The sequence below is a fragment of the Nicotiana tomentosiformis genome, chromosome 1 (genome assembly GCF_000390325.3).
Source record: "Nicotiana tomentosiformis chromosome 1, ASM39032v3, whole genome shotgun sequence".
Lineage (NCBI taxonomy): Eukaryota > Viridiplantae > Streptophyta > Magnoliopsida > Solanales > Solanaceae > Nicotiana > Nicotiana tomentosiformis.
This window is the reverse complement of record NC_090812.1, coordinates 151,040,128-151,112,216: the sequence shown is the minus strand read 5'-3', so window position 1 is coordinate 151,112,216 and position 72,089 is coordinate 151,040,128. Positions and strand designations below refer to the sequence as shown.

Here is a 72,089-nt window from a genome sequence, read left to right as displayed (position 1 = left end):
AACTCCTATAGTACAATTATAGCATGGTGTGAACCTAAGTCTACCTCGATAATAACATAAATTTTGCTACATACGGACTCTCGCCACCTCGTGCGTACGTAGCCCTCACAATAAGTAGCACATATCAAATATATCACCTAGGGGTAGTTTTCGCCTCACAGAGTTAGACATGAGACTTACCTCGCTATGAAGTTCCATAACCGGCTCCAACACCACTCTAACACCTCAAACCGATGCTCGTCGCTCCAAAACTAGTCAAACAATATGCAAACCAATAAAAATATACTCTAATACTGATACTAAATCAATCCATAGCAATTCCCAACTCCGCTCAAAAAATCAATAAAGTCAACCCTCGGGCCCGCGTGCCCGGATTCCGAATATTTTCGAAGATAAACATTACCCATAGTCTTACGAACTTAAATATATAATTTATTCCCAATCTCATGTCAAATTTCGTGGTCAAAATCCAAAAATATCAAATTCTAGGTTTTCCATCAAAATCCCAAATTTTTACAAATTTCCATGTTTAAATCCATATAAAATCCATGAAATTAACTTACAACAAGTGGCAAATTACTTACTTTGTATTGCATGATGAAAACCTCCTCAAAATAGCTCCCCAAATTTGGCCATCCAAGTGGAAAATGAGAGAAATGAGAGCTAAGTCTCGATTTAAAGAACCCTTCTGCCCAACGATTTTCCTCACCTGTGGAACTCCTTGCGCTTCTGCGGAAGCTACCTCGCAGATGCAGCTTCCCCCAAGGTGCCAGCTTTTCCGCTTTTGCGGACATTCACTCGCAGATGCGCATCTGCTTCTGCAGAAATCACCCGCATTGCGGATTCCCCAACTCGAACATCCCTCAACACCTGCGCGCCCATGACCTCACCTGCGGCTCCGCAGGTGCGCTACAATACCCGCACCTGCGATCATCCACCCCAGACCACTTCTGCTTTTGCGCTTCTCCGCCCACATCTGCGAGCCCGCAGGTGCAGTAAATTCGTCGCACATGTGAATCCAACCAGCCTCAATCCTGTACCGCTTTTCCGACCCCTGGACTGCTTCTGCGGTCTCGCACATGTGGCCATAGCCTCGCAGGTGCGATCGCACGAGAAGCCTTAAGCTACAGCAGGTCCTCCAAGTCCAAACTCGATCGGTTTCCAATCCGATTCGCACCCGAGGCCCCCGGGACCCCGTCCAAACATACCAACACATCCCAAAATATGATAGGGACTTAGTCGAATCCTCGAATCATGTCAAAAAATATCAAAATTACGAATCGACAGCCAAAACCTTTATTTCACCTTTCCAACCTTCAAACTTCGCGGAACGCATCTGTATTACATTTAAATATCTCGGAATGACGCTGAACTTTACGTGCAAGTCACAAATCACGATACGAACCTATCCCAAGGCTCAGAATTCCAAACGGACATTGATAGCATCAAAATCCACTTCAAACCAAACTTATGAAATTCTAGAACTTCAAAAAATGCCAACTTCTCATAATAGGCACTGAAATGCTCCCGTACCACTCGATACTCAACCCGAACACACGCCCAAGTTCGAAATTATCATACGAACCTATTGGAACCTTCAAATCTCGATTCCGAGGTCATTTACTCAAAAGTCAATCCTTAGTCAACTCTTCCAACTTAAACCTTTCGAAATTAGAATTCTCTGTCCGAATTAACTCCGAACTTCCCGAAATTCAATTCCGACCATGCGTACAAGTCATAAAATATGAAGTGAAGCTATTTGAGGCCTCAAACCGCTGGATGACACGCTAGAGCTCAAAACGACCGGTCGGGTCGTTACATTCTCCCCTACTTAAATATACGTTCGTCCTCGAACATGCTAAGAACTGTTCCGGAGTTGCCTCAAAATCACTGGTCAACACCTCGTGCACCTACCCATGCCACCGCAACCCAGGTGAATACAACAACTTGAGCCAGACTGAAGATCGTCCCTTTTATTTAGTCAATAAGCCTTAGAACCAAATTCCTACTTCCGAATTTCTTTACAAGATCTAATTCTAACATACGAACACAGTATCAATCTTCACATGTTGAACGCACACATGATCATGCACCCATGCTGACATCACACAATGCACCGCATATCTCATTTGCCCAAGGCAACCTCCTCCAAGCAAAACAACTGTAAATTCACTGACCCGACGCCCGTAGATTACCTCATAACATATATAGGTCCGGTTTCAATCCTCACAATACTGCAATGATGAAAGAGATGCGCATGAACTCATAACCACCCGCCAAATCAATAACTCACAGAGTTTCTCCACTTGACAAGAATTGTTACCTTATTCTGAATCGAATAGTGACCCTTTATCTTTAATACACCTTGCATAAATCCGATCATACTGATTTTAGGTCCAATAACCTCGTCTCACCCAGTACAAGCTGCTCAGGCAATAAGCCACCTCAAACACTGACCAAGATCTTATATGACACCATCAATGTGCCAATAAGCTACCACTGGAATATGACACATAAAGAAGAACGAATTCTGGAAAAGACCTACCCAGTCGTGTAACGAATAAAACAACTAAAAAGATACTATGAACCCTTCTTAGAGAATGAAAAATAACATACACAAGAATAGATATAGGGAACCGTATTCAACATCTCACTGTTGCGGCGTGCAATTCGATCCACATATTATACCGTTACGGCGTGCAACCCGATCCAAACAACATACCCATGGAGGCGTGCCACCCGATCCACACATAACAATATATAAAGAAATACCCATCAAGCCAAAATGCTTATACTTAGTAAATACCGAATACTAACCACCAGCATGCTAAGTGAAAAACTACAACCTTGGGGAGACAGATAGCGTCATACGATACAAAACCTAAGCACAACTAAGGTGCGATGAATGACCTGCAGCTCGAGAGCCATCCTGCTCATATAACACCACAAGCTACACGGAACCTCAACACATGTGTGAATAATCAAGCCGTCTCACAACCTACATGGCACAATAGAGTATTAACATCTAATGCCCGACGACTCCTCCGTAAGCAACGCTATGCTGAATGAACCCATCCGGCCTGATGTAGAGCACACATTCATATTAGACCCACCAACGGACCCCAAGCCAATTCCGATCATTACATACTTGGCCAACAACATTTTAAGGATCCACAATGGCCCTATTCATGACACATACGAGCAACCGTCCCAATCTAGAACAAACTCACATAGTCCACAACCCAAGGAATAGAACGCCTCTCAGGCATAAACTCTCACATTTGCGATATTACTATGATCTCCATACTTGGTTCTAATCTTTCACAATCAAATGACTAACATGCCACACTTATACAGAGTTTCCTATGGGATACGCTCCCACGACCTTCCACACCAGGTAGCAAGGACTGCACCTCCATATCACCAAGCAGTACTAGTGTTGTAAAACAAATCAAGAATCCACAATCAGTACACAAACCTCTTACACAGGACACCATTCTCAGGTGACACTAAAGAAAATGCCAGCTTACCCCGAACATCTGGATTCTTCCCTGCTCATTCGAGCTCGTGACATTCCTGTCAACACTGACCTCAACCTTGATCCTCCACTTTCAATTCCCATGTCGCTCACTGTACCTATCATGCCGCTACGTGAGAGTACAAGAATTCATCATAACCCCTGAACCACTAGTAGAATAACGCTTCATTGGCTAGAAACCTTTCACTTAGCTCATTTCGGAAGAACCAATACAATCACGCAACTTAATTCCCAAACTACAGAAAATACAAACTTTAAGTCGTGATCTAAACCGCCATGACTCTTCCGGAATCCATTTATACAACAAGGCCATTTGAATCAAATACCTCCCAAATCAATCAAGTTATGGTGGCTATCAAGCCTGCACGTACAACCACAAACTACATGTATAACTTCACAAGTTGAAGGAACTGATCATTGGCACAATCATGTTGATTCAATCATTACTAACCGACCCAACTTCTTCCAATTTACTCTCGACTTTCCTTAGAAATAATAATAGCTCCATTCAAAACATAACGAACCAAATCCGCACTCATCCAGAGTGACCCGCATCATGAGACCACATCGTCTCAATACTCATGAACCATCTCATACCATTCTTATGCGCACAATAGCATCTCCAACTAGTACACCCATTCTGCAAGACCTTCCGTGAATCTAAAGCTATTTCTTCCTTTCCTCCAATACTGTACTACAGACCCGATAATAACATAGAAAATTTCCCAAGTATTCTTCACACTCTGCTGCAAAATCTCGGTCTCCAGCCACATAACAAACCTATTAGAACCACTATTGAGAGTCACCCACCTTGACTTGGTCCCAAATATAAAACCAAACTCTAGTGCGCTGTCAGCACATGAACACTCCCAAAGAAGCAACCGGATAAATTATTGTTTTCCTTATACATCACATCCACATGAAGTATAAACTCTGAGTCTTCCCAAAACCTGCACATGAATCGATAAGGCAAAATATATCACACATTCATCAAGGTTCTTTGCTCTAATTATCCTTGATGTTTTCTTTTCTTAGTCATAAATGATCCACCAATGCACCGATAACCGGAACCCGCACAAGAAGACAACCACGCGATCCAATCGTAGACGGTGGGTTCCACCACTTAGCTTTAAGCTACCATCACATAATGAAGAACCCACAAGGATTCCTCCTTCTCAATTACCATGATCTCCACCGTCAATACACCAAATTTCTTGTAGCTTCTTGTTAAACGTTTCATGAAAATTCCGAATTATCAGCCATAATCGGATATTGGACCTTCTGTTGGGTAGTAAGTAGAACTCTTCATAGAATACTCATCAAAATCGCGCAACCGCTAACCTGCTCACAGGAGATAACCCACCTATGGAATTCCATACCGGCACCTTCCAACGACGTTACATTGGGTACAACCACCACGAAATCAGTAAACCCTATTGAGCCCGTGCTCGTCCACCAGCTCAAAGAGTATATTCATTCCCCATTGACATCAACTGAAAGTCCGACAATACGTTCCAAACTCAAAGTCATTGTTACACCCCGCAGTATTACGTCGATATTACACCCCATAGTATTATGTCGATGCTATACCCCATAGTATTGTACGTTGGATTTGTCGTAAGATAATTGACATAAGTTCAAGGACAAGATTATTTTTGAGGTTATAAGTATTATGATATTTCAAACAAATTATAAGTAAATTCATGAAGATAAGGGGGTAAACGAATCAAAGAAAATGAGTTTCGTCGAAGTTTGACATTTTGGGATAAAATACGGTCCAAGCTTTAATACCCCGTATTTATGGACTAGTGTTATACCACATGACCATGATAGTAAGGTATATGAAGTATATTAGTATTTAAGTGATATAATAGCTAGAAATTAATTGTTTGGAATTAGTATAAGTGGATAAGTGTAAAAAATGTGTTGTCCACGTGGGACCATGGCAACTAAAGAAAGAGGTGACTAATTTGTATTAAAGTGTGGCATTTATCGGACAATCATGATTATCAAAGTGGTAAAAAATTGGGGTGGACCCCCTCCTCCCCCCCCCCCCCCCACACACACACACATATATATATATATATATATATATATATATCAAATATAATCTTGGATAGTTCTATTTTCGGATATGCTTTAAATTATACACTTGATATGAGGAATTTTATAAATGGGATTTTCTTTATTATAAAGATAGAAATTATTTTCTCACAAGAAAAGAAAATTATCTTTATCAAATATAATCTTGGATAGTTCTATTTTCGGATATGCTTTAAATTATACACTTGATATGAGGAATTTTATAAATGGGATTTTCTTTATTATAAAGATAGAAATTATTTTCTCACAAGAAAAGAAAATTATCTTTTTACCGTTTTGAGAATTAAGCGTACGAAAATTTGTACTCTTTATATAAGATTAGGAAAATTAGAAGTTGATAAAATATATATATATTTTTACATGGATATTTTAATGAAATATTAGTGTATGTATTAATTTTATATGGTACCATGATTTATTGATATTTTAATATTTTAATAATAGTACTTTAGGATGAGGACAAGATTTCTAACCTTTTTTGACATTATCCATGCTAGTTCATGTGATAGTGCCTACTCAATTAGATAGCTATATATTATTATATTAATAAAATTGTTAGAGGATGTCAATCAACCTCGTGAAGGACTTGCCTTTATATGCTTATAAACCGGGTGACTATTATTTTTGTTTAGTTGATATCTCTTCTTGAGACTTAATAGCTAGGGCTTTTAAAAAGGAAACGTTGCCTTCTTCATCTCTGTATCAACGTACATCAATTTACTTCACGTTCTCCTCCTCCTTCCAAGATCAAATATTCTAATATTCCTCCATCGATTTCATGGTTATAATGTCGATATACTATGAATCTTAACAATCCGAATATTACTTTGTAATGAAGTAAGGTATCAGAAAGCTTTAAAGAGATGATCTAGGTTGATCCGTTGTCTACGATCTTCTACGAGGTCATACAAGCAATTAAGGTATGTTAAAGCTATACCTTCTTTCCTTTTGGCATAATCTATATGATACAAATAAAATGAGCAAACACGCAACTTTTACAAATGACTATATTCACAGAGGTACTAGGGATGCCTATGTTCCTGATTCCCCATGTGTCCTGTTATTGTATCGTCTGTTCATGGGTCTCAGAAAATACGTAAGTTGATAAAGTTTATCCGAAGGCATATTGATCTTATGACATTCCGAGAGATTTTATTGACTTACTTCATTATGCATTGCATTCATTATACATATACATTGACCCATGAACAGATGGCGTTATATACGCGTATAGTATATGTATATGGGGTATGGGAAAAGGTTACGGCATTATATATGCACCACCACCTGATCAGTTAGTATACGTTGATGATTTCGCTCACAGAGGCTGAGATGATATGACGGGATTCCCTCAGAGGCTTGATGATGTTAGGTACGCATAGATTTATAAATTATATGACATTTATACGCATGTGCATAACATTATAAATGTTTCATGATCCACAGAGCTATTCAGACTTACAGGTTGAGTCATTTACTCTACGTTTCTTTCATGTCTTTTATATACTGATTTTTATGCCTTACATGCTCGGTAAATTATTCATACTGACGTTCTTTTGTTGTGGACACTGCATTCATGCATGCAGGTGTAGGTAATCAGTTTGATGAGCCCTCATAGTAGACGAGGTTCGCATTCAGTGAAGGATCAGTAAGACTCCACTTCAATCAGAGTGCAGCCAAGTCTATAAGTCGTCGTGTCAAAGTTTTGCTACAAACTTATTGGTAGGTTAGAGCCCTGTCCTATCTGATGTTGAATACTCTTAGAGGCTTTGTAGACACAGTTTCATTATGTACAGTATATCAGAGGCCTTGATGGCCCATATGTATTCAAGTTTTAAGTACGATGGATCGCTAATACATCATTTTCCCACTTACAGTTGTACATTATGAGTTGTGGCTATGTTAGACCATGATAGTTATAAAATGAATGAGTTCAGTCAACTCAACCTCTGTAGGTTCTAGTTTTGGTCGAACGATCATGAGTTACAGAGTGGTTCGCTCGGGCCATTATGACACTGGGTGCCAGCTACGCCTCCCTATGTTTAGGGCGTGATAAAGTGGAATCAGAGTAGTTCTGTCCTAGGGAGTCTACAAGCTGTGTCTAGTAGAGTCTTGTTTATGAGTGTGTTGTGCACCACACTTATAAGTAGGAGGCTACAGGGCATTTAGGATTGTCACTCTTTCTTCTTACTCTAGATCGTGTGGTAGAGCTCAGTTGTAAGAATTCAAACTCCTAAATTCTATTTTATTTGTAATACAAAGATATCTGCATACAAAAATACAATTGGTAAGACATTGAATATGACTATGGAAGAGTTGAGTAAGAGGAACTCGATTTTGCATCATACTTATGATGAGTAAATGTAAGGTATTCAGCAGATCATGCGTGTACTAAGATGTGTAAGCTTCTTGATAAGGAGTCCTAGGGCATGAATATCTATCCACCCATATGGTAAAAAATAAAATAACTAGAGAAGAGAGAAGGTAGATACAAGTTTCAACAAGTAAAAGAAGCAAGGTGAAGAAGGACACAAAGTACCCAATTAGTGAAGATTATCAGTATTTACAATTCAGGCAGAGAAATATAAGCATTCTGAGTTACTTTCAACGTAACAGAGATATATACAATTGACCACACTCATCTCGGTTATGACCTATAGGAGCTAACATATATTGTTTAAGAGAAATATGGGATATGATGATCCATCTAGAGTTAGAATAACCCAAAATAATAGATGGATTGTTATCATTAGCTCACATTTTCAAAAGATATTGCAAACGTGATAATAGTTCTCCTTGTGAGACACCCAGATGGGGCATTTTGGAGTAGTGCAGTCAAATATGAACACTAGAATGTTCATAAATTTCAGAAGATAGGCAGTGGAATCCTAGAAGGGATAAATATTTACCTTAATATGACTCTCGTCTCTAAAACAAAAAGAAGAGAGAATGTTAGGCGTCCTGAAAAGCCAGTGAGATGAAACAAGGGGAGCTATAAGTGAAAGAATGTTTGGTTGAAATTTTCAGAATAAAGTGATAGACAGAAATATTAGCGGGAGAATAGGAAGAGAGTAAATAAAACATTATGAGTAAGATGTGATAAATGGATGATAACGATAAATCAAAATATGACAGGATTACAGAGTCTATAGTCAAGTGAAGGAAAAGACAAGAGGAGACATGCCTTGAGACAATAAAAGAGTATAAGCTATAAAGTCATGTCCCCATTTCGAGAAATGAGTTGGTGACCCATATGAGATTACCAGAAGGAAAAGTTAGACCCTAGAGTAATAGAAATTAGTATGGGCTAGTGAATAAGATAAACTGAACATGAATTCGGGACCAAGGGATTTGATAATAGTCTACATCGTGAGAATTTCAGAGATCGCGTTTCGACGATAATAGAATGGACAATAGAAGAATAACCTTTAAAGGTCATTCAAGAAGATGCTTCCCTAAAGCAAGCACTGTGAGCAGAGATAAGCTTAAGGTACTAAGTGTCCTAGTTATACTAGGTGTTACCTTCGTGCTTAATATATTCAGTTATCCCTGGTATAGAAGGGTTACCACAATGCGAGTAAGAGTCCGTGAAGATGTGAAAAGTCGCCAAAGATGAAGAGGTAAAACATTTATAGGTAAATCTTCATAGCATTAAATGTTAGTACTCCCCTAAAGGGGTAAGGTAGTGTGATATGGTATTAAGTCAGAGTTATGTGGTTCAGGTAACTATGGAATAGTAAAGGAATAATGTGGTAGAAAGGAGAAAGGAATGAGATTGTATTTATTCAGATCCTACAGATACGACTCTAGAACATTATGCAAACACGACGTCAGGGAGAGGCAATAAGGGTTCAAGCACCTGATGTTATTAATAAATAAGTGCGAATAAACACTTGATACATAAGGAGCCAATGTGAGAGGTAAGTTCAAACAAAGGACATATCCCAAGGGCGATTACGCGGAATATAGATATGAGAATAGACCAACGAGTAGTTAGTAGTTGATTCACGGAGAGTTTAGTTATGGCTAGAAAAGTGGATACAGAAAAATCGGCAGATTGTGCAAGATAAACATAGTAAAACCCAACATAGGGAATTTAGTATCGCAAATTTGATGGCATCGTGATCCTTGAGAAATATTCAGATAGGAGTTGGGTTGTTAAAGGTACCGTATAAGTATTATGGAAATAAAAGAGAGTGCCACTGGGAAGACAGTCAAAAAGTTTAGTTTAGAAGAAACCCTACAAGCACAAGGGCGCAAAGGTAAGTAACTAAGGATAATTATAGGCAAGTGAGAACATCAAAAATATCTTCGGGTATACGGTGTAATAAGCTTGTAGCTTTACAGAAGTAAGAGAATCTCCCCTAAGTACTACCACGAAAGACTAGCTAAGGAAGAAGGCTTCAACCTAAGCATAGTGACCTAAAGAGGAAATGATCTTGTAACAAGAGTCTTACTACAATATTGTATACACTCCATAAGATTTTGGCACCTATCGTGCCTAATGAATGGAAAATGTTTTTTTCAAAGGTGATATTTGAGATCATATGAGTTACAGAAAATTTCAGTATTCGTGGGCACTAAGATAAGCCAAGTATTCATGCAACAAGTGGCAGAACGACCAGGAAAAGTAATTGCTTACATTTAAAGACAACTGAGAAGGCACAAAAGGAAATTTATGGTGCTAGCAAGTTAACGGAAGGTTGTGAGTAGTATAAATAGATATGTGTAGGTCGCAATATAAAGTATCGTAGAGTGACAAAGGTTTAGGTAGATAGGAGTAAGGACAAGTAAAGATGAGTGAGAAGGTGAGAAGAATAAGTAAGGACCCGGGATTAAGCCCATCAAAATAAGAGGGTTGATGGTTACCGTAAGTTATAGAAAGCTCAATATAGCTTGAATTGACTCGGATGAGTCTAAGACTAGGAGAAATTAGAAGAGATGAAATATTGCTCTGGTAGTAGAATAAGGGTGTAATGGTGATAAATAAGAGGATGACATTTAGGCCTTTGATTGAATAATGATTTTGAGAAAAGAGATTTCATGAATTGCACGGGATTAGAACCCATAAGATGAATCATGTTGGGATTCTATAAAATACGGTTATTGAAGTATAGTATCATCCCTAGGTGGACCAGGAAAATCACTTCAGATGTTCCCTGATGAGATGTGAGCCCTAGTGACAATGTACTGCGTAAGAGGTCTCAAGTTATCAGTGTTAGATATAGATCAACCTTAAGGTAAATCAACAATAGATGGATAAGAATTCCAAAGTATGAGAGGAAGTTATGATGCCATTCTTTAGATGAACAGTAATAAGGAAGCACTAAAGGACTTAGATTCATATATATAAGATAAGCAGTGAGAGAGTAACCTGGAGTTGGGTAGCAGACCTCGGTAATAATAAACTAAAGTAAGAGTTAGGGTATAGTATGACCTACCTAGATGTAGTAAAGCCATAAGGATAGATATCCAAGGCTATGAAACAAGATATAGCAATAGTTGTAAGTTTGAGGAAGTACCAAGCGAAGGACTTCAGTAACACCTATAGATTCCTAGAGCAAAAGCTTTTCATAGTTTTGTATATGTTCACAAAGTGAGGCCTAGAGATGGACTAAAAGCTGGAGGAAAAAAAGGAGAGAAGAGTCGTATAGATGCACTTACAAGGTCAAAGTCATACAGACTGCATGATAGACGGTAGTAACAGTTACGAGATTGGAAGAATTCCGACCACAAGTCGTGGAGTGAGAAAGAAGCCGAAGGGGGGAATGCCCTGGCCTTTGGATTTATTCACAGAACAGTTGCCTAGATGGAAAGGACAATGTTAAAAGTATTCGTAAGATATATCCGGTTATGAGACCAATAAGCGCAACAATCAACATTCGAGGACGAATGTTCCAAAGGGGGGAATGATGTTACACCCTGCAGTATTACGTCGATGTTACACCCTGTAGTATTATGTCGATGCTATATCCCGTAGTATTGTACGTTGGATTTGAGTAAGATAATTGACATAAGTTCAAGGACAAGATTATTTTTGAGGTTATAAGTATTATGATATTTCAAAGAAATTATAAGTAAAGTCGTGAAGGTAAGGGGGTAAACGAATCGAAGAAAATGAGTTTCGTTGAAGTTTGATATTTTGGGATATAATACGGTACAAGCTGTAATACCCCGTATTTATGGACTAGTGCTATACCACATGACCATGATAGTAAGGTATATGAAGTATATTAGTATTTAAGTGAAATAAGAGGTAGAAATTGATTGTTTGGAATTAGTATAAGTGGATAAGTGTAAAAATTGTGTTGTCCACATGGGACCATGGGAACTAAAGAAAGAGGTGACTAATTTGTATTAAAATGTGGCATTTATCGGACAATCATGATTTTTAAAGTGGTGGAAAATGGGGGTGGACTCCCTCCCCCCCACATATCAAATATAATCTTCGATAGTTCTATTTTCGAATATGCTTTAAATTATACACTTGATATGAGGAAGTTTATATTAATAAAATATTAGTGTATGTATTAATTTTATATGGTATCATGATTTATTGATATTTTAATATTTTAATAATAGTACTTTAGCATGAGGACAAGATTTCTAACCTTTTTTGACATTATCCATGCTAGTTCACGTGATAGTGCCTACTCAATTAGATATCTATATATTATTATATTAATAAAAATATTAGAGGATGTCAGTCAACCTCGTGGATAGTATCAAAGTCCATTTTCTTTAATTTAATGAAGGGCTTGCCTTTATATATGCTTATAACCCGTGTGACTATCATTTTTGTTTAGTTGATATCTCTTCTTGAGATTTAATAGACGAGGCTTTTAAAAAGGAAACATTGCTGCCTTATACAAGGTCCATAGGCAATAACGTTCCCTTCTTCATCTCTGTATCAACGTACATCAATTTACTTCACGTTCTCCTCCTCCTTCCAAGATCAAATATTCTAATCTTCCTTCGTCGATTTCATGGTTATAATATCGTTATACTATGAATCTTAACAATCCGAATATTACTTTGTAATAAAGTAAGGTATCGGGAAGCTTTAAAGAGGTGATCTAGGTTGATCCATTGTCTATGATATTCTACGAGCTCATACGAGTAATAAAGTATGTTAAGGCTATCCCTTCTTTCCTTTTGGCATAATCCATGTGATACAAACAAAATGAGCAAACGCGCAACTTTTATAAATGACTATATTCATAGAGGTACTAGGGTTGCCTATGTTCTTAATTCCCCATGTGTCCTGTTATTGTATCGTCTGTTCATGGATCTCAGAAAATAGGTAAGTTGATAACGTTTATCCGAATGAATATTGATCTTATGACATTCCGAGAGATCTTATTGACTTACTTCATTATGCATTGCATTCATTATACATGTACATTGACCAATGACCAGATGGCGTTATATACGCATATATTATATGTATATGGGGTATGGGGAAAGATTACAATGTTATATACGCACCACCACCTAATCAGTTGGTATACGTTGATGATTTCGCCTACAGAGGCTGAGATGATATGATGGGATGTCCTCTGAGGCTTGATGTTGTTAGGTACGCATAGATTTATGAATTATATGACATTTATACACATGTGCATGACAATATAAATATTTCATGATCCACAGAGCTATTCAGACTTACAGGTTAAGTCATTTACTCCACGTTTCTTTCATGTCTTTTATATACTGATTTTCATCCTTTACATCCTCGGTACATTATTCGTACCGACGTCCTTTTGTTGTGGACGTTGCATTCATGCCTGCAGGTGTAGGTAATCAGTTTGACGAGCCCTCATAGTAGACGAGGTTAGCATTCAGCGAAGGATCAGTTAGACTCCAGTTTATTCGGAGTGCAGCCGAGTCTATAAGTCGTCGTGTCAAAGGTTTGCTACAGACTTATTGGTAGGTTGGAGCCCTGTCCCATTTGATGTTGAATACTCTTAGAGGCTTTGTAGACACAATTTCATTATGTACAGTATATCAAAGGCCTTGATGGCCCATATATATTCAAGTTTTAAGTACGATGGATCGCTGATACAACGTTTGCCCACTTACAGTTGTACATTATGAGTTGTGGCCATGTTGGACCATGATAGTTACAAAATGAATGAGTTCAGTCAACTCAACCTCTATAGGTTCTAATTTTGGTCGAACGATCATGAGTTACACAGTGGTTCGCTCGGGCCAGTACCACGCCTCCCCAGGTTTGGGGCATAACAGTCATGTTGCATCCGAAACAATAATCAAGTCTTCTCACCCCTCTTCATTTCAAGCAAACTCCTTTCTGACATATTCAATCTTTCTCCATATAGTAACCACCATTCCAAATATAATCTGTGGACCTAGTCACTTTCCACCATGACTCCCAAATAGCTCTAAACTTCTTCAAGGCAAGTGGCTTTCCTACCACAGAATCCATATGCTACTCTGCCACCCCCATTTTGGTTAAGCAACTCCTCAACCTCTAATTTTCATACTTTGACCCGCTAGTAATTCAACTACCGCAAGACACCTCCCACGTGTCCTTCCTCATTCTTCACCACCCAAATGTTGCATCAAATCGAAATCCATCTCTGTAGCACCTGAACTAATAAATTTCTTCCAACTCTAAGCCTTCTTATAGATCATCTTTCCCGAGCCATCAACATTAGAAACACCAATTCGATTTCCGAAACCGCTACATACCACCATTACTGACCCGAAGGAAAACTGAAGAAGACCATAATACCGGCGAACCTTAATGTATTCAAGCAAGGACGACGACACCACATCACAAATGAGAATTCCACCACGCTCGAAAATGTCAAGTCTCGTTACTCCATCAACCAAGGCCTGAACATCCATAGTCTGATTGCCTTTCCTCCGCTGGAACTAAATGTCAAAACTCTAAATAATACATAGAGAAATCCTCCTTTCAAGTCATTCATTGCCTCGATAGATAAATGAGCACCCCACCATTACATCAATAATGTACGATAACAATGCATGAACATCATAGCAATCTGTGCATAGCCTCAACACCATCGGGGATACAACTACTGAGATAAAATGACAGGACATCCTTTCGCAAGGTGACGATAATAGCCTGCCCGAATACGCATGGAAAAACATCATGCACCATATCTGCAGTACCACTACAACTCCTCGATGCCCAATTGATAACAAGCGCTTCACATCGTGTGAGATTGAGGAGGAAGGAAATAAAGGCATAAGCCTCAAAGGAGTCAAATCGCACGAAGAGGAATCAAGAAGGGAAGTGCTACTAACAACCCCGTAGCCTCTCAAAGATAAGTACAGACGTCTCCGTACCGATCCACAATACTCTACTAGACTTACTCATGACTCATGAGACCTAAGTGAACCTAACGCTCTGATACCAAGCTATCACGACCCAAAATCCACTAAAGGTCGTGATGGCCCCTAACACCATTATCAGGCAAGCCAATGGTGATTGATCAACTTAATTACTCATTTTATTACTGTGAAATCATATTTTCCATTAAATAAATAGTATGAAATAAAATTTACAAGGTAAAATGATAATAATTACGTGAACTACCATACCAAACATCCAACAGAAGCCCCCAAAATCCGGTGTTACAAGTGCATGAGTATCAACTAGGAAATATAATAAAATACAACATCTCTCGGGAATACAAGTTAGACAGGAGAATATAAATAACTCTGATGGAGACTCTGTATGCTGCAGATCGTAACATGGAATGCAGCTCACGGTAAAGTCCCCGCAATAGCCGTGCCTTTGCATCCAAAGGCTCACCGGACATATATGTACATGCAAAATAAGTGCAGCAAGTGAAGCATGAGTACGTAAATCAACGCGTACCCAGTAAGTGTCTAGCCTAACCCTAGAGAAGTAGTGACGAGGGGTCGATATCGACACTTACTAGTGGTCCAATAAATCAAATACAGTAGGAAGTAAACAGATATGAGGCAGAATAAATAAACGAAATAACAAGTATAAATACGTTGTACAATCCTCCTCTCAATAATAAACTCAAGCTCTCAATTAGCAGTTACCTTCTCAATCGGAGTATATATATAATGGACCTCACCAGATAGGTCATCACAATTCAAATCAGGAAAACTCACAGATACACTGGCTTCTTGTCAAATATTACGCATGATTCCATAAGAGTATTTTATAAAACTGCCTAGGCGTACGGCCCGATTCCATCATAGTGTGTGCACTACCGAGGGTCGAACGACACGAACCATAGATGCATCTATTATACTACCGAGGCGAACGACACGATCCCATTAGAATAAAAAAACTTTAACAGGTCCTTGACCCCACTCATAAATAAACGTGTAAGTTGTGAATTTTAAGGAAAACGTTTCGATGAAAATGCATAGCGCTGAAGAAATTTGTAATAGGAGAACAATTATTCCGTGGCTAACATAAGTTAGTTAGGAGCACCTTAACTAACTTAATTCGGTTGATTTCAGATGTTTGAGCTTAAATGAAATAGTTAATGAAAGAATGGATTTAAAAGGATGAAAAGAGATGGAATTTGGAGAATAAGATTGAAGAATTTGAAGATTGAGAAGTGGAGAACAATGGCTCCACGAAGGTCAATCGTGGAGCCAAAACTTGGGGTGCAAAAGTGCATGAAAATGGCTAAGTTGGGAAATTTGGAGCAAAGTCTTCCCTACTCCATGATCTTGTATGTCTGCACGAACTACTCCCGAACTTAAATGGCATCTGGAGTAAAGAATTTTTCATGTTCTACCCAGCTCCACGATCTGAATCATGGAACCATTTCAGCCCACAAACCAGGCCACGAACATCAGCGGCTCCACGAAAAATTCCACGAAATCACCTGAATCTAGGCTACACCTGAAGCACTAAGGCCAAACGTGGAGACGATCATCAATTGTCTCCACGACGTAGGGCCACTTTTGTTAGATATTGCAAATGACTATAAATAGCAATCTAGGTCATTTTTAGTCTATCTTTGATCCTTTTGAACGTGGGAGAGCATCTTTTGGAGTTTCCCTTAAAATATTTGGGTAATTTCATCATAGTTTACTCAATCTTTCTCTACTCTCTTAGCTAATATGCTTAGATTATAATTTATCTTTGTATTTTCTTTTTTAATTATGTCTAGCTAAGCTTATTAAGCTAGGATTGTGAACCCTAAGTGGGGTTATATTTTTGGTGTCACGACCCAAAATTAACTAAAAGTTGTGATAGCGCCTAACACCTCCGTCAGGCAAGCCAACAGTGATTGATCAACTTAATTACTCATTTTATTACTGTGAAATCATATTTTTCATTAATTAAATAGTATGAAATAGAATTTACAGGGTAAAATGATAATAATTACGTGAACTACCATACCAAACATCCAGTAGAAGCCCCCAAAACCCGGTGTCACAAGTGCATTAGCATCAACTAGGAAATATAATAAAATACAACATCTGTCTGGAATACAAGTTAGACAGGAGAATATAAATAACTCTGATGGAGACACTGTATGTTGCGGATCGTAACATGGAATGCAGCTCACGGTAAATTCCCTGCAATAGCTGCGCCTTTGCGCCCAAAGGACCACCAGACATATATGTACCGGCACAATAAGTGGAGCAAGTGCAGCATGAGTACATAAATCAACGCGTACCGAGTAAATATCTAGTCTAATTCCGGAAAAATAGTGACGAGGAGTCGATATCGACACTTACTAGTGGTCCAATAAATCAAATACAGTAGGAAGTAAACAGATGTGAGGCAGAATAAATAAACGAAATTACAAGAATAAATACGTGGTACAATCCTCCTCTCAACAATAAACTCAAGCTCTCAGTTAGTTGTTATCTTCTCAATCGGAGTATATATATAATGGACCTCACCAGATAGCTCATCATAGTTCAAATCAGGAAAACTCACAGATACACTGGCTTCTTGTCAAATATTATGCAAGATTCCATAAGAGTATTTTATAGAAATACCGAGGCATATGGCCTGATCCCATCATATTGTGTGCACTACCGAGGTTCGAACGACTCGAACCATAGATGCATCTATTATACTGCCGAGTTGAATGGCTCGCTCCCATGTGAGTGTGGTACAAAATTCTATCGAGGCGAACGACCCAATCCCATTAGAATAAGAAGCTTTAACGGATCATTGACCCACTCACAAATAAATGTGTCAGTTATAAATTTTACGGAAAACCTTCCAATGAAAACGCATAGCGCGGAAGAAATTCGTAATAGTAGTACAACTATTCCACGGTTAATCATGAAGCCCGTCAAATCTCTACAATAGCAAGTCTATCACTCTACGCAAGCCTAGTCTCAGGTCGTAATGCGAAATAAAGGAATTAAATGAGCAAAGATAACTCATATAGTACAATTATAGCATGGTGTGAACCTAAGTCTAGCCGGATAATAACATGAATTTAGCTATTTACGGACACTCACCACCTCGTGCGTACGTAGCCCCCGCAACAAGTAGCACATATCAAATATATCACCTAGAGGTAGTTTTCCCCTCACAGAGTTAGACATGAGACTTACCTCACTACGAAGTTCCATAACCGGCTCCAACGCCACTCTAACACCTCAAACTGATGCTCGTCGCTCTAAAACTAGTCAAACAATATGCAAACCAATAAAAATATACTCTAATACTCATACTAAATCAATCCATAGCAATTCCCAACTCGGCTCGAAAAGTCAATAAAGTCAACCCTCGGGCCCGCGTGCCCGGATTCCGAACATTTTCGAAGATAAACATTACCCATAATATTACGAACTCAAATATATAATTTATTCTCAATCCCATTTTAAATTTCGTGGTCAAAATCCAAAAATACCAAATTGTAGGTTTTCCATCAATATCCCAAATTTCTACAAATTTTCATGTTTAAATCCATATAAATCCATGAAATTAACTTACAACAAGTGGAAAATTACTTACCTTGTGTTGCATGATGAAACCTCCTCAAAATAGCTCCCCAAATTTGGCCATCCAAGTGGAAAATGAGAGAAATGAGAGCTAAGTCTCGATTTAAAGAACCCTTCTGCCCAGCGATTTTCTGCACATGCGGAACTCCTTGCACTTTTGCGGCTCCGCTTTTGCGAAAGCTACCTCGCAGATGCGGCTTCCCCCAAGGTGCAAGCTTTTCTGCTTCTGCGGACATTCACTCGCATATGTGCATCCGCTTCTGCGGAAATCACCCGCATCTGCGGACTCCCCAACTTGAACAGCCCTCCACACCTGCGCGCCCATGACCGCACTTGCGGCTCCGCAGGTGCGCTACAATACCCGCACCTGCGATCATCCAGCACCAGACCACTTCCGTTTCTCCGCCCGCATCTGCGAGCCCGCAGGTGCTGTAAGTTCCTCGCACCTGCGAATCCAACCAGCCTCAATCCCATATCGCTTCGTAGGTGCGATCGTACCAGAAGCCTTAAGCTTCTGCATGTCCTCCAAGTCCAAACCCAATCCGTTTCCAATCCGATTCGCACCCGAGGCCCCCGGGATCCCGTCCAAACATACCAATGTATCCAAAAATACGATACGGACTTAGTCGAAGCCTCGAATCACGTCAAACAACATAAAAATTACGAATCAACGGCTAAAACTTTTCTTTCAACTTTCCAACTTTCAAACTTCGCCGAACGCATCCGAATTACACTTAAACATTCCGGAATGATGCCGAACTTTACGTGCAAGTGACAAATCATGATATTAACCTATCTGAAGGCTCAGAACTCCCAACGAACATCGATAGTATCCGAATCTACTTCAAACCAAACTTATGAAATTCTAGAACTTCAAAAATTCCAACTTCCTATAATAGGTGCCTGAATGCTCCCAGACCACCCGAACACACGCCCAAGTCCGAAAATCATCATACGAACCTATTGAAAACTTCAAATCCCGATTCCAATGTCGTTTACTCAAAAGTCAAACCTTAGTCAACTCTTCCAACTTAAAACTTTCAAAATTAGAATTCTCCATCCGAATCAACTCTGAACTTCCCGAAATTCAATTCTGACCACACGTACAAGTCATAAAATATGAAGTGAGTCTACTCGAGGCCTCAAACACTATTAAAAAACTGGCTAATTTAGTCTAGGAAAACCGACCAAAATCTGTCGGAAATTGAGAAAAAGCGATCGATTTCCGACCGCTTTTAATTAGTCAAAAAAATGATGGTCGCTAGGGTGTTCCGACCGAAATCGGTCTGAAATTTCAATACGTTGACTGAAAGTCAAAGTACATTTACCGACCGAAATTGGTCGATATTAATTAATTTTTTTTAATTAATTTTCAAATACCGATCGAAATCGGTCGGAATTAATAATTTTTTTATTTTATTTTTCAGATACCGACCGAAGAAATCGGTCGAAATCTTAAATATATAATAATTTTAGAAATCTTCCCGATATATATATTTTGTTGTATCGCATGTATACTCCCCAACTCGAGATATCATAGCACCACAATATTATATCTTATTACTATATTACTAATTAGTACTTGTATATATTATCATTATTATTTTATAGAATTCTAATTCTAAATATAGAATATTAAATCTTATTACTAAGCACTAACTACAACCCTTCCTATATTTGCTTATTTTTGGTTAGTCCACAACTGTTGGACTCTATGCATGAAAGCTCAACTTATAAGATGTAAAAGCTTAAATCTTTCAGCCGATGTGGGACAAGAGTATTTCCCAATTTCCGACCAAAATCGGTTTGAAGTTTTGAAACATTTTAATAAAAAATTATTTTCCTATTTCAGCCGATGTGGGACAAGAACATAATTTCAAATTTCAACTGAAATCGGTCGGAATGTTTGAAAGATTTTAATAAACAATTATTTTCCCATGGAAAAACCCACTACTTCTCTTACCATGGAATATTTATTTACTAATCTATCCATTTTATTATTTGTTTGTTTCTTTTTTTTTTTATGAAAAAAAGAGTGCATTAAATAAGGATTCCATAAATCAATAAAAGATTATTTCAAGTGAATAAAATTATGATTACATTTTAATGTAAAAATATGCTTAGTTATTTTTTCTAAAATTTTATTTATAATCCTGAAATAACACATTAATTGTTTTATATAAAAAAAATATTAACTAACCACAATTAAATATATCGTACATTGGTTAAGTAATTGGTATATAAGCTATAAGCTATATTCAATATATATATATATATATATAAAGCTATATTCGATATATATAAGCTATATAAGATGTACATATAGTATAGTATAGTATATATATATAAGCTATATTCGATAAGCTATATATACATCTTATATAAGCTATATAAGATGTATATATAGTATAGTATAGTATATATACTAAGTGTATAGTATATAAGCTATACTCTATATATCTTAAGATGGATGTACATATAGTATATTCGATATATATCTTAAGATATATATATCTTAAGATATACATATAATATAGTATAGTATAGTATATATATATATATATATATATATATATATATATATATATCTAATATAGCTTTTATATATATGTATATATAGTATATCTTAAGATGTATATATAGTATAGTATAGTATATATATATATATATATATATATATATATATATATATATATATATATAGGTATATTCGATAAGTTATATATACATTTTATATAAGCTAGCATGTGCGTCACCTCCAAACAATTCACATAATACGTATATTCAGGGTTTATACCCTCAGCTCTAAGATTAGAAGAGTTACTTACCTCGAACAAGTTGAATCTAGTCATAATTAATTTGATTCAGTCAACCCAAATTATAGGAATTTATTCCATATCAAAATACTAATTTTTCTACAAAAATCCGAATTTACACTCAAAAATTGCCCGTGGAGCCCATGTCTCGGAACCCGACTAAAGTTACAAAATATTAACGCCCATCAAACCATGAGTCCAACCATATAAATTTCACCAAATTCCGACATCAACTCGACCCTCAAATCTTTAATTGAAGTCTTTGAAGATTTCTACCATTTTCAACCCAATCTTTACCCATTTGAACTCAAGACTCTTTCCATAAACCTTATTGATACGTATAAATAATACTCTTACGTTCAAGAATCATACTTTTAATCACTCATCATTACCCAGACTCGAAATTAAAAATTAGGGGCTAGGACCTTACCTCTTTGATGATGAACTTGAGGGATTTCTCGTTGGATTTCATGGCTTGGACAAGAATTTGATAAACAAGACACTTCATCTACTTCCTCTCTCTAGAACACTCTCACTTCTCTCTAAAATCATCAGATAATTGCCCCAAAATAAGCCCCAAAGTCTATTTATCAAAATGGGGTTAGGTTAAGAAAATAGAAAAATTAACCCTCCGAAAGCAGGTCTGCGGTCGCATAATGGACCGCAGAATGGGTATGCGGCAGCAAAATTGATCGCAAAATCAGTGCCCAGAATTGGGATCTTCTGGTCCATTCTGCGACCAGTTTGCGGTCGCAAAAGCAGTTTTGTGATCGCATAACAGTTTTGCGATCGCATAATTGGTCGCAGAATTGTATTTTTCCAGCCTTTGGTAATTTTGTCATAACTTCTTGTAGGAATGTCCAAATGACGAACGGTTTGAAGCGTTAGAAACTAGACTCAAAGATCTTTTATTTGATAGGTAATACACTATATATCAATGCGTTTCTTGAGAGGTATGATCGTTTGAAGTTAAGTCTTGTGCGAACTCACTTGACTTTAGTTTATTATGAAATTTTCAACTTCTACATCCGATGCTGAAACCTACCGAATCAAGTCCGATTGACCTCAAATTTTGCACACAAGTCATAAATGACATAACGGACCTATTCCAATTTCCTGAATCGGATTCTAACACCAATATCAAAAAGTCAACCCCCCGGTCAAACTTTCCAAAATTCAACTTTCGCCATTTCAAGCCTAATTCTACTACGCACCTCCAAATAATTTTTCGAACACGCTTCTAAGTCCAAAATCACCATACGGAGGTATTGAAATTATCAAAACTCTATTCCGGGGTAGTTTACACATAAGTCGACATCCGATCACTATTTTAATTTAAATTTTTAATTATGAGACTAAGTGTCTCATTTCACTCCAAAATCCTTCCGGACCCGAACCAACTAACCCAACAAGTCATAAATCAACTGTAAGGCATAAATTGAGCAGTAAATGGGGGAACAGGATTATAATACTCAAAATGACCGGCCAGGTCATTACATTCCCCCCCCCCCCCCCCACTTGAACATACGTTCGTCCTAGAATGTGCCACGAGTTGTTTCCAAGCCACCACATCACTATTCCATCTTACCACGCACGTACCTGGGGTGATCCCATGCCACCATATTCCGTGTAAATTGTATAGGCCTGACAACACAACATAATTAAAAATCATTACTTCAACCTTAGCCAATAAACCTTGGAATTCAATTTCCAACATTTAGAATTTCTTTTCAAGACCTGAATCTCACATCAACGTTGTATAAGTCTGAACAAGCTGTATTGAGACATAACCATAACCCCAAATATAATCACTTAACATACTACACAACTCGCATGCTCGCAGCACCATTTTCGATCACATTAACTACTCCAAAGTAACCCGGTAATAGTATTAAACCCCACATCAAACAAAACCTCATTCTAAAACTTTTGCACACTGCTGATAATGAAAGAAACACGCAGAAATATCAAGACCCCTTATCAGATCAACAAGTAATGGAGCTCTCTCGCCCCAACCAGAACCATAATCACTTTCTAAGCCGAATTTTAATATTATCTTCCCGAATATATCATTTCAAACCTGATAATACTCATTCTAGGTCCAATGACCTTATATTATTAAACACAACTATCTCACAGACACGCCACATCAATATAGCTCCAGCCACCACTGCGCAATCCGTGTACCCAAATATGGGAGATGTCTTAAGGAAGAGAACCATATTGGAACTTTCTCGAGTGTCTCCCCCTTTGTTCAAATCCCCATTACACCGCCCAAATAGGCCAAAAGTCACGTGCCCCATTAGCACAACATCACTCCAAGAAGTAACTCTACTTTAACACTACCTATCCAATTCATCTCCGTGCGCACTACATCATTCACCAATAACAACTCACTCATCCCACGAATTTCATATACCTGTACTTGCAATATAATCCTTAACCAGGAATTTCCTTATTCGAGTCCTCCTCGATCTCAACTTCTGCAAGTCTTAACTAACCCAAAACTAAACCTTTACATATAACCATGAAATTGAATTATTAATAGCAGGCTCCCCCACTTAGCTCAAAGCCATAGATTAAAATATTTCATAATCCACAATACCCATACTCTATTACTATGCAATCACTTAGTCTATCTGAGTCCAAACTCCTTAACCAGACATGAGAGTTTAATTTGTCCCAAAATTTAACAATGTAAAATATCCTTCAAAATATTCATACTCGAGACTGTACGTCACATCAAAACGAAAATCAAGCACCCAATGGCCTTTCCTTTACATTTTACGAAAACACTTCTCGTCACGTTCAATGCGTCTTAACACATCCCACAGTTACATCGTACTCATCACAAGGCCATTCAACCGCTCATCGATCCACAAATTTTGCCTGTAGGGACATTACCAGACATATGAGACCAAATGTACAAGTTATAACTGAAGCTACCGAGCTCAAGCTACGGTCTAACCATGGCCTCAAGTCCTCCAGACTGGCCCATCACCAAAACACATAATACACATCTCGAATCTCGTTCATAGAATCACAAGCCGGTGATGCACAGCTGATACCGAGCGCTCATGTGCGCATACGAATACGTGGAAGGAATTCAAAAAGTTTATGTCTCAAGCTGAATCAATCTCGCACGATAAGGAAAGAAAGATGAGAAGTATATATCCTAAATACCCTGTAGCCTCTCGAAGATAAGTATGGACGTCATCATACCAATCTGCAAGACTCTACTAGACACTTGCTCATGACTTGTAGAACCTATGAACCTAGGGCTCTGATACCACCTTGTCACGACCCAAAATCTAACTAGTCGTGATGGCACCTAACCCAACCTTTTAGGTAAGCCAACTATTCACTATCCAATTCCAATGTAATTTAACAAGATAATTATTAAAGAAAATATATGAAACCATTACATTTCCCCAAGAACTGGTAGTACAAATCATGAGCTTCTAAGAATAGAGTATACAAAGCGGAAATGAAATAAAAACATAGTCTGTTTGAATAGTACATAAATAGAGCTTTTATAAATCTAAGGCTACCATGAATAAGAGGCAGCTACAATAGGAATGCAGGTACATCTTCAAATCCCACAACCATCGAGTACAGCAACAACATCAGTCAACATATGCACGCAATGTGCAGAAGTGTAGTATCAGTACAACCGACCACATGTACAGAGTAAGTAACAAACCTAGCCTTAGGTTGAAAGTAGTGACGAGCTTCTACCAAGGTCGGGTCCAAAACCACTAATCCACCACAGTTAATAACGACATAAAGAAAATAATACCAGAAGTAACTCAGAGATAAAATGCTCGGTCAAATCATGATTTCAGCAATAATAGTTCTTCCTTTCAAGTACATCAGTAAAAACCCAAATCTTTTGCCGAAGTTACCAAAAATATGAATAAGTTTGAAAACAGTAATCTTTTCAAAATCCTTTCAATAATAAATAAAATATCTCATTTTCTTTTCAGATTACCAGTGTAAAACAAATGCATCACTATGCCCATCTGTCAACATGCGTGAGATATCATTAATAATGTGATACCGTACAGCATGAGGAAAACACATCTCTATGCATATATGTCATGTGTGCATGTCAATACAATGTAACTCAGAGATTGTACTCATGTACTCATACTCTTAGAGTACTCAATCTCACTGTCTCGCATTCTCTCTCACTATGCTCAGCATATTCAATCACTCAGCGCTATACAATATCTATTGCGGCATGCAGCCCGATCCCTGTTTATAGCCAATTGCGCTCACTGGGGGTGTGTACAATCTCATGAGGGGCTCCTACAGCCCAAGCACTATAAGCACGGACAACTCACGTGCTATAATATCATATCTGGATCCGCACGGACAACTCATGTGCTATAATAATATCTGGATCCGCACGAATAACTCACGTGTTGCACGGCCAACTCACGTGCAATAGTATAATATATATAAAGCCTACATGGCCTGCTCCGGCGTGCAGCCCGATCCCAAAAATATCCTCACAATTAGGCCCTCGGCCTCACTCAGTCATCAACCTCTCTAGTCTCTTGGGCTCTCAGAAAGCATGATATGCAGCCCAACAACAATGATATGATGCATCAACAATAAATAAGAGAGACTGAGGTATGATATGAAATGAATAAACATGACTTAGTGAAAAATTACAATTTGAACATATTATTCAACCACAAAAATGACCCCGATGGGTACCAATAATAATAACATATGCCTAAGCATGATTTTTAATACGAGTCTCAGTTCAATTTTCTCTAACCCGTAGAGAATGTACGGATATCAACAGATTATTCAACTATACAGTCCTATGGAATTTGACCAAGTCACAATTCCTACGGTGCACGCCCACACGCCCGTCACCTAGCATGTGTGTCACCTCCAAACAATTCACATAATACGTATATTCAGGGTTCATACCCTCAACTCCAAGATTAGAAGAGTTACTTACCTCTAACAAGAATCCAATGTCGAACAAGCTAAACAATGCTTCCAGAAATTCCATTTTGTGCATAACAACTTCCGAACGGCTCGAATCTAGTCACAATTAATTTGATTCAGTCAACCCAAATTATAGGAATTTATTCCATATCAAAATACTAATTTTTCTACAAAATTCCGAATTTACACTCAAACATTGCCTGTGGGGCCCATGTCTCGGAACCCGACTAAAGTTACAAAATATTAACGCCCATCCAACCATGAGTCCACACATACAAATTTCACCAAATTCTTACATCAACTCGACCCTCAAATCTTCAATTGAAGTCTTTGAAGATTTCTACAATTTTCAACCCAATCTTTATCCATTTGAACTCAAGACTCTTTCCATAAACCTTATTGATACGTATAAATAATACTCTTACATCCAACAATCATACTCTTAATCACCCATCATTACCCAAACTCGAAATTTAAGATTAGGGGTTAGGACCTTACTTCTTTGATGATGAACTTGAGGGATTTCTCGTTGGATTTCAAGGCTTGGACAAGAATTTGATGAACAAGACACTTCATCTACTTCCTCTCTCTAGAACACTTTCACTTCTCTCTAAAATCATCAGATAATTACCCCAAAATAAGCCCAAAGCCTATTTATCAAAATGAGGTCGGGTTATGAAAATATAAAAATTAACCCTCCGAAAGCAGGTCTGCGGTCGCATAATGGACAGCAGAATGGGTATGCGGGCCGCAAAATTGATCGCAAAATCAGTGCCCAGAACTGAGATCTTCTGGTCCATTCTGTGACCAGTTTGCGGTCGCAGAAGCAGTTTTGCGATCGCATAATAGTTTTGCGATCGCATAACAGTTTTGCGATCGCATAATTGGTCGTAGAATTGTATTTTTTCAGCCTTTGGTAATTTTATCATAACTTCTTGTAGGAATGTCCAAATGACGAACGGTTTGAAGCGTTAGAAACTAGACTCAAAGATCTTTTATTGGATAGGTAATACATCATATATCACTTCCTTTCCTGAGAGTTATGCTCATTTGAAATTAGGTCTTGTGCGAACTCACTTGACTTTAGTTTATTATGAAATTTCCAACTTCTACATCCGATGCCGAAACCTATCGAATCAAGTCCGATTGACCTCAAATTTTGCACACAAGTCATAAATGACATAACAGACCTATTCAAATTTCCGGAATCGGATTCCGACCCCAATATCAAAAAGTCAACCCCCGGTCAAACTTTTCAAAATTCAACTTTCGCCATTTCAAGCCTAATTCTACTACGGACCTCCAAATAATTTTTCGAACACGCTTCTAAGTCCAAAATCACCATACAGAGCAATTGGAATTATCAAAACTCCATTCCGGGGTCGTTTATACATAAGTCGACATACGGTCACTATTTTAACTTATAATTTCAATTATGAGACTAAGTGTCTCATTTCACTCCGAAATCCTTCCAGACTCAAACCAACTAACCCGATAAGTCATAAATCAATTGTAAGGCATAAATTGAGCAGTAAATGAGGGAACGGGGTTATAATACTCAAAACGACCGGCCAGGTCGTTACATTCTCCCCCACTTAAACATACGTTCGTCCTCGAATGTGCCATGAGTTGTTTCCTAGCCACCACATCACTATTCCATCTTACCATGCACGTACCTGGGATGATCCTACGCCACCCTATTCCGTGTAAATTGTATAGGCCTGACAGCACAACATAATTAAAAATCATAACTTCAACCTTAGCCCATAAACCTTGGAATTCAATTTCCAACATATTTCAAGACCTGAATCTCACATCAACACGTTGTATGAGTCTGAAAGAGCTGTATTGAGACATAACCATAACCCTAGATATAATCACTTAACACACTACACAACTCGCATGCTCGCAGTACCATTTTCGATCATATTAACTACTCCAAAGTAACCCGGTAATAGTATTAAACCCCACATAAAAAAAAACTCATTCTAAAACTTTTTCACACTGGTGATAATGAAAGAAACACACAGAAATATCAAGATCCCTTATCAGATCAACAAGTAATGGAGCTCTCTCACCCCAACCAGAACCATAATCACTTTCTAAGCCGAATTTCAATATTATCTTCCCGAATATATCATTTCAAACCTGATAATACTCATTCTAGGTCTAATGACCTTACATTATTAAACACAACTATCTCACAGACACACCACATCAATATAGCTCCAGCCACCACTGCGCAATCCGTGTGCCCAAATATGGGAGATGTCTCAAGGAAGAGAGCCATATTGGAACTTTCTCGAGTGTCTCCCCCTTTGTTCAAATCCCCATTACACCGCCCAAATGGGCCAAAAGTCACGTGCCTCATTAGCACAACATCACTCCAAGAAGTAACTCTACTTTAACACTACCTATCCAATTCATACTCCGTGTGCACTCCATCATTCACCAATAACAACTCACTCATCCCACGAATTTCATATACTTGTACTTGCAATATAATCCTTAACCAGGAATTTCCTTATTCGAGTCCTCCTCGATCTCAACTTCTGCAAGTCTTAACTAACCCAAAACTAAACCTTTACATATAACCATTAAATTGAATTATCAATAGCAGGCTCCCCCACTTAGCTCAAAGCCATAGATTAAAACATTTCATAATCCACAATACCTATACTCTATTACGATGCAATCACTTAGTCTATCTGAGTCCAAACTCCTTAACCAGACATGAGAGTTTAATTTGTCCCAAAATTTAATAATATAAAATATCCTTCAAAATATTCATACTCGAGACTGTACGTCACATCAAAACAAAATTCAAGCACCCAATGGCCTTTTCTTTACATTTTACGGAAACGCTTCTCATCACATTCAATGCGTCTTAACACATCCCACAGTTACATCGTACTCATCACAAGGCCATTCAACTGTTCATCGATCCACAAATTCCACCTGTAGGGACATTACCAAACATATGAGTCCAAATATACAAGTTATAACTGAAGCTACCGAGCTCAAGCTACGGTCTAACCATGGCCTCAAGTCCTCCAGATTGGCCCATCACCAAAACACATAATACACATCTCGAATCTCGTTCATAGAATCACAAGCCGGTGATGCACAGCTGATACCGAGCGCTCATGTGCGCATACGAATACGTGGAAGGAATTCAAAGAGTTTATGTCTCAAGCTGAATCAATCTCGTACGATAATGAAAGAAAGATGAGAAGTATATATCCTAAATGTCATGTAGCCTCTCGAAGATAAGTATGGATGTCATCAAACCAATCCGCAAGACTCTACTAGACACTTGCTCATGACTTGTAGAACCTATGAACCTAGGGCTCTGATACCACCTTGTCACGACCCAAAATCCAACTAGTCGTGATGGCACCTAACCCAACGTTTGAGGTCAGCCAACTATTCACTATCCAATTCCAATGTAATTTAACAAGACAATTATTAAAGAAAATATATGAAACCATTACATTTCCCCAAGAACTGGTAGTACAAATCATGAGCTTCTAAGAATAGAGTATACAAAGCGGAAATGAAATAAATACATAGTCTGTTTGAATAGTACATAAATAGAGCTTTTATAAATCTAAGGCTACCATGAACAAGAGGCAGCTACAACAGGAACGCAGGTAAATCTTCAAATCCCACAACCATCGAGCACAGCAACAACATCAGTCAACATATGCACGCAATGTGCAGAAGTGTAGTATCAGTACAACCGACCACATGTATAGAGTAAGTAACAAACCTAGCCTTAGGTTGAAAGTAGTGACGAGCTTCTACCAAGGTCGGGTCCAAAACCACTAATCCACCACAGTTAATAACGACATAAAGAAAATAATACCAGAAGTAACTCAGAGATAAAATGCTCGGTCAAATCATGATTTCAGCAATAATAGTTCTTCCTTTCAAGTACATCAGTAAAAACCCAAATCTTTTGCCGAAGTTACCAAAAATATGAATAAGTTTGAAAACAGTAATCTTTCCTAAATCCTTTCAATAATAAATAAAATATCTCATTTTCTTTTCAGATTACCGGTGTAAAATAAATGCATCACTATGCCCATCTGTCAACATGCGTGAGATATCATTAATAATGTGATACCGTACAGCATGAGGAAAACACATCTCTATGCATATATGACATGTGTGCATGTCAATACAATGTATCTCAGAGATTGTACTCATGTACTCATACTCTTAGAGTACTCAATCTCACTGTCTCGCATTCTCTCTCACTATGCTCAGCATATTCAATCACTCAGCGCTATACAATATCTGTTGCGGCGTGCAGTCCGATCCCTGTTTATAGCCAATTGCGCTCACTGGGGGTGTGTACAATCTCATGAGGGGCTCCTACAGCCCAAGCACTATAAGCACGGACAACTCACATGCTATAATATCGTATCTAGATTCGCACGGACAACTCATGTGCTATAATAATATCTGGATCCGCACGAATAACTCACGTGTTGCACGGCCAACTCACGTGCAATAATATAATATATATATAAAGCATACATGTCCTGCTTCGGTGTGCAGCCCGATCCCAAAAATATCGTCACAATTAGGCCCTCGGCCTCACTCAGTCATCAACCTCTCCAGTCTCTCGGGCTCTCAGAAAGCATGATATGCAGCCCAACAACAATGATATGATACATCAACAATAAATAAGAGAGACTGAGGTATGATATGAAATGAATAAACATGACTTAGTGAAAAATTACAATTTGAACATATTATTCAACCATAAAAATTACCCCGATGGGTACCAATAATAATAACATATGCCTAAGCATGATTTTTAATACGAGTCTCAGTTCAATTTTCTCTAACCCGTAGAGAATGTACGGATATCAACAGATTATTCAACTATACAGTCCTATGGAATTTGCCCAAGTCACAATTTCTACGGTGCACACCCACACGCCCGTCACCTAGCATGTGTGTCACCTCCAAACAATTCACATAATACGTATATTCAGGGTTCATACCCTCAACTCCAAGATTAGAAGAGTTACTTACCTCGAACAAGCCGAATCCAATGTCGAACAAACTAAACAATACTTCCAGAAATTCCATTTTGTGCATAACAATTATGCAAACGGATCGAATCTAGTCACAATTAATTTGATTCAGTCAACCTAAATTATAGGAATTTATTCCATATCAAAATACTAACTTTTCTACAAAAATCCGAATTTACACTCAAAAATCGCCCGTGGGGCCCATATCTCGGAACCCGAATAAAGTTACAAAATATAATGCCCATCCAACCATGAGTCCAACCATACAAATTTTACCAAATTCCGATATCAACTCGACCCTCAAATCTTCAATTGAAGTCTTTGAAGATTTCTACCATTTTTAACCCAATCTTTACCCATTTGAACTCAAGACTCTTTCCATAAATCTTATTGATACGTATAAATAATACTCTTACATCCAAGAATCATACTCTTAATCACCCATCATTACCCAGACTCGAAATTGAAAATTAGGGGTTAGAACCTTACCTCTTTGATGAAGAACTTGAGGGATTTCTCGTTGGATTTCAAGGCTTAGACAAGAATTCGATGAACAAGACACTTCATCTACTTCCTCACTCTAGAGCACTCTCACTTCTCTCTAAAATCATCAGATAATTGCCCCAAAATAAGTCCCAAAGCCTATTTATCAAAATGGGATTGGGTTATAAAAATAGAAAAATTAACCCTCCGAAAGCAGGTCTGCGGTTGCATAATGGACCGCCGAATGGGTGTGCGGGCCGCAAAATTGTTCGCAAAATCGGTGCCCAGAACTGCGCTCTTCTGGTCCATTATACGACCAGTTTGCGGTCGCAGAAGCAGTTTTGCGATCGCATAATTGGTCGCAGAATTGAATTTTTTCAGCCTTTGGTGATTGTGTCATAAATTCTTGTAGGAATGTCCAAATAACGAACGGTTTGAAGCATTAGAAACTAGACTCAAAGATCTTTCATTTGATAGGTATATATATACCATATATCACTTCGTTTCCCAAGAGTTATGCTCATTTGAAGTTAGGTTTCGTGCGAACTCACTTGACTTGAGTCTATTATGAAATTTTCAACTTGTACATCCGATGTCGAAACCTATTGAATCAAGTCTGATTGACCTCAAATTTTGCACACAAGTCATAAATGACATAACAGAACTATTTCAATTTCCGAAATCGGATTCCGACCCCAATATCAAAAAGTCAACCCCCCGGTCAAACTCTCCATTTCGTGGTCGTTTACACATAAGTCAACATCCGATCACTATTTTAACTTAAGTTTTTAATTATGAGACTAAGTGTCTCATTTCATTCTGAAATCCTTCCGGACCCGAACCAACTAACCCGATAAGTCATAAATCAACTGTAAGGTATAAATTGAGCAGTAAATGGGGGAACATGGTTATAATACTCAAAACGACCGGCCAGGTCGTTACATTTAGGATCTTAAATCAATTAAATATTATGTACATATATGTATGTATGTATGTGTATATATATATATATATATATATATATATATATATATATATATATATATATATATATATATTAAGTATTAAATATTATTTATTTAAAAGCTATTTATATAAAGGTTGACAAAAACAGAAATCGATTGGTCTTGGTCAAATATTGACCAATTTCTGACGAGGTCTTGGTCAAATATTGACCAATTTCTGACCGAAATCGGTTAGAATTTTTATTTGTTTGCCGTGGGACCACTATTTCCATTGTGAGAAATATTTTCTTTGACTTTTGCGACCAATTTACTTAATTTTTGACCGATTTCGGTCGGGTTCTTTTTCGACTTACTTCGGTCGGTATTCTTTGGACGAATCTTACCAGTTTTCTAGTAGTGAAACCACCGGACGACACGCTAGATCTCAAAACGACCGGTCGGGTCGTTACATTTGGGTTATTAATATTAGTTCTATGTTTGATTAAGCTTTATGTTATCTAATTACTCCATGCTTTATTGATTGATTTTGTGGTTGCAAACACTAAATTCATGCCTATTTTGCTTGTTATAACTTGGAAAAGTGGAACTTAGCTTAAGTACAAGATAATTAACAAAGAATTAAGTGAGTTAATTACTTGATTAATGAAACCTAGCTAGAAATAGTATGATTTTTAGTTGGGCTAATCAATTGCTCATCATTGAGCCTTAGTTGACTTGGAAGAGCAACTTGGGGTAAAAACCTCGTAAGTGTTGAAAGACAATAAGTTGGTAGAATGGAAATTGAAGCCATAACACATGCTTAGTTAACTATAATTGAATATTTATATACCCAAAAGCATAGCCCATGCAAAGGGAAAACAATCTTAGCGTCCTTCTCTTATTTTTTACAACTACATCTTTACTCACATTCTAAGTGTTCGATAAAAAATTTAGACTAGTTTTCTTAGTAATTTTAGAAGTAACTTTAGAAGTAATTACTCTTTGTTTGAAGATCACTTTAAGAATCATCAAGTTTACACGCATTTTGACACTCTAACACACACCTACTCCTTGTGGGATTCGACCCCAATCTTGTTAGGTTTATTATTACTAACGACCGTGCTATGCTTCCTTTAGAGGTGTAGGATTAGACGTCATCAGTAATAAAGCCAGAAATTTACCGGAGTGGATCCAAAACACTTAACGAAATTAACATTTGTCGATTTTAACTTTTTATTTTATACCTCAAACACATCTTTTAAATATTATTTATATTGTAATAAAATTATTTCTCAATGATATGGGATACACGTGAAACACACATGCACGGAGACTAGTATTACTTATAGCCTGTTTGGCCAAGAATTCTCCAATCCTAGAAGTACTTTTTTTTCAAAAGTACTTTTTTTCAAAGTTGAAGTGTTTGGCCAACCTTTTGGAAGAAAAAAAAGTGCTTTTGAGGAGAAGCAAAAGAAGTTTTGGAGAAGCAGAAAAAAATAGCTTCTCTCCAAAAGCATTGTTTTGAAAAGTACTTTTGAGAAAAATACACTTAGAATCACTTTTTAAAAGTTTAGCCAAATACTAATTGTTGCTCAGAAGTACTTTTTAAATTAATTAGCGAAACACAAACTGCTCTCACCAAAAATACTTTTGAGAAAAGCACTTTTGAGAAAAAAACACTTCTCAAAATAAGCTCATTTTTGTAGCTTGGCCAAACATGCAAAATGCTTGCAACTATTGTCACGACCCGGAATTCCCACCTCTAACATTTCACTTGCTAGGTAAGCCAACGTTAGAGTATCATTAAACCAAATTCTTATTTACATTCAGTAGATAACAATAATTAACTAAGATGAAATATAATAAGTGCGGATTAATATAAAAACTGCCTTAATTACCACCACCCGGATCTGGAGTCACAATTCACGAGCATTCTAGAATTTACTACAAGTAATAGTCTGAGAGAAATACAACTGTTTAAATGAAAGAAACAATAAAACTGAAAAGATAGACGGGGACTTCAAGGTCTGTGAACGCCGACAGATCTACCTTGAGTCTCCGGATAGCGAGTCCAACAGCTAAAATCTCGATCAACCCGAGTCGGTACCAAAATCTGCACGGAAAGTGCAGAGTGCAGAATCAGTACATCCGATCCCATGTACTGGTAAGTGTCGAGCCTAACCTCGACGAAGTAGTGACGAGGCTAAGGCAAGACACCTACAAATCAACCTGTACAATTTAACAGTGTATATACAAATAACAGTAATGAAGAACTAGACAAGAATTATCGGGAGGGGGAATCATGCTGGGGGAAATACGAGATAAAGAACTACAACAGGATGATAACTAGAACAACCAATACACTATGAATCAACAGGAACATGAATACAGTAACGAAAAAATGCACGGCAGCACCCTTCGTGCTTTTACTCTTAATCTCACCATAAAATCAATAGAAACGGCACGGCATCACCCTTCGTGCATTAACTCTCATATCATGGCACGACATCACCCTTCATGCTTTTACACTCATAATATGGCACAGCATCACCCTTCGTGCATTAACACTCACAATATGGCACGGCATTACCCTTCGTACATTAACACTCACAGTATGGCACGACATCACCCTTCGTGTATTAACACTTACAATATGGCACGGCATCACCCTTCGTGCATTAACACTCTCCCTTACCATAATGCAATGAATAAATAATAACAAGGAGATAGAATAACAAGTACAAATATTACTTCAACATTTGGTTCCACAATATCAATCTCAACTTTGAAATAAATATTCAATTATCACCAGAAAATCCGTAAACATGATAAGAACGATCAATTTAACAACACTAGTATAAACAAGTAGCAATTAGGCATAGGAAAGAGACAATATAAGAAAAACGAGGGAAACAGGAAAAACAGGTAAAATTGGCGGTGCATAAGTACTCGTCACCTCACATATACGCCGCTCACATGAATTTCACATAGCAAATAATATGAGGTTCCTAATTCCTTCAAGTTAGGGCTAGACACAATACTTACCTCGCTCTGAAGGCCACTTAATTCTCAATCACAGTTTTTCCTCTAGAATTCACCTCTAAAATACTCGTATCTATTCAAAAATGACTCAATAATATCAAATATTGCTAAAGGAATCAATTATATTGCATAAATTAAATTTCCCTAATTTTCCTCCAAAAAGTCGAAAAATCGACCCCGGGCCCGCTTGGTCAACAACCGAGGTTCGGACCAAAATTCATTTACCCATTCACCCCCGAGCCCGAATATATAATTAATTTTGGAATCCGACCTCAAATTGAGGTCTAAATCCCCAAATTTTCGAAATCCCTAGTTTCTACCCTAACCCCTAATTCTACCATGAAAACTCTTGATTTTAGGTTGATAATTCATGAAATGTAATGGGTAATTGAAAGAAAATGGTTTAGAATCACTTACCAACACTTTGGGGGGAAGAAATGGCTCTTGAAAAATCGCCTCTCACCATTTGGTTTTGAGACAAATTAATTTTTTGGCTAAATCCCGTATTTGGATTCTGTTAAGTGCTGGGCGACAGTGTGCATCGCGTTCGCGAGGCCACTGTCGCATTCGCGAAGAGCATTGGCTGCCAAGCCTTCGTGTTCGTGAGACCGGGCTCGCGTTTGCGATGGTTACCCCCTCTGGCCTTCGAGTTCGCGAGACATCGTTCGCGTTCGCGATGAAGGAACGATCAACCCTCCCCCAAGTCCCCAAGTGCTTCGCGTTCGCGATGAGCCGGTCGCATTCGCGAAGGGTAATTCCCCCATCACTTCGCGTTCGCGACCAGGCCTTCGCGTTCGCAAAGAAGAATTTTCGGCCTCACCAGTTTACTCTTTGCGTTCGCGAGAGTACCTTCGCGAACGCGAAGAAGGACATGCCAGAACACCTGCTGGAGCAAAATACCAGATTTTCTAAGTCCAAAATATCCCGTGGCCTATCCGAAACTCACCCGAGCCCTCGGGGCTCCAAACCAAACATGCACACAAGTCTAAAAATATCCGAACTTGTTCGCGCGATCAAATCGGCAAAATAACACCTAGAACTACGAATTTAGCACCAAATCAAAATGAAATTCTCAAGAACACTTTAAAATTCCTATTTTCTCAACTGAACGTCCGAATCACGTCAAATCAACTCCGTTTCTTACCATATTTCTCATACAAGTCTTAAATATCATAATAAACCTGTACCGGGCTCCGAAACCAAAATACGGACTCGGTACCAACAATGTCCGACATCAATCAATTCTTAAAAATAATTAATTTTCACACTTTTAATTGTTCATTAAAAATTCATAACTCGAGTTAGGGACCTCCGAATTCGATTTCGGGCATACGCCTAGGTCCCATAATTCGATACGGACCCACCGGGACCTTCAAAATATGGATCCGGGACCGTTTATCAAAAATATTGACCGAATTCAACTAAAATCAACTTTTAAGGAAAAAATTCTTATTTTCATCAATTTTCAACATAAAAGCTTTTCGGAAACAATGTCGGACTGCGCACGCAAATTGAGGAGGATAAAAATGAGATTTTTAAGACTTAAGAGCACAAATTCGAATTCTAAAATATAAAATGACCTTTTGGGTCATCACAACTATCAATCGCTACAGCAATTAAAACTCATACGGCCGAGAGAGAAGGCAAAAGTAAAAGGATATATATGGCCTCATGTGAACACGTGAGTGTAGATGGTTATTATGATAGACATATAGTTTTCCTTTCGAAAAAAAACCCATACCAGTGGCCTGAGTTGAGCTACAACAGTTGGAACTCCGAATTTATTTTTCCAAGTCTGACTATTACAATACTAGTTATACATCTGATGCTTATCATCTGGAGAACTACAAACTTAAAGCTATCATCCTACGAACTAAGCAATTTTTTATGTTAAGAAAATATAGAGGTTAGACACTGCTTGAGAGAAGCCAACCGCAAGTGGCAGATAGCCTAGCAAAACATGCAAATACTATACAGGAGGCCAGGACTCTTTGCATTTCAAGATCTTGCCAGAGATGCTAAAGGAGAATATCACTTAGATAAATGGCAATACCTAGTATGAGAATAAGATAAGATAAGGCAAATTTCTTTGTTGGTTAAGTATGCATTATTTTGTTTTTCAATAGTTTGAAAAGCACTACATGAAATACCAAAATAGAGATCAAACTCGTTTGTTTTGTTTCACATCCGCGTGTTTGGTGCCGTTTCGGCATAACAAAGCTTGCACTGTATTTTCGCACTTAGGCGCAGCGTGCCATTGGTAATGATTCTACTACGGTGCCACAAATTCGCAAGCTGATCCTAAGTAATCGTTGTTATTCATCGGGGCCTCGACTAATTTGAATTCGAGTGATCAAAAAACTCATTACATTATTTTAGCAAATCATATTTACATCGACGATGGAGCAAAAATTAGAAAACGGAAAACAAAACCGAAAAGTACCTTCCTTTTTTCAAAAAATAAAAAATAAAAATAAAAATAAACAAAAAAAATTTTTACGCCCATATGGCCATGATAGACATCCCACCAGCACCTAGTAAAACAGCAACATAAGCCCATGATTGAAGTTTCATACTATTCTGCAATTTAGTCCCCATAAAATCAGCTGCAAGAAGATCCACTAATGCCATGTAATTCAATAAACCAGCTGAACATGCATTTAGCAATCCCACCACTATTAGTGCTGTTGGGCTATTTTCACTATACACTTTTGATAAACCAATTCCAAGTGCTATCCCAAATGGTGTTGTTAATGAGAAAAAGAACACCATTATACCTTTCAGCTTCATACCATATTCGGCCTAAACACGAAAAAATAAAAAATAAAAAATTAGAGCTACAATTATTGAGCATATAATCAATTATTGAGCTACAATTTTGACGAGATTTGATATTTATTTTTAAATTTACCTGGAGGATGCAACCTCCTAGACCCATTCCTTCAAAAAGTTGATGGAAACATATAGCAGCTACTAGTGGCCTAATTGTACATGGATTATCAGATGCTCCCATGGATAATCCAATCACTACTGAGTGCACAACAATTCCTAGTTCCAAAACCTGCATTGCCATGACATCAACTAAGGTGAATAAGAAAAATATAAGTTAAGAATATTATATGTGACATGTTGTCGTATAATAAGTTTTTAAATACGACGTTAATTCAGACATAATTGTTAATATACAATATCGAGGTCAATATTAGAATTACAATAACATGGACAACACGGTGCATAAAGTATCTCGCGCTCATGCAAGGTCCAGAGAAGGGTCACGCCCCAAGGGGTGTGATGTATATAGGCCACCCTAATGCTAACATTATTGGTTTCTTCCACGATTCGAACTTGTTACCTATAGGTCACGCAAAAACAATCTTACTATTTCTCCGGGGCTCCTCTTCTACAATAACACGGACTATATCAGGTAAATCCTATTGAAGTGAGAATTGTACCTGAGCTACCACCCGATACCTAAGCAATTGAGTAGCTTTATCATCAACTTTGGCTTCACCATGAATGTGGCTATTATTGTCAATAATTTGCGACTCCATCTTCCCATTATGAACAAAATCTCTTCCATTTCCTACTCCACTTTCCAATTTATACTTCTTGAAGTAACTCATGGCATATGAATCCACACTTAGAGTTAAAATAGCCGAAAGCATAGCAACAAACGTTGTGAAGGGAAACTTTTTCCGGGGTTATCCGGCAGGCAATCTGACCTAAGACAATCAAACGAGTCAGGCATAACGTGCATGTATCCAGTGGCTAGTATAACCCCGGAAGCAAACGCCTTAACCAACACGAATAAATTCTTATCTGGTTGAAGGGCAGGAACTGTACGAGAAACAAGGGGTAAACAAACACCAATCATGCTAGTTACAAGAATTGAAGCAATGGCTACAAGCTTTAGCTTTAATGCCTCATTCTTGTTTCTACATCCATGTCCAGTATCTGAACCACATTTTGATTGAGTAGTATCATTATTTTCAGATTCACATGTGATTTTTGATGGAAAAGAAAGGAAAATAAAAATGAGAAAAATAGCAATATATTTAGAAGAAATGGCCATTTTGGAGATCAATGGAGAGATTTGCAAAGAGACGTGACACAACTTGATGGAATTTTCGGATAGAATCTGTTGATCTTATAAGAATTTTTGAAGTCAAAGCTAATTGATCAAATGACACTTTTACCCTTAATTTTAATCCAAATTTAAGGTAGTTAAATTGGAGTTGAGAGTATAATTCTTCAGTATAATGAGGGTAAAGTAAAAAATATGTACGAGGAATGTTTGCTTGTGACAAGCGTGCGCTATGCGTGTGTCGTCATCATTTTGACTACGTAGTGTATATTAATGTCACCATCAATCTTTACTTTAAAGTATGCCTATGATGACTTGTCATCCTAGGTGGCATTAGGTCTGGGCCCATATATTTTTTACAGTTTATGTTTAATTATTTTGAAAATAGTCCCTTAAAGCCAAAAATAATTGATTTATTAAAATTAAATGATATACTATGAGTGTGAGAAGTAATTTATATATTATATTGATAATTTCAACAACTTTATTAATTTGACACTCTCAGACTATCTTAAGTTTTCAGAATTTTCGGTACTAGTTTAACAACAGAATTAGTTCGAGTATGTATATATTCAAGCTACTGAACTAAAATCTATATTTTCAAAAATCTTATTTAAGATTGCAACGAATTTAAAATGCATTTCATCTATGTTATCACTTAATTTCTAAAGAGGTTTTTGCTAAGAACATCCCTAAATTATACCTCAAACTTAAAGTACATCCTTGTACTATTAAGTAAACAAAAAGCATCCCTAAACTATTCAAAAGTTTGGCAGCTTTCATCCTACCGTAAAGAAATATTAAGAATCTAACGGTCCTTAACTAAAGTCTACTCCAAAACCCGGCTCTTATTTCTTTCAGGAATATCATCAATCATTCTCATAAACTATCACTATTAGAAATTCGATAAAAACCGATCAAAAAAATGGATCAAAGTTGGTCAGTAATGGCCAATAACCGACCAAAACGTGACCATTTACGTGTGGACGGTATTTTAGGAGTCGGAAAGAAATACCGACCAAAGTTGGTCGGAAATTACCGACCAACTTTGGTCGGTCAATTAAATTCAAAAAAAAAAATATTGCAAAAAAAACCCGACCAAAGTTGGTCGGTTTTTTCCGACAAAAGTTGGTCGGTATTTTAATCATGTAATCAAAAGATTACCATATGAGAATCGAACCGGGGTCTGTACTGTGGTAGGATACTATTCTACCACTAGACCATTGGTGCATTTTGTTTTAAGGCTGTCTTTTATTTGATTTATGCTCTTTAATTATATTTTCGCACGAAAATAACTGACCAAAGTTGGTCGGTTTTATTAAAAAGTAAAATTACCGACCAAAGTTGGTCGGTTTTTTTAAATGACCGGCCGAATTAACAGACCAAATTTGGTCGGTTTTTTTAATATTAATTTTTATTTATTTTAATTGAAAAATCGACCAAAGTTGGTCGGTTTCTTGAAAAATAAATTTTGCGGGACTCAAAAATAGTTTTTCGCATTTTGCGCTAAAGAAAACCGACCAAAACACCAAAGAACCGATACCGAAATATTAAATTAAATCGATCCGGACCGATTTTTTGATTTTTTCAAATTTTATGCCCACCTCTACCTTTCGCCCCTAAATCCACCTCTGATTATTATGGTGACTCCTTTACGGCATGTTCAGTTCGTATAGATGTAGTAGAATGAATTCTGAAAGTTAGTGCTCATTATGCTTTCTTGGCCATCGGCATTTGACCGTCTAATTTAGGGATGCTCTTTGTTCACTTAGTAGTACATGGATGTACACAGGGGCGGCCTAACCTTATCGGAGGTCTAAAGCAAAATCTTAATAAGAGGCCTTATATATATATATATATATATATATATATATATATATATATATATATATATATAATTTAATGAACATCGTTTTAAAATAAATTAGACAAGTGATAATGTAGAATTAAAAAAAATGAGAACTTAGTTTTATAAAATAGAGAAAATTAAATGAATTTAACGTTGATTGCATCACAACTGAAATGGGAGAACCCAGAAAACATAAGTGGCTCCTTTTTTTTAGTAAGTCCCTTTCTATATTTGGTAAGAATTCAACTTTAGAATTTTCTTTTTATCATTAATGAAATGATTTCTAGCCCAAAAACTTCTATGATTTATTTAAGATTAGAAGTTTCAAAAGCCTTCCTTTATTTCATAAAATCCATGTCCAGTCAAATATTTTCATATAAATTGGGACGGAGAGAGTATAATTTATGTAAGGAAAATAAATAATAAGTTAGATTATTAGATATAGTTACGTGACTAACTAATAAATAGAGAAATATAATTAAGTAAAAAAAGTAAAATAAGATTGACAAAAAACTATTTTAGTTATATTAATTAGGAGAAAATCGAGTTATTAAAAATTAATATGACAATAAAGAAATAAATTTATCAATAATAAAAGATAATTATATAAATAATATACTACTATATATAAAAAAAAATACTAGTAATTTTGGGACTCTTAAATATTTGGGGCCTAAAGCAAGTGTTTCACTTGCTTTAGGGTTGTGCCGCCCCCGAATATACCTTAAGTTTGAGGCATAGTTTAGGGATGTTTTTAGCAAAAAAAAAAAAAAAAAAAGCCTCATTTCTAAAATGTAGCTCAACCTAACATTTCTCAAGTCCAAAATTGACCAAGTTGTCGCTCGTCTTATATTTTAAAGCATGTTTGGCCAAGTTTTTGGGAATCAAAAATACTTTTTTTATTTATAAAAAGACTACTTTTTGCAAAATTTAAAAAGTATGGCCAAAATAAAAAAGCACTTTTCACTGGCACCAGAATTGGTTGTTCTGCTTTTGGGGAGAAGGTACAAATTTTAGATTCTCCTAAGAAGCAAAAGCAGAAACAGAAAATTAATTTACTCTACAAAAATATAATTACATTAAACTTATATTTTTTAAATTATCCTCATTAATTTAACATTTTTATTTTCTTTTTCTCTTTTTACCGTATATTTCTTCTCTTTTTTATTCTACCATATATTTATTCTATTTCTCTTATTTCTCTATGGAATATTCTCTTTACTATAAATAGATCTCTTCTTTTATATAGTGATTTATAAGAGTAGATTTTTAAGTATTGAGTGATATATTTAGATCATCATGTAAAGAATAAGTAATACTAGATACCCCAATATTATCGCTTTGGAATAATTATATTTTATATTGATTAAAATCTTTAGATTATATTTTTATTATAATAAATATTTAAATTTATTTATCTCATTTAAATAATACTAAACTGAATATTTACAAATTTTTTCGTAATTTGATACTCAAAAGTACTATTTTGAAAGATTGGACAAACATAATTTGGTTGCGAAAAGCACTACTTAATGAGTTGATGAAGCACAAACTGCTACTTTCACCACTAGAAAATGTCAGATTTCCGACTCAAAATTGTAGTCGGAAATTTCCGACCTTTTCGGTTGGAAAATATAAAAAAATAATGTTAAATATTTTCTTATAATATTTTGACCATATTCCGACAAAGTTAGTCGCAAGGTTTTGGAGGAAAAACCCGGGAAACTTACTTGTGACCAATTCAGTCAATGCTTAAAAGTCAAAGTTATTGTCTTTGACTACTTTTCAATTTTCGGCAGAAACAGTCAAAAAATTTAAATTATATTAATTTTTTTAAAATTACCGACCGATTTGGTCGGAAAACTTTTTAATTTTAAAATAATAATTTATCAAAACATTGCCAACCAAATTGGTCGGAAAAAAATGCGCTTTTTGAAATTTAATTTGTTTCCGACCGAATCGGTCAAAAATATTAATTATATCCCATCCCGGACCCTCCCCCCATCCCCTTTTTTTCTCTTTCTCTTTTCTTTCTCTTCTCTTACTCCCTTCGCCTAGTTGTTCATCCTTGTCACAGTAGGCACGCAATTTTTGACCCGCGCATCATTTAAAAGTAATATTTTAAAAAATATTTACTTATTTTTTATTTTTATAGGATTTCAGTCAACTTTTAGTTTTAATTTTAAAACAAAAGTTTAAAAACACAAAAATAGTTTTATAACGTTTTTTAGCTTATTAGTATTTTATAATATTTATAACATTTTAAAAGAAACACCAAAAATATTTTCATTTTAATATATAGTTCACTTTAATAATGTATTCTTATTAACTAAGATTAATTACTATATTTTGATTTTTATTTTTGTTCAATTAGAAAGAATTGAATTTGGGCCAATTGGGAACTCATTTTTGGATTTTGGTGGCCTAACAAGACAAAGACTCATTCTTTCCAATCACTTTTATCCTAAACCCTTTTCTCACCCATCAAACTCCTCTCTTAATCATAGCCATTAATCTACTTTCATCCAATGGTCTATTCTCCTATCCTTTCATATAAAAGCTTAATCTTCCCACAAATCCTGTGGGGGCACCTTTTAATCTCATATATTCCTACGCCCCTAAGACAAAGACAAAGACACTCACACTCAAAAACGCAAAAAAACAAACAAACAAAAACAGACGGAAAAGGAAACAGAGGCTAGAAAATGAGAGGATCTTCTTCTTCAGTTTTTTCCTCTCAAATCCTCCTCCATTTTTCTGCCATAGAGAACCCCTCAACTTTAGCGAAAAGAGCTTTATTTCCACTCCAAAAATCAGCTGGTAAACATCACAAAATCCATCGTCGAACAAGGACCGTTTGAGCTTTAGTCGAGTCCCCGTCGACGTCGAGGTTCAAATTTTTGGTCCGTGTTCACGTTGCTGTTTTGGTTTGGGGAGGGTCAAGTTCGGTCATTTACAGTCTTGTTTTCGCTGTACTAAAAGCTGTTCATTATCAATACAGTCAAAAGGACCAGTACACCTCTTTTAAGGTCCGTTCTAACCCCTTCTCAGTTGCCTCAGTACTTGTGTACATTTTCAATGTTGAATCTTGAAATACCCTGTTTGATCGTGGGGTCTGTGGGTAAAAATGAAAGTAAATTGGGCCAAAATGATATTTGGGTTCAGTGACAATTTCAATTGGATTTTTGTTTGGTATGTGACGTTTTGAGTTGCATATGGTTTAGATCTTTCTTATTGATAGGATTTTTTAAAAACCGCTAGTAGCATTGTTTTAGGCGCGATTAATAAATCATCGTGATCATGGGTACGGTATTCGTGGCATAATCACGATACGTAAATACCAACTCAAGTGCTCGTTTCACGCGACTTGATCATAACTTCAACTAATAATAATAATAATAATAATAATAATAATAATAATAATAATAATAATAATAATACATGTTGTAAATCGCGAGTGCATTTCACGTGACGCGATTCGCAATGTGTACAAAAACAATAAGTGCGCGATATCGCGACTTATTTAATTAATTTTTAAAAATGCACAATAGGTTTCAAATATGTAATAAATCAGATAATTATGCCAATTATTAATAGTTGAGCGACCGTGTTAAAACCACGGAACTCGGGAGTGCCTCACACCTTCTTCCGGGTTAACAGAATTCTTTACCCGATCTTCTGTGTTCGCGGACCATAAATAAGAGTCAATTTCTTCGATTTGGGATTTAAAATAAACCAGTGACTTGGGACACCATAAATTATCCCAAGCGGCGACTTTGATTAAATAAATAATCTCATTTCGAATAATGTCACTTAAATTGAAAAAACTCTCTATTCCCCTATCCCCTCGGGAAAAAGGAGGTGCGACAGCTCTGACGACTCTACTGGGGAAAAGAATCCAGAATCTCTGGTTCAGGGTTCAGAATTCGAGCTTAGAATGACTGTTATACTTGGCTTTTGTTTATTATCTGATTTTTACGTGTTTGAGCCTAATGTGCTAAATGCTATTTTTTACCGCTTTGATATTGTTTGAACTGTATATAAAACTGTTGCGAAACCTTTCTTCTCTCTGAGTCTTCTAAATCTTCTGGGAAGTGCATGCTGACGTGACTTCTTTTCTATTAGTGTCATACCCTAATTTAGAATGAGGATCAGATTAGTTACAAAGTCAGATGGCCTTTTGGTTACCGGTACGTTGCTCCCCCCTCGACTCGAGTTGTCCGCTCGGATAAGTCAGGTCTAGAACAATACACCCATGATTTAAACTTAGAATGACATAACCTCATGTCGGATCCCTAGTAGGTACATTTGTTTGCATCACGTGCATTTGACTTTGGGGACTCAATACTGGGTTGGGTCCGTCTATGACAGGTGTACCCAAATTAAAAGACCATCCTGATGCATTTTACGTGCTACATGTGCATTTATTTGTTTCGGCTTGCATGTTGACCGACTGCTAGAATAGGGAAAGAAAATCAAGAAAAACCAAGAGTGAGGAGAGAGAAATTTACCCGGTTCTAAAAAATCCAGGTATTTAAAAAATCCTGAAACTCTGCCAAAATTTTGGAAAAAAAAAAAGAAAAAAGAAAAAAGAAAAGTCATTTCAAATGAGTCAATGTTTTCAAAAGTCATATTTTCCTGTTGTGTCAAAACCGACCGAACTACGCGGGTCTGATTCTTATCGGATGTGAGATACGTAGGAAAACCTCATCGGTTCCAGCCCACAATTTTCAAAAAATCTAAAACTATTTCTCTTTACTTCCTCCTTTAGAAAAGTCTTTCTTTGAGACCCCAATTTTTTTAAAACAAATCCAAAAATATTTTCTTTTAATTTCTTCTAAAAATCAAAAAAATATTTCAGAAGTTTTACTTTCGAAAATTGAGGAGAAAATTCAAGATTCAAAAATATTTTCCTTTTTCTTTTTAAGTCTTTTTTTATAAATTCAAAATAAAAGTTCAAAAATCCAAAAATATTTTCTTCTTTAGAAATTTTTCTTTCGTAATTCCAGGAAAAACAAAAGTCGAAATTCACAAAAAATTATTTTCTTTTTCTTTAGAAGTCTTTCTTTTCAAAAATTATTAAAATCAAAACAAACAAATCAAATTTCAAAAATATTTTCTTTCTTCTTTATAAGTCTATCTTTCGGAATTTAAAAAAAATCAATCAAAATCCAAAAAAAAGAGTTTGTTTATTTTCTTTATTCTTAATCTTTCCGAACTACGCAAGATCTGATTCATGTTCCCACATGATACCTAGGCAACCACATCAGGTTCGATCGAATAATTTTAAAAAAAAAAAGAATGACAAAAAAAAAAAAAAGAGTGTTCATTCTAACATGTTTGTTATTTTGAAATAAAATCTGGTTAAAAGTGGTCGGTTTGTTGGTTTGCAATTGCGAGTCCAGGATCCCTCAGAAATAAAAGCATCATCTCAATCAATGGAACAAGCACCACTGTTGTTGATCCAAGGTCATGAAAAGACAAATAGGCAAGTTGGCGGTGAAAAATTAAAAATGGAGGCAAATGTGGGGTTGACTTTACCAGATTTGAGCGATAGAACATGCCCTGCTCGGGATGATTTGATGATAGGGAGATATGAGAATTCTTTCAAGTCCTTTTGTAAATCAGTTTCTTTGAAATTTCTCATGCGGTCAGTACTGAAATCTGACAGCCAATATGGGAACGGTTCGGTCAAAAAGTTAAAATTTGAGTGCTGAATCAGAAGGAATAAAGGATTGAATGTCGTAGTAGTGCTGATGTGCAAATTTGTGGCTAAGATGTCGCTTAACAACTGGAAAGTCACTCCTCTTTTAGCTAGGGAGGAGTCTTGGTAGTTTATTTTGTCATCTTTTCTGTTATCTAGGTTATCCAGGGTTGTAACCCAGATTTCAGTTTGTTTGTGTTGTTGTCAAATCCTTCCATCTGTTATTCAATGAAAAATAATTTGTCCTTTTGTGTTATTCTATGCTTAATTCTTTCACCGCTAGTTCTAGTGACATGACATGCATGCAGAATTTTTGGCCAGATCTTAGAAAACTGATTTAGTCTTGAATTGGATAAGTGAGAAAGAGACACTTTTGAAGATGAATGAAACATTTGGAAAATAAGCATGAGCCAAGTTTACATGGAACCAAATCAGTCATGCTCATGGAAGTTAATGATCTTTACCTTCAAATCATTGTGAAGATCGGGTTTGAGGAAGAAGTAATTGAAGATTGGTGGAGAGTTTGACCTTAATGGATTGAAAGTGCCTTTCGACCACGACACACCGAGAAGACAAACATGTTCATCAATGCGGTGATCGCATGAATGGATACTATGTTTGGTGTTCTCGAGGCTAGGAGGCCCTTTTCTGCTATCTAAATATTTTATACCCTTCACTACCCCTTTTGAGCCTGTGTTATTTTCTTTGACCACCCTCTTTTGGAATCAAGTTTAGAGTTAAAATTCCAAAAAAAGAAAGAGAGATGAAAACAAAATGAAATTTTTTTTTAGTTAATTCAGATGTTTGAACTATGTTATACTTGATTCCTTTAAAAAAAGGATACGTAGGCAGCCTTACACGATTCGGTCCAACCAAATTAGAATTCAAAAAAAAAATCCAAAAATTCACAGTATCAGACACTGGGACAAAGATTTTATTTCACTTTTGAAAGAGTTGATTCCAATAGTTGTAAGTCTATAACCCCTCACTTTGAGTGTACTTTGAGCCTTATGTTGTCCTTTCTTTACAACCCTATCCAAAAATCTAACATTGCTTCCACGATTCGAACCCGTTACCTATAGGTCACGCGAAAACAACCTTTCTCCAGAGCTCCTCTTCTACAATAACACGGACTATATCAGGTAAATCCTATTGAAGTGAGAATTGTACCTGAGCTACCACCCGATACCTAAGCAATTGAGTAGCTTTATCATCAACTTTGGCTTCACCATGAATGTGGCTATTATTGTCAATAATTTGCGACTCCATCTTCCCATTATGAACAAAATCTCTTCCATTTCCTACTCCACTTTCCAATTTATACTTCTTGAAGTAACTCATGGCATATGAATCCACACTTAGAGTTAAAATAGCCGAAAGCATAGCAACAAACGTTGTGAAGGGAAACTTTTTCCGGGGTTATCCGGCAGGCAGTCTGACCTAAGACAATCAAACGAGTCAGGCATAACGTGCATGTATCCAGTGGCTAGTATAACCCCGGAAGCAAACGCCTTAACCAACACGAATAAATTCTTATCTGGTTGAAGGGCAGGAACTGTACGAGAAACAAGGGGTAAACAAACACCAATCATGCTAGTTACAAGAATTGAAGCAATGGCTACAAGCTTTAGCTTTAATGCCTCATTCTTGTTTCTACATCCATGTCCAGTATCTGAACCACATTTTGATTGAGTAGTCTCATTATTTTCAGATTCACATGTGATTTTTGATGGAAAAGAAAGGAAAATAAAAATGAGAAAAATAGCAATATATTTAGAAGAAATGGCCATTTTGGAGATCAATGGAGAGATTTGCAAAGAGACGTGACACAACTTGATGGAATTTTCGGATAGAATCTGTTGATCTTATAAGAATTTTTGAAGTCAAAGCTAATTGATCAAATGACACTTTTACCCTTAATTTTAATCCAAATTTAAGGTAGTTAAATTGGAGTTGAGAGTATAATTCTTCAGTATAATGAGGGTAAAGTAAAAAATATGTACGAGGAATGTTTGCTTGTTACAAGCGTGCGCTATGCGTGTGTCGTCATCATTTTGACTACGTAGTGTATATTAATGTCACCATCAATCTTTACTTTAAAGTATGCCTATGATGACTTGTCATCCTAGGTGGCATTAGGTCTGGGCCCACATGATTATGACAATTGTTTTTAAACAATTGCCTTTATTTTTAAAAAATTCCCTTAAAGCCAACAATAATTGATTTTTCAAAATTAATGATATACTACGAGTGCGAGAAGTAATTTATATATATATTTATTGATAATTTCAAACAACCCTATTAATTTGACACTCTCAACCTATCTTAAGTTTTCATAATTTTCGGTGCTAATTTAACAACATGATTAGTTCGAGTATGTATATGCTTATTCAAGCTACTCAACTAAAATCTATTTAAGAATTCATTTCGTCCATATAATACTACGGTAGTCTGAGAGCTGATTTAAAAAGCGAAAACAAAAGGTATATGTTTACCCGAAAAACGGATAGAGTTGAATTTGTACGTAGTTCTAAGGATCCGTGGTATAACTTGGTACAAATTGGAAAAGTAAGTAGAAATATATCGAATATTAACTGTAAAAAAGGAATGAAATACAAACCAAATTGAGTAGAGAATGATTTACAAACGTGCAAGATGAATCAATGTCCAAAGCCCAAAAAAGGATAATCTCTACTATATATAAGTGTAATAATATTTGAAATGTGAGTGTATTGATGTCTGAATCTTGAATATAGGATGTGACTTACACAAATGATAGCCACTCTTCATATAGTGGAGGAATCCTATTTTGGATATAATTAAAAATGCATAGTAGGGATCCCATGATAGATTAGTTAATTAGCTTTTCCTTAATTTCCGCCGAGATTCTCTCCCCTAGCGGCTACAACGGTTCTTTGTCTCTTAGCTCGATCTTGGTCGGTCTTGGATCTCGACCTCGATGTTGACTCGAGCTCGATATTGGCTCGAGTTCGATATTGACTCGAGCTTGGTATTGATCGGTCTCTAGCTCTTGAGCTTGATAACATCACTTCACATCATAGCTCGATATTGACTCGAGCTTGATGTTGCTTCGAGCTCGGTATTGATCGGTCTGGATCTCGAGCTCGATAACCCGGCTCCACATTATATCTCGATATTGTAATGACGACCCTCAGTCCATTATGTTCCAACCTTGACCAATTATACGAAGGACAAACTCGGTTTTGATCGTATATAGATAGTCCCCTCGTTTTTCGGAAAGAATGTGGCGAGAAACGATATGATTTTCAACCTCTGACTAGATACACACTGACGTCTGCGTCGAGCCCGATTATGACGTTTGTGACAAATGTCCCGTCGATTCAGTTGCCAAGACATTAAATATGCGTCAGACAATGGTCGGCTACTGCTGATTTTGAACCGTCATTGCCAAACCTATAAATACCCCCCCCTTCTTCATTGTTTTAATCCTTTACCTTCAACTCTTCTCATTCTAAGCTTCACAGTTCTTTGCTTCCTCCAAAGCTCTCTATTTCCTGCTTTAAGAGTTTCTTCGCCAAACACCAAGGTTTCTTGAAAATTTAGATGGCCAAGATATCTAAAACCGTTTCTCAGAAAGAGGCTACTTCCTCATCTCGGCCGACCGGTGAGAAACCGGTGGTGGAGCCACGCCTCGAAGAACTCGTTCCCGGGTGATATGTTATCGACTCTGACTTTAAATCGAGAAACCTTCGTCGGTTGCTGGTCGATGTGAGCCGGTATCGAGATATATATACTCGATACCTCGAAGCTTTATTGATTTGGTGAAGAAAGATAGTGGTTAGGAAAATAAAGAGGTTGTGATACCGGCACCGGAGGAAGCGATCACTACCCATGTGGATGGGTGTTTGAGTGTTTACACTTATCCTTTCATGCTGGGTCCCCTCGATTCGATCATCATCGGCTTCTGCAAAAAGTACCAAGTAACCCTCGTCCAAATACATCCTTCTTTCTGGAGGATTGTAATATTGCTCTGTTTCTTTGTGAGCAAAATCGACGGGCTTCCCTTCACCCTCAACCATCTCGTAAGATTATATAGCCCTCGTCTTTACCTAAGTGGGCTGATAAAGCTTCAACGCCAGGCCACCAAGGCATTCACCTCGAGCATAGATGAAAACAAAGATCGGGGTTGGATGAGCCGGTTTGTTCGAGTGAAGACCTCAGACTTAATCCCGGCTGAGAGCATGTCATTTCCCGAGAAATAGAATATGAACCGTAAGTGTGATACCGTTTTTAGCTTTTGTTGTTTTTATTTCTTCATCTTTACTTATCAGTGCATTTCTTGACATAGCCGTTGCTTGGATGCCGGAAGCGGTTCCCCATCTCGAAAACTGGGTCAGGAGCCTGGTTTCGACTTCGACATATGCCGAGCGCACATGGCGCGATTTGTCAAAGGGCCGGTGGGAGGCTCGCACTCATGGTAAACCTTCTTTTTGGCTTACCGATTTTCTTATTGTTCAAGTATTTTTTCAGTCATAAGTTTTTCTTACTTTTCTTTCTTCGTAGGTCTCGAAAAAGATGCGGTTATGAGACCCCCATCAGGTGATGAAGAAGTTTTACCGCCTTCCTCAAAATCGGAGAAGGCAATTGAGAGAAACATGGCCTCGGACTCCGAGGGCCACAAAAAGAGAGCGGCTCATAAACCCAAGGTGAATGCAATCCCTTTGACCATGGAGTCGGTCCTGAGTATAAGGGATGAAGAAGAAGAAGTAAATGATTTCGGGCAAAAAATAGCCCTTTTATGCTTTATGGTCGAGTGAGTGTTCGCTTCGAACTCGAAGTAAAAGTAGCCCTTAGGCTTAATGGTCAAGTGAGGTTTGCTCGAACTCGAGTTAATGTAGCCCTTAGGCTTTTGGGTCGAGTGAGTGTTTGTTCGAACTCAAAGTAAGAATAAACTTTAGGCTTTACGGTCGAGTGAGTGTTTGCTCGGACTCGAAGTAAGAATAGCCCTTAGGCTTTAATGGTCGAGTGAGTGTTAGCTGGAACTCGAACTAATGTAGCCCTTAGGCCTTATGGTCGAGTGAGTGTTTGCTCGAACTCGAGTTAATGTAGTGATAAGTAGGGATTTTAACCTGTTATTTGCTCTCTTTTACTTGTGTTTAGGGCCAAATAAGGTATTCCCGGAAACTAATGTAATATGCTTGATTGCAGGGATTATTCAAAATGAGCTAAAGGAGTCATAATCAACTCATAAAGGAGTCAAAATTTGAACAAAAAAAAAAACCAAGACTAGGCCAAAAGATATAAAATACGGACCGCACAAATATTGTGCAGCCGCGAAAGCTACAACACGGTCGCGAGCACTATTTCGAGGTCCGCGAAAGGAAGATTCAGAGAGATGGATTTTTGGGCTAAAACATGAACGCGGTCCGCATAAAAAAGGTGCATCCGCGAAAGTCCCTGCGCGGCCGCGATTGGAATTATGCGGGCCGCGGTTGCTGAAGTTTAGAGAGCTTACATTTTAAGCCAAAAAAAGAAGTGCAGTCCACATCAAGATTATGCGGTCGCGGAAGACTCCTACGCGACCGCGATGGAAATTATGCGTTCCGCGAAACCCAGATCCGGAAGTGAAGAACGCGGAGCGCGATCAAAATTACGCGGCCGCTAAAGCAGGAATGCGGCCGCAGTCAGAATTACGCGGCCGCGTAACCTCTGCAGGGGTATTTTTGTCCGAAAATTTTAGTTTAGTATAAATAGAACTTTTTGTTATTTTTAAGTAATGTGGTGTATTTTGCTGAGCACGTGAGACGGCTGGATATTCCCTTTTGGGCAATTTTGTATTAGATTCACCTTTTAACATTAGATTTTCATCTTTTAATCTAGTATTATGAATTTTATCTTCTTTTCATCTTTGATTTCTGCTATTTCTATGAGTAGCTAGACCCATAGCTAGGGTTGTGACCCAACCCTAGGGTGGGTATTTAATGGGTACTGAATTTTAGGGCTTGAATAGTTCGTGCTAGAATTGTAGAATTAGTGGTTGCAAATACTGATTCATGCTTTTATGACTTAGTCTCTTCTTGAGAACGAGGGACTAAGTCTAGGAAAGCTAGGCTAACAAGGAATTGGGGTGAACTCAAGAAATTAATAGCCCCAATTAAAGGGTTAAACCTAGAGATAGTAATACCCGACTTGAGCTAATATCACGTGACTTGCATGAACACCCATTTGGACTCGAGAAAGCCAAATTGGGCAAAATCACTCAAAATATCGAGAGGTATAGAGTGAGTACTTGGGTGAGATAGATATATCACGACCCCAAATTAATCAAGCTTGCCCTAGATTCTTACCCAGGTGAAAGTCACTACCTTAGTCCTTTTAAACACTTGAAAACCAACATAAAAAATATTGTACTTAGCTTTAATCATTGCATACAAAAGATTAGAATTAAAAGTAGAATCAAAACCAAAATTTGTGGAAGCGTAATTAGGAACAAAACACGCATCTAGACTTAGATATAAACCTAATTCCAAATCAATTAACTCCTTGTGGATTCGATCCCGACCTTGTAGGGTAAATCTGTATCGACCGTCCTCGCTACTCAATAGTAGTGCAGGCTTGGACCCGATCAATTTTTGGCGCCGTTGCCGGGGAGTTAGACGGTCTTAGCTATATATCTAACTATTTGTGTGTTTTATTTTTCTTTCCTTCCATTTTTCTAATTTTTGTGTATCAATTGCTTTTAGGTACCAAATGGCTCTTAACGAGGTCCTCAGACATATTCCTTAGGGGGAAGAGGTAGATGAAAATGAAGTAGATGAGGTTTATCTTGAACCTCAAGTACAAAGAAGAGGCCGCTCGCCTCATGACAACGTTCCAACCCCCCCCCCCCACCTCCTCCAAGGGCAGCACACCGGGTGTTTCCCAATGAAGCCTACGCAAATGCAATAGTCCCGCCCCGGATTCAGGCGGGCAATTTTCAAATAACCAATGTCATGCTTACTCTATTGGAACAAAGGGGTTTCTTCACCGGAACTCCACATTAGAACGCATATAAGCATCTCAAAGGTTTTGTAGACACATGCTGGGGGAGCAAGCAGACGAATGTATCTGAGGACGCTTTGAGGTGAAGGCTTTTCCCTTTCTCACTTAGAGGGAAGGCTTTAGATTGGCTTGAGAAGCTACCCAATCATTCCATCTCCACTTGGGATGAGTTGGCCGAGAAGTTCATAGCAAAGTTCTTTTCTCCGAGACATATGGCAACATTGAGAGATGAAATCCTTGCTTTTAAACAAGAGCCAAATGAACCGTTACATAAGATTTGGGAACGGTACCAGACAATGGTCAAAGAATTCCCCAACAACGATATGACTGAAGCAATGATCCAGCCAACGTTTTATAGGGGTATCAACACAACTAACCAGTGTCTGGTGAATCAGCTCGCAGGGGGTAACTTAATGAACACGCCATATTTAGAAGCATGTGAAATATTAGATGAGATGGAGGAAACCTCTTCAGCTAGGCAAAGTCGGGCCAACGTTCCTCAGGGTTACCCTAATGTTATCCACCTTGACAAGAAACTCCATGATCACGGACAAGCCATAGAAGAGTAACAACTACCATGAATCAGTTAGCCAAGGCACATCTTTAGCAGGTTCAGGGGCCAAAGCAGGTAAATGCCATGGAAGGAGTGAATGTAATGGTTAGCAAGAGGAGACAAAGAGGTCAACAAGTTCAACACAATCAGGATTAATTTGAGCAAAGTGGTATTGGGTACAACCAAGATGACTCTTATGATGATCAAAGTGAAGAGGTTCAATATGTGAACAAATTACCAAGGTCAACAGAGCAATGCTCCAAATCAACAACAGTGGAGATCACAGGGAAACAATCAAAATTGGGGCAACCAAGGCCAAGGGAATTGGAATAGTAGCAACAACAACAATCCGAACAATTGGGGAACAACAATCAAAATTAGGGGAATCAAGGAAATAACAAAGGCAATTGGGTTGGCAACAATAATAGTAATTGGGGAGGCAATAGAAACCAATGGGGTTGGAATAACAATAATCAAGGGAACCGGGGGTCGGGCTCTCAAAGGACCCCGATGTATCAACAACCCAACAACCCACCGCCATATCCGTCACAAGGGTAAAGTTCTTCCAACAACGAGATGGGGCGGATAGAAAGTATGTTCAACCAAATGATGGAAAGAAACGCCGACTCCGATGCCCAAATAGCCTCCCACAACACTTCTATCTGTAACTTGGAAGTCCAAATGGGTCAAATATCTCAAGCCTTGAATACTCGCCCTAAGGGGCACTACCAAGTGATACAGTAGTAAACCCGAAGAGTGAAAACAATACGGACCATGCTATGCTAATGACTACAAGAAGTGGTAGAGGTGGAGTTGCTAGTACCTTCAATCCAAGAAAGATCGTGAATGATGATGTGGCTGTGCAAGAAGAGGATGAGCCAATAAATGATGAGAATGTGAACGATGAAGTAAGGATAGACATTGATGAAAATGTGGAGGAGACACAAGATGATGTGAACCTATCTAAGGAACACGTGATAGACATACCAGATCCAGTAGTGCCCAAAGCCAAGGCTTCTTTGCCAAGGCCTCCTCCACTATATCCTCAAAGGCTCGCCAATAAAAACAACGAGAACCAATTTAAGAAATTCATTGATATGATGAAAAGGTTGTCCAAAAATGTGCCTTTGGTTGAAGCTCTAGAACAAATGTAGGGATATGCAAAGTTCATGAAGGACTTGGTAACAAAGAAGAGGTCAATTAACTATGAGATGATAAAAATGACACATCAAGTGAGTGCCATTGTGCATTCCATGGATCCAAAGCTAGAAGATCCCGGTACCTTTACAATTCCATGCACTATTGGTAGTGCCGATTTCGCCAAAGCCTTGTGTGATTTGGGAGCGAGCATTAATTTGATGCCATGTTCTGTGTTCAAGCATTAGGGATTGGGCAACCAAGACCTACTTCCATGAGGTTGCAAATGGCGGACCGAACAATGAAGAGGCCATTGGGGATAATTGATGATGTGCTAGTTCAGGTCAACAAGTTCATACTTCCCGCAGATTTTGTGATACTCGACTATGAGGTTGACTATGAGGTGCCAATCATATTGGGGAGACATTTCTTAGTTACAGGGAAAGCCTTAGTTGATATGGAAGCTGGGGAGCTCACCTTCCGGGTGGGCAATGAAAAAGTTGTGTTCCACGTGTTCAAGTCAATGAGGCAGCCTAATAGCAACGAAGTATGTTCGTTTGTGGATCTTGTGACTGAGGTGATTTTTGATGATACAAGTGCTATGATGAATGTGGAAGACCCTCTGGAAACTATGTTGTTGAATCATGATGAGGATGAGAAGGAAGGCTTGGTAGAATTTGCAAATGCTTTTCAAGGAATGGGATCCTACACATATGGACCCTGAAAACTTTCCTTGGACCTTGAGAATCGGAATACTCCACCAACAAAGCCCTCAATTGATGAGCCACCCATATTGGAGTTGAAGCCCTTGCATTCACACCTCAGGTATGAGTTCTTAGGCCCTTGTTCCATATTACCTGTTATGCTTTCTTCGTGCTTAACTAACGTGTAGGTAGATTCCACCCTTGCGGTGCTTCAAAGAAGGAAGAAGGCAATATGTTGGACATTGGCAGATATTTGGGGTATAAGCCCCGCCTTTTGCATGCACAAAATCATATTGGAGGAATATTCCAAACCCTCCGTGGAACATCAAAGGAGGCTGAATGAGGCCATGTAGGAGGTAGTCAAGAAAGAGATCATCAAGTGGCTAGATACAGGGGTTGTGTACCCTAATTCTAATAGTTCATGGACTTCGCTGGTACAATGTGTCCCAAAGAAGGGGGCATGTCTATGATCACAAATGATAGAAATGAATTGATCCCCATAAGAACTGTCACCGGTTGGAGGGTATTTATGGATTATAGGAAGATGAAAAAGGTGATCCTGAAAGACCATTTTCCATTGCCATTTCTTGACCAAATGTTAGATAGACTTGCCGGACGTGCTTATTATTGCTTTGGGTATTCCGGATATAACCAGATTCTCAGTACACCTGAAGACCAAGAGAAAACCACCTTCACTTGTCTGTATGGCACATTTGCGTTCTCAAGGATGCCGTTTGGTTTATGTAATGCACCGACTACTTTTCAGCGGTGTATGATGGCAATATTTACGGATATGGTGGAGTACTCCCTCAAGGTGTTCATGGATGATTTCAGTGTTGTGGGGGATTCCTTTGATGAATGTTTGGATAATCTTGATAAAGTGTTGGCCCGATGTGAGGAGACCAACTTAGTGCTTAATTGTGAGAAGTGCCACTTTATGGTCGAGGAGGGCATTGTCCTCGACCATAAAATCTCCAAGAACGGTATTGAAGTGGACAAAGGAAAAATTGAAGTGATATCAAAACTCCCTCCTCCGACTTTCGTCAAGAGAGTGAGGAGCTTTCTTGGTCACCCAGGGTTTTACCGTAGGTTCATCAAGGATTTCTCCAAAGTGGTGAACCCCTTGTGCAAGTTGTTAGAAAAAGATGCCAAGTTTGTGTTCAATGATGATTGCATGAAAACTTTTGAGCTACTCAAGTATAGGTTGACTACCACTCCCATCATTACCGCACCCAATTGGAGCTTACCATTTGAGCTCATGTACGATGCTAGCGACGTTGTGGTAGGAGCGGTATTGGGGCAAAGAATCAACAAGATATTTCAGCCGGTCTATTATGCAAGCAAAACAATGAACAATGCCCAAGTAAACTATACGGTGACCGAGAAAGAGCTATTAGCCATTGTCTTCGTTATTTGATGAGTAAAAAGGACTCTAAGACTAGGTTGATGAGATGGATTCTTCTTCCACAAGAGTTTGACCTTGAAATCATAGACCAAAAAGGGAGTGAGAATCAAGTGGCGGACCACTTGTCCCCCTTGAAAGAGGAGGGGCGGCCCCATGATGGCCTCGAGATTAATGATTCATTTCGGATGAATAACTCCTCTCCGTGTCTGTGACTGGGATATCTTGGTTCGCTGATGTGGCTAACTTTTTTGTGACTGGCATTGTCCCGAATGAGCTCTCTTCAAACCAAAGGAAGAAGCTCAAACGGGACTGCATGGATTATTATTGGAACGAGCCATATCTTTTCAAAATTTGCAATGATGGTGTTATCCGGAGATGTGTTCCGGAAGAAGAGAAATTGAGTATTCTTGAAGCTTGCCATTCCTCGCCCTATGGTGGTCACCATGGTGGGGCGAGAACTGCTACAAAGGTCCTAAGCTATGAATTCTATTGGCCTACCTTGTACAGATACACTAGCGAGCTCGTTAGGCGCTGCGATGAGTGCCAAAGAGTTGGTGGAATTTCCAAGAAGAATGAAATGCCTCTCACCACCATCCTTGAGATTGATATTTTCGATATGCGGGGCATCAACTTTATGGGGCCATTTGTGAGTTCATGTGGGAAAACTTATATCCTTGTTGCTGTGGATTATGTTTCCAAATGGGTTGAAGCTGTGGCTTTTCCCAACAATGAGGCACAGAGTGTGGTGGCTTTCTTAAAGAAAAATATCTTCACAAGGTTCGGCACCCCAATGGCTATCATTAGTGACAGGGGTTCTCATTTTTGCACCAAAGCCTTTGACACTTTACTTTTCAAGTATGGTGTCAATCATAAGGTGTCAACCCTCTATCACCTCCAGGCAAGTGGATAGGTTGAAGTCTCCAACAGGGAGATAAAGAGCATTCTATCCAAGACTGTCAATGCAAACCAGACTGATTGGTCAAGGAAACTTGACGATACTTTATGGGCCTATAGAACAACTTACAAGACTCCAATTGGTATGTCCCCGTACCGGTTGGTATTTGAGAAAGCATGTCATCTTCCGGTTGAATTAGAGCACAAGGCCATGTGGGGGGTGAAGAAATTGAACCTTGAATGGGATGTAGCTGCCAATCTCTGGGTAGAGCAACTAAATGAACTTGATGAGTTCCGATTCCATGCTTATTCCAGCTCGTCCTTGTATAAGGATAAGATGAAGTACTTACATGATAAGTATATCCGAAACAAAGAATTCAAGGAAGGTGATTTGGTTCTTCTATTCAACTCTCAGTTACGGATGTTTTCGGGAAAGCTCAAGTCGAAGTGGAGTGGTCCTTTCGAAGTGGTACATGTGACTCCTTTCGGTGCTCTAGATTTGAAAAACAAGAATGGTGAGATCTTTAGAGTCAATGGGCACCGAGTGAAGCACTACCTTGGCTAGATTGATGATAGCCACGTTGTGGCATTGATACATTTCAAATGATGATGGTAACATGTGTCGTGCCGCGACGTTAAATCAGGCGCTTCTTGGGAGGCAACCCATGTGTTTTTCTTTCTTTTGATTTTCTTCGTAGATTAGACATTGTTTTGGACTAACTTGTTGTGAAGTATATGTAGAAATTGGTTGTGCAGTGCAGGTAATTGGCAAGGAAACAATTTGGCTAAGTAGTGAACTTTGGTGGACCGCGCTCAAAATTTCGCGGACCGCATAAGCACTCCGCGGCCGCACAATTCTGCGCGCGGTCGCGTACTAAAAATGGGCAAAATGCTAACTCTCTAAAGTTGGCCTGTCAAAATTCCTTCGGAGTTCGTAGCCCGCGTTCAAATTTTCGCGGTCCGCACAAATTGTGCGGCCATGACCAGCTTTTCGCGGACCGCGCCCGTGCATCTGAAGCAGACCTACAGAAAGGTAAAGAGTGTGGACCGCGACAAAATTTTGTGGCCGCACTCAGGTAAGGCGGTGGGGTCACTGGGTTCTGAGTATAAATATGAGTTCTTAAAACATTTCACACTTTATGAACCCTAACCTCTCAAACTCACTTAAAGTATTGTGCATCCTTACTTGATTTCAAACTCAACCTATTATCATCAATTGTCGATTTCCTACCACATTTTACAACTGGTATGTTCATTTCAAGAATTTGATTTTATCTTTTTCTTTTCTTTTCACTCTGTTTTAATTTTTCTTTTTAGATATGGTTAGAATCATGCAAAAATGTCAAATTAATACTTAATTGCTTATTAACAACATATGGGTAGTGTTTGTACGCATAATGGGGGTTGGGGTTAGTAATTTTGCATGTTTAATTGCTACAATTCTTGGATAATTAGTGAAAACCTTAGTTTTAGGTGTTCATCGGTGCCGATTTATGTTGAATTTCGCGACCGTGGTCATTCTTCCGCCGTCCGTGATAGGGTATGCAACCGCGTCCAAAATTATGTGGTCTGCGATACCCTAGCTTAGAAGCATTGATGGTTGTTTAGAATTCACGGCCGCAGTAATTTTTATACGGTTCACGATTGGTCTTTCGCGGCCGCACCTAATCTTTCGTGGTCCGCGCATTTGAACTTCAGAGACTCTGTCATTTGCCTTCTCGGCCATGTTCATTTTTATGTGGTCCGCGATTGGTCTTTCGCGGCCGCACTCATGTTTATGCGGTCCGCGGTTGATCAAGTTCAGAGAGCCAGTAGTCTGAGCCTGGCCTCTTCGCGGCCGCGTTCACTTTTACGCGGTATGCGTTGGGCAGTTCATGGCCGCACTCATTTTTGTGTGGTTCGCGATGCCCTGTTTTGAGAAGCATTGTTTTTCGTTTCATCTGTACTGCTTTAACACATGATTGAACCACAACTCTAACTGTCTTTCACTACTTGTATTTTGCAAAAAATGGTGCGTTCTCGTAAGGGAAAAGACACTTCAAAGGGGAGGGCAGAATCCTCTCGAGGCCGGGGTAAAGGAAATCAAACCTTACCTTTAGCAACTTAAAGGATAGTAGGCAAATAGTCTACCCTCGTTAGACCTCCTGCCGACTCCTTGGACACAAGTGAATACCTCCCATCCCGGGAGATGTCTGAGGGGGATTCTGTACAACCACAACCGAGGGCACAATCACAACAACTCCACGGTAGATTCAATTTAGTCGATGAGCCTACCTCCTCCTCTAGTTCTTCTGATGGATCAGAGGGAGGTAGTCAAGCATCCGAACCATCTTCCCCACCTGCTACAACACCTACCTCAACAGCTGCCCCAATAAATATTGATGATGATGACGAGGTCCCAGATGATGGGAGAGGGGGTGACACAATTATGGGAGGCCTGGCTAGATTAAAGAAGCCGGAGGTATGGGCTGATAGGTTTGTAAGTGAGAAGGCGTATGGCAAATTTCGGGAATAGTGTCCCCAAAGGTCGCTCACTCTTGAGCGACAATTCATAACAAAAGACCTAAGCCAGCACAATCCGAATGTCCTACGGCAATTTACAGAGAGAAAATGATGGAAATGGTTTACCTTCCGGTTCAAAGATGCCAATGAATATATCGTCAAGGAATTTTATGCCAATGTTGCCCACAGGAATTTTATGCCAATGTTGCCCATATAAAAAAAGGTACAAAGGTGACGAAGGTCCGGAACTTGAAAATCCGGTTTGATGGAAATGCATTGAATAGTTATGCAGGGTTTGAGGAGGTCGAGGCAGTGCAATACCTAGAAAAGCTAGTCTTGGGTGATGCAGTTCGCCCATGGCTAGCTAAGATACTTGCTATTCCGGGGACAGCACCTGCCTGGCTCAGAGCTGGAGTTCAAATTGTCAGAGCCACCCTTAACTTTGAAGTAAAAGGGTGGGCGACATTCGTGTGCAGCTGTCTTGACCCGTGCCGGCTTGAGAATGTCCTTCCACTCTCCCGGGCAGTATTGGTAGCTTTCATCATGGCAGGCTATCCTGTTAATGTAGGAAACTTGATGTCCTACAACATCTCCAATCCATTTCAAAAAGAAGAAAGATCATATCCCTACCCCAACTTCCTCATAGAGTATTTTCACGACCAAGGGGTAGAGCCGAGACATTTTGATGTGGAGGTGAAGGCTAAAAAGCCTTTCTCATGGTACCACCTCCAGGGAGCGGACAACCCTAAGTTCAAGGGTAAAGCCACTACCCCTATTGGCCAGTCTAAAGAGCCAGGGGTAGTGGCCACCGGGTCAGTTGCTGAGCCCTCCACAGCAGCCGGTACTTCTGCCGGAGCAGCTGCCATGCCTCCTCCTTCCTCCGAGCCATCCATCACAGTGCCATTATCTATGCCTTCATCTTACACCTACCCTCAGACTGCACTACGGGTTTCACAGACACAATCCAGCCTTAACAACTAGATGTAGGCAGCTACCACAAAGCTGACTGTCCTATCTAGTGTAGTAGCAGCACAGTCTTCAGCCCCATCAGAGCTTCAGGTACCTCCATCATTGGAGAAGTCTTTGAAGAAGATTTTGGAAAACCAGAACAAGATTCTGGACGACCAGAAGAAGATCCGGGAGACTCTTGATACATATGGGAGGATTATCAAGGATTTGGTGAGGCAGGTAAAGAAGATGCGGAAAACTCAGGCATCTAAGGATTCGGTGGAGAAGTTGAGCAAAGAGGTTCAGAAGATTCCTTCTGCCGGTGATATTCCACTGGACATGCTCATGGGGGAGACAGCCCCAATAGCACCTACACCAGTGCATGACGCATCAGATGTAGTAACTGGCCAGTCTGAGGAGCTGGCTGCCACTACACATATTGCTGAGGAGATGATCCATATGCTCAGGCACCCCGTGGTCCCCCAGTCAGAGGATGTGGAGATCCAGTTAGAGGAAACGGAGGGAGATGATGATCCTATGTAGTCTGAGGATCTCACTCATGTTCCTTACCCGATGCAGACGGACACTACATAGGGAGTTCTCTTGACTATCTAACCTTTCCCTGATCTTATTTTGATATTAGCATTGAGGACAATGCTATTTTTTATTTGGGGGGGGGGGGGTCCATTTTGATTTTATTTGTGATGATATTTGGTATGTAATAACTATGACACTATTTTTCTTTATCTTTATTTACCGTTATTTTCACTTTTGGTATGTATATAATTTTACCATTCGATGTATATATATTCATTTCCATTATGTATATATTCGTTTACTCCATTTTGTACATATTCAGTTTACTTTTCGTAGTTTACTTCATAACTTCTTTCGTAATTTTCCTTAATAGCTTAGCTTTTTATTTCCTCTAGTAGTTTCTTTTTAAGTTTTTAGCTTCTTTTTACATTTTTGTGTGAACAGTATGCCATTAGTTTTCTTAATGCCACGGTTCTTTCCAAAGGTGGATGTTGTGTGAACCGGGTGGCTCTTCCCAACGATGGATGGCGTGACAACCTTCTTAAGAGATCGAGTTCGTTTTCTTTTTGTTTTGGTGTATATAGTAGTAGTAATAAATAAAAGTGTCTCAAGCAGGCTTCACTTGGTACTAACACATTTACCTTTGACCTCATGGTTAGAGACAAGTTGATTGGCAAAGATTAGCTCTAGTTGTGACTTTTAGACTCTTGCGTTGACTAAAACAATCATCGAGTGATTTCCTTGAGCCATTTGTGATTTTCATTCTTAGCTAGGGTTGTTGTGGGCCCTCGACCCTGTTCTCTTCAACAATCCAGCAACTTGAGAGGTAAGGTATTGAATTGCAAGTCCAAGTCCCGTGCCAATAAGTCTAGAACTCGCCCTGAATATTTGTCTAGGCGAAATTCTAAGTGTAGCTCGACTTGAGAAATGATTGTAGGCTCTCCTTTTTCCAATTTGAACTTTGAAAGCTTCCGTAGCCTACCAATATGATATCCCTAGTCAACTCCTTTGAGCTTAAACCTTTTTCATTCAATAGTCACATAATGAACAATCGGCAAAAGCATAAGTTTGGAGGAGAGACGAGGAATTTGAAAGTGATAAAAGGTTCAAAGAAGAAAAAAGAATTGTTGAAAAGGAAAGGCAAAGAAAATGAAGAAAAGCCAAAAAAGAAATACGTCCAAAAAGAAAGTGAAGGTTGAAGGGATTCAAAGAACGCAATGATGAAAGGCATGAAATGATGAGAAAAGGAGAAAAATAATTGTCACGAGTAAGAAAGAGTGATGGTGTGTCTCTCTAGTTCCCCTAAGGAAGAAGAAAATGACTCAAAGAGTCAAGAAAGTATGAGCCGAAATGAGAAACTGGAGTGCTTAAGAAAAGATGAAACCATCATAGTTCGATAAAGGCCTACCTTGATCCAAAAGCCTTCATTACATCCTGTTAAAGCCCTATATGATTTCAAGTTGAGTGAGCTTACATTAGTGGTGATTTACATAAGGGGCAAACTTATGGTACTTAGAGCCGGACTTGTGGCATTCTTTTGAGAGTGATGAGCACACTTCTTCACAATCCTTGTTTTGAGTGGTACATTCTGAAAAAGTGAGATTTGCTCATGGAGAGTAGAGGAGGAGGAGTTTGGGATCCACAATGACCTATGTGATAGAGTGAGCTTCCTTCATGAATTGAGTCAACTCTTGATGCTCTAGTGTCACATTAGAACTATAGTACTCAAAAGGTCGTAACGTGATGTTGTTGATAATTCATTTGTGTTGAGGGTAATTGTTAGTTCCAATTGATGCTTGATGAGTCACCTTAGGCTAGCTGGAATATCCTTTTCGTTTTCTTGTGAAGGTGAGAATTACCCTATTTGCTCGAGGACAAGCAAAAACTTAAGTTTGGAGGAGTTGATAAGTAGGGATTTTAACTTGTTATTTGCTCTCTTTTACTTGTGTTTAGGGCCAAAAATACGTGAAGGTACTCCCGAAAGCTAATGTAATATGCTTGCTTGCAGGGATTGTTCAAAATGAGCCAAAGGAGTCATAATCAACTCATAAAGGAGTCAAAACTTGAACAAAAAAAAAATCAAGACTGGGCCAAAAGATGTAAAATGCGGACTGCACAAATATTGCGCGGCTGCGAAAGCTACAACGCGGTCGCAAGCACTATTTCGAGGTCTGCGAAAGAAAGATTCAGAGAGATTGATTTTTGGGCTGAAACATGAATGTGGAACGCGTCAAAAAGGTGCGGACGCGAAAGTCCCTGCGCGGTCGCGATTGGAATTACGCGGACCGCGGTTGCTGAATTTCAGAGAGCTTACATTTTAAGCAAAAACAAGAAGTGCGGTCCGCGTCAAGATTATGCGGCCGCGGAACTCTCCTACGTGACCGCGATGGAAATTACGCGGTCCACGAAACCCAGATCTAGAAGTGAAGAATGCGGAGCACGATCAGAATTACGCGGTCGCTAAAGTAGGAGTGCGGCCGCGGTCAGAATTACGCGACTGCGTAACCTCCGTAGGAGGTATTTTTGTCCGAAAATTTCAGCTTAGTATAAATAGAACTTTTTGTCATTTTTAGGTAATGCGGTGTATTTTGCTGAGCACGTGAGACGGCTGGAACTTCCCTTTTGGGCAATTTTGTATTATATTCACCTTTTAACATTAGATTTTTATCTTTTAATCTAGTATTATGAGTTTTATCTTTTTTTCATCTTTGATTTCATTTATTTCTATGAGTAGCTAGACCCATAGATAAGGTTATGACCCAACCCTAGGGTGGGTATTTAATGGGTACTGAATTTTAGGGCTTGAATGTTTATGGGTTAGTGATATTTAGCCTAGTTCTTTCTAGAATTGTAGAATTAGTGGTTGCAAACACTGATTCATGCCTTTATAACTTAGTCTTTTCTTGATAAAGAGGGACTAAGTCTAGAAAAACTAGGCTAACAAGGAATTGTGGTGAACTCAAGAAATTGATAGCCCCAATTAAAGGGTTAAACCTAGAGATAGTAATACCCGACTTGAGCTAATATCACGTGACTTGCATGAATACTCATTTGGACTTGAGAAAGCCAAATTGGGAAAAATCACTCAAACTATCGAGAGGTATAGAGTGAGTACTTGGGTGAGATAGCTATATCACGACCCCAAATTAATCAAGCTTGCCCTAGATTCTTACTACCCGTTAGATGTCCACCCAGGCGGAAGTCACTACCCTAGTACTTTTAAATACTTGAAAAGCAACATCAAAAATATTGTACTTAGCTTTAATCATTGCATACAATAGAATAGAATTAGAAGTAGAATCAAAACCAAAATGTGTGGAAGAGTAATTAGGAACAAAACACGCATCTAGACTTAGATATAAACCTAATTCCAAATCAATTAACTACCTGTGGATTCAATCTCGACCTTGTTGGGTAAATCTGCATCGACCATCCTCGCTACTCAATAGTAGTGCAGACTTAGACCCGATCATGTAGCCCTCAGGCTTTATGGTCAAGTGAGTGTTTACTCGAACTCGAAGTAAGAATAGCCCTTAGGCTTAATGGCCGAGTGAGTGTTTGCTCGTAGCCCTTAGGCTTTATTGGTCGAGTGAGTGTTTGCTCGAACTCGAACTAATGTAGCCCTTAGGCTTTATGGTCGAGTGAGTGTTTGCTCGAACTCGAGTTAATGTAACCCTTAGGCTTTATGGTCGAGTGAGTGTTTGCGTGAACTCGAAGTAAGAATAGCGCTTAGGCTTAATAGTCGAGTGAGAGTTTTATTCGAACTCGAGTTGATATAGCCCTTAGGCTTTATCGAAGTAAGAGTAGCCCTTAGGCTTTAATGGCCGAGTGAGTGTTTGCTCGAACTTGAACTAATGTAGCCCTTAGGCCTTAATGGTCGAGTGAGTGTTTGCTCGAACTCGAAGTAGGAGTAGCCCTTAGGATTTAATGGTCGAGTTATTGTTTGCTCAAACTTGAACTAATGTAGCCGTTAGGCCTTATGGTCGAGTGAGTGTTTGCTCGATCTTGAGTTGATATAGCCCTTAGACTTTATAGTCGAGTGAGTGTTTTCTCAAACTCGAAGTAAGAGTAACCCTTAGGCTTTAATGGTCAAGTGAGTGTTTTCTCGAACCCGAACTAATGTAGCCCTTAGGCCTTATGGTCGAGTGAGTGATTGCTCGAACTCGAGTTAATGTAGCCCTTAGGATTTATGGTCAGGTGAGTGTTTGCTCAAACTCAAAGTAAGAATAGCCCTTAGGCTTTATGGTCGAGTGAGTGTTTGCTCGAACTCGAGTAAGAGTAGCCCTTAGGCTTTAATGGTTGAGTGAGTGTTTGCTCGAACTCGAACTAATCTATCCCTTAGGCCTTAATGGTCGAGTGAGTATTTTCTCGAACTCGAAGTAGGAGTAGCCCTTAGGCTTTAATGGTCGAGTGAGTGTTTGCTCTAACTCGAACTATTGTAGCCCTTAGGCCTTATGGTCGAGTGAGTGTTTGCTCTAACTCGAGTTGATGTTGCGCTTAGGCTTTATGATCGAGTGAGAGTTTTCTCGAACTCGAGTTAATGTAGTTATTAGGCTTTATTATCGAGTGAGTATTTGCTCGAACTCGAAGTAAGAATAGTCCTTAAGTTTAATAGTCGCGTGAGTGTTTGCTCGAACTCGAACTAATGTAGCCTTTAGGACTTAATGGTCGAGTGATTGTTTGCTCGAACTCAAAGTAGGAGTAGCCCTTAAGATTTAATGGTCGAGTGAGTGTTTGCTCGAACTTGAACTAATGTAGCCCTTAGGCCTTATGGTCGAGTGAGTGTTTGCTCGAACTCGAGTTAATGTAGCCCTTAGGCTTTATGGTCGAGTGAGTATTTGCTCGAACTCGAATTAAGAATAGCCCTTAGGCTTAATGGTCGAGTGAGTGTTTGCTCGAACTCGAGTTGATATAGCCCTTAGGCTTTATGGTCGAGTGAGTGTTTGCTCAAACGCGAAGTAAGAGTAGCCCTTAGGCTTTAATGGTCGAGTGAGCGTTTGCTCGAACTAGAACTAATGTAGCCCTTAGGCCTTAATGGTCGAGTGAGTGTTTGCTCGAACTCGAAGTAGGAGTATCCCTTAGGTTTTAATGGTCGAGTGAGTGTTTGCTCTAACTCGAACTATTGTAGCCCTTAGGCCTTATGGTCGAGTGAGTGTTTGCTTTAACTCGAGTTGATGTTGCCCTTAGACTTTATGATCGAGTGAGTATTTTCTCGAACTCGAGTTAATGTAGCCCTTAGGCTTTATTATCGAGTGAGTATTTGCTCGAACTCGAAGTAAGAATAGCCCTTAAGCTTACTGGTCGAGTGAGTGTTTGCTCGAAATCGAACTAATATAGCCTTTAGAAATTAATGGTCGAGTGAGTGTTTGCCCGAACTCGAAGTAGGAGTAGCCCTTAGGATTAAATGGTCGAGTGAGTGTTTGCTCGAACTTGAACTAATGTAGTCCTTAGGCCTTATGGTTGAGTGAGTGTTTGCTCGAACTCGAGTTAATGTAGCCCTTAGGCTTTATGGTCGAGTGAGTGTTTGCTCGAACTCGAATTAAGAATAGCCCTTAGGCTTAATGGTCGAGTGAGTGTTTGCTCGAACTCTAGTTGATATAGCCCTTAGGCTTTATGGTCGAGTAAGTGTTTGCTCAAACTCGAAGTAAGAGTAGCCCTTAGGCTTTAATGGTCGAGTGAGTGTTTGCTCGAACTCGAACTAATGTAGCCCTTAGGCCTTAATGGTCGAGTGAGTGCTTGCTCGAACTCGAAGTAGGAGTAGCCCTTAGGCTTTAATGGTCGAGTGAGTGTTTTCTCTAACTCGAACTATTGTAGCCCTTAGGCCATATGGTCGAGTGAGTGTTTGCTCTAACTCGAGTTGATGTTGCCCTTATGCTTTATGATCAAGTGAGTGTTTTCTCCTTAACTCGAGTTAATGTATCCCTTAGGCTTTATTATTGAGTGAATATTTGGTCGAACTCGAAGTAAGAATAGCCCTTAAGCTTAATGGTCGAGTGAGTGTTTGCTCGAACTCGAACTAATGTAGCCTTTAGGACTTAATTGTCGAGTGAGTGTTTGCTCGAACTCGAAGTAGGAGTAGCCCTTAGGATTAAATGGTCGAGTGAGTGTTTGCTCGAACTTGAACTAATGTAGCCCTTAGGCCTTATGGTCGAGTGAGTGTTTGCTCGAACTCGAGTTAATGTAGCCCTTAGGCTTTATGGTCGAGTGAGTGTTTGCTCGAACTCGAATTAAGAATAGCCCTTAGGCTTAATGGTCGAGTGAGTGTTTGCTCGAACTCGAGTTGATATAGCCCTTAGGCTTTATGGTCGAGTGAGTGTTTGCTCGAACTAGAAGTAAAAGTAGCCGTTAGGCTTTAATGGTGGAGTGAGTGTTTGCTCGAACTCGAACTAATGTAGCCCTTAGGCCTTAATGGTCAAGTGAGTGTTTGCTCGAACTCTAAGTAGGAGTAGCCTTTAGGATTTAATGGTCGAGTGAGTGTTTGCTCTAACTCGAACTAATGTAGCCCTTAAGCCTTATGGTCGAGTGAGTGTTTTCTCGAACTCAAGTTAATGTAGCCCTTAGGCTTTATGGTCGAGTGAGTGTTTGCTCGAACTCGAGTTAATGTAGCCCTTAGACTTTATGCACGAGTGAGTGTTTGCTCGAACTCGAAGTAAGAGTAGCCCTTAGGCTTTAATGGTCAAGTGAGTGTTTGCTCAAACTCGAACTAATATAGCCCTTAGGCCTTATGGTCAAGTGAGTGTTTGCTCGAACTCGAGTTAATGTAGCCCTTAGGCTTTATAGTCGAGTGAGTGTTTGCTCGATCTCGAAGTAAGAATAGCCCTTAGGCTTACTGGTCGAGTGAGTGTTTGCTCGAACTCAAGTAAGAGTAGCCCTTAGGCTTTAATGGTCAAGCGAGTTTTTTCTCGAACTCGAACTAGTGTAGCCCTTAGGCGTTAATGGTCGAGTGAGTGTTTGCTCGAACTCGAAGTAGGAGTAGCCCTTAGGCTTTAATGGTCGAGTGAGTGTTTGCTCGAACTCGAACTAATGTAGACCTTAGGCCATAAGGTCGAGTGAGTATTTGCTCGAACTCGAGTTGATGTTGCCCTTAGGCTTTATGATCGAGTGAGTGTTTGCTCAAATTCGAGTTAATGTAGACCTTAGGCTTTATGATCGAGTGAGTGTTTGCTCGAACTCGAAGTAAGAATAGCCCTTAGGCTTAATGGTCGGGTGAGTGCTTTCTCGAACTCAAAGTAAGAGGAGCGCTTAGGCTTTAATGGTCGAGTGAGTGTTTTCTCGAACGCGAACTAATGTAGCCCTTAGGCCTTATGGTCAAGTGAGTGCTTGCTCGAACTCGAGTTAATGTAGCCCTTAGGCTTTATGGTTTAGTGATTGTTTTCTCGAACTCGAAGTAAGAATATCCCTTAGGCCTAATGGCCGAGTGAGTGTTTGCTCGAACTCTAAATGGTCGAGTGAATGTTTGCTCGAACTCAAACTATTGTAGCCCTTAGTCTTATGTGGAGCTTGATCTCGTTGATTTTTTGGTTGGCAGTCCTCGATTTATGGGGTAATTTTTCAAACTCCGGTCATGGTCGGCCCTTAAGCCTGTTTGCATAATAGATCACGAAATAGAAGAGTCTTTCTGAGATATGAGATATCGGTAAAGAAGAAATTTCTCTTTATAAGTCATTATACATGTGTTCATATTTTGTGCCAGGGCTCTAGGAAACTACACGGGCATGGTTCGTTTGACCATTTGGCCCTTACAATATTTCCTATCGAGACCCTGTTGCCATGAAGTAACTTTCTTGCATATCGAGACCCTGTTGCCATAAAGTAACTTTCTTACATCGAACTTGATATATTCAAGGGTAATATCCCCCCCTCCCCAGTATTCGAGGTTGATTGTAAAGAGGCATTGGATACTATTGAATTGTTCTAAGTTAGCATGATCAATGGTTGTCGCATTAAAAACCTCGCCGAAAAATGCATTTGGGATAAAACCGGTCTAAGGGAAAAAGAGTACAACGCATGCTTTAAGGCCTAAAGGCTTCGAGTTAAATAATCAATCCATGTTTCTGGTCGAATACCTACAAGGGTTAATTTCGAAATACAAATGAACATAGGAGGGTAGTACCTTAGCAGTAGTATCGTTTTAGGTGTGACACGTTCCAATTGCTCGGTAGTTGATTATCATTTATCAGCCAAGTTTGTAGGATCCTTTTCCGATGATTTTGAGAACCTGATATGGTCCTTACCAGTTCGGATCCAGTTTCACTTCATTCAGATTTCGGGTGTTGAGGGTTACTTTTCTTAGTACCAAGTCCCCGATTTTGAATGTCGAAGACCTTCGATTTTAGTATCTTTCGATACGCTATTTTAGGCGGCCAATCGTACGAGAGTGGCCTCTTGTCTTTCATCCAATAATTCCAGGCTCGTGTTTATAGTCTCTTGTTCGACTCCTTTATTGCATATCAAAACCTGATGCTTGGTTCTCCGACCTCAACCGAGATCAGAGCTTCGGCGCCATAGACCAACGAGAATGGCATTGCTCCGGTACTGGATTTCGATGTTGTGCGATATGCCCATAGGACCTCTGGTAGTATTTCTCTCCATTTTACTTTGGCTTCGGTCAATCTCTTCTTAAGGTTTTGGATGATGGTTCTGTTGGTCGATTCGGCTTGTCAGTTTCCGCTGAGATGGTACGGTGTTGATAGGATCCTTTTGATCTTGTGATCCTCGAGAAATTTAGTTACTTTGCTGCCGATGAATTATTTTCCATTATCATATACAATCTCGGATGGCATCCCGAATCGACATATTATGTGGTCCCAAATGAAGTCTATCACTTCTTTTTATCTGACTTTTTCG

At 38.6% G+C, this 72,089-nt stretch overlaps 2 protein-coding genes, 1 long non-coding RNA gene and 1 pseudogene across 3 annotated transcripts; 2 read left to right on the top strand and 2 right to left on the bottom strand.

The window, feature by feature from the left end:
- Positions 1-38,217: 38,217 nt before the first annotated feature.
- LOC104093455 (fe(2+) transport protein 1-like) lies at positions 38,218-40,006 on the bottom strand (annotated as a pseudogene).
- Positions 40,007-44,538: 4,532 nt separating this feature from the next.
- On the top strand, positions 44,539-47,798 carry LOC104093453 (uncharacterized). The gene is made up of 2 exons (XR_685658.2): positions 44,539-44,864; positions 47,241-47,798. It is a non-coding gene; the product is annotated as an uncharacterized lncRNA (long non-coding RNA).
- Positions 47,799-48,688: 890 nt separating this feature from the next.
- On the bottom strand, positions 48,689-49,329 carry LOC138891428 (probable zinc transporter 10). The gene is made up of 2 exons (XM_070175186.1): positions 48,980-49,329; positions 48,689-48,896 (listed from the first exon to the last, which is right to left on the bottom strand). Exons 1-2 carry the CDS (start codon positions 49,327-49,329, stop codon positions 48,689-48,691), a joined length of 558 nt encoding a protein of 185 aa, XP_070031287.1.
- Positions 49,330-56,538: 7,209 nt separating this feature from the next.
- LOC138891601 (uncharacterized) lies at positions 56,539-56,976 on the top strand. The gene has a single exon (XM_070175184.1). It carries the CDS (start codon positions 56,539-56,541, stop codon positions 56,974-56,976), a length of 438 nt encoding a protein of 145 aa, XP_070031285.1.
- The last annotated feature ends 15,113 nt before the right edge of the window (positions 56,977-72,089 follow it).

What these genes read in the sequence shown, in the direction of transcription:
- LOC138891428 (XM_070175186.1), bottom strand. Translation starts at nt 49,329, where the DNA reads ATGGCCATTTCTTCTAAATATATTGCTATTTTTCTCATTTTTATTTTC. An exon ending in GACTCGTTTGATTGTCTTAG is followed by an intron (nt 48,897 to 48,979) that starts GTCAGACTGCCT and finishes TTTAACTCTAAG; the next exon opens with TGTGGATTCATATGCCATGA.
- LOC138891601 (XM_070175184.1), top strand. Translation starts at nt 56,539, where the DNA reads ATGGCGGACCGAACAATGAAGAGGCCATTGGGGATAATTGATGATGTG.